The following is a 72,089-nucleotide window of genomic DNA, read 5'->3' as shown; positions in this document are numbered from 1 at the left end:
GCAGACAAGCGAAACGTGGGGCTCGCCGAATAGATTGAATAGCGATGCCCGGACTGATGGGACAGTAATTGATCAAATCATCATCATGGATGTATGGTTTAACGGGACAGCAGTAAAATGCAACAATTGGACCTGGTGATATTTTTCATGGTTGTCCGACAGGGTACGGTCAGTGCCTATTGAAGTTGCCTGAGAGAAAATTTGGTCATCATGTATGACTGGAGAACCGTTAAAATTGAGCACAGAGTTGCAATAAAGAACACCACACAGCGTAGAGAATCTCTGTTTAAAGTGATAAAGTGGTATGGAAACAATGATCCGCTGTCTCCGCGATATTAATCTTTTTATCGAATGTAATTTATATCATGGTATATGGTATTCTGATGGTATTTTCAAAAGTAATATAATTCCTGCATTTTTAAATCTTGACAATAAAATTTTGTATATCATAGTAATGGCCATGCTTCGTGACAACTTTAAAACTGTTCATAAAAGTTTACCCATGTCACTACACTGTGTTTTTTGCAATACATCTGTCTTCTATTGATCTGGTGGAATATCATTTTGATCCGCAATATAGAAAGGTCATATAAATAAAAAAAAATTTATAGTTTAAGCCTTAAAATACCCCTCCCACACACTTTAAACACATGTAAACTTATTAAAACAACACATATATGTGGATGATGGGGCTAAGGATATGAGGAACATAATAATAATCCGTCCATCCACCCATTATCTATAACGCTTTATCCATATGGGTCGCGGGGAAGCTGGAACCAGTCCCAGCATCATTGGGCGAGAGGCAGGGTCCACCCTGGGCAGGCCGCCAGTCCACCACAGCATAATAATAATAATAAACTAATAATATGTAATATATATACATATATATACACACACAACTCTCTCTCTGTATACGTAATGGAATATGTAAAAATGAATACATATATGGCTCATATTTTTTTCATCCTTCTTGATATAGCGTACCGTCGATTCACTCAAGCCATAATGGCGAGCGACCTCCACATAACGCTTTCCTTCCTGAAGCGTATCTAGGAGTTTTACCTTCTCCTGAATGGTCAAGGTCTTCCTCTGCCACTTAGACTCACTACTATCAGAAAGTTTAGAACATGCAGGACGCTTGGGAGCCATCGTAGGGCTTGAAACAAAAGAAAACAATCAGATCACAAGCAAGGTACGCGATACGCAGAGAACTGTGACGCGTCGGGGAAAAATCCGCGATATAGCGGGGGTGCGATAGCTGAACTGCGATATAGCGGGGGTGCGATAGCTGAACTGCGATATAGCGGGGGATCACTGTATATGCAGTATAGCTCCAATAAAGTACATGGTTCATGAATAAAGGCCAATTCATACTTCACTTTTCGGCGTGTGCTTTCAGTTACAGATAAATTTGGAATTTTACAAATTTCGTCATCAGGGGTTGGCTGCAGAAAACTGTGGTTGGTGCACATGTAGCCTAGATTGTTATGTCTAAAGAAACTCTGCGCATCCATGCACATTGAGCGCACATGTGCAAGATAATTGATTAGGTATTTCCAATAGGTGGCAGCGTGGACTTTCCCAGATGAGCAGTCAACAACGAAAGAGTACAGGGAGAATTGCTGTTGTAGTAGTAGCAGTTATGGTGAACAGCTGTATGAAGAGGGTCAGTGGTGTAGTCATATTTAATTTTTCATTCTGCCAGACATTATCCCGAGATATACGGTATTTTAAAAAGCAGCTCATTTTGAAATCTTGCCCATAATGTTCGCCCAGCGGATGGGGGGTTATAGGTCCTGGCTAGTTTTGTTGTAAGTATTTCAAAACACTGTAGTTTGTCTTATTACTGTAATACTGCCCAAGCCTTGACTAATGACTAATAACTAAAAACTGTTAATAAAACTTTGCTACATTGCTTGTATTTGTATTTGTTGCGATACATCTGTTCTATCCTGACCCTATCCAATACTATCCTGGTCTGGTGGAGTTTTACTGCTGTATGTATGCTGCGAACACAACCCTCTGCATCCACAGCCAAATGTATCATGAACACAAGCTGTCGTGCGGACGACCATCTCCAGTACGAAAGCACACAAGGAGAAGTGTAGTATGACCTAGGCTTAAGGAGTGAATGTTTAATTGCAGCTGTCTATTAAGTGTTAAGTAGTCTGATGACCTGAGGGTAGAAGCTCCTTCTGAGCCTCTGAGTTGTTACTAAGAGATAGTAGAAGCAATTTCTAGACTTTTGCTTGGTAAAGAGGTAACTGTTGGGGTGGGTTGTGTCCCTGCTGATTTTGGCCAGTCTCCTCGTGCATCATCTGAGGTACGTGTGCTGCAGAGAGGGCAGATCAGTCTTGCCGATGCAATCAGCTGCAGAGCTTTGTGGTCCAGGACAGAGAAGTTCCCAAATCAAGCTGTAATTTCCATGGTGAGGAAGCTCTCTAATGCTCCTTACTAGAAGGCTCTAAGAATGGCTGATGAGACCTTGAACCTCCTCGTGTGTAAGATGGTATGGCTGATACCTGGCTTTAGATATCTGAAGAGAGTCGCCCAATAATGAGAGTGTACCCATAAATAACTGTAAGCTACTGTATGTGCTCTTCTGCCTCTTGGAATACCCTAGTCTGTCTTAGTCAAATTATTTTGCTTGTTTTACGTCCTATAACTTTCTGTGATAACATGCTAAACATGATAAAATGAAGGCTAGCCCCGTCACATATCATATCATTTTAGGTATTATATGGTGCATAATAATCCTATAATATTAATTATTTTTTTTGTGAACGTATTGCGTATTGAGTAGGGCTGAATGATGCTAGAAAAAATAGGTGGGTACTGCAGCTGTGTTCTTGGCAACCATGAATGAAATGTGCTGAAAAATCTAAATAAACTTTTCAATTGTTAACTTTTTTTATTTTGTAGAATATAATGCTGCCTGACGACATTTCAAAATTAACTATAATTACACTACAGCAGAGTAATTGAGAAGGCAAATTTTAATCAATTCTTTAAAAAAAAAAAAAAAAAAACAAGTTTAGTTGAGTAATCGTCAGAGTTCTACGCGCAAACTCCACACAACCAAAGCAGTGGTGTACGGCAACAACCTTATCCACTGCACCACAGCCGATTATAATCATTTTTATCTTTGCTGTTGGACTCACTCACAGACAGTGTGATCCATCTGTGAGAAATTTTTAAAAAATGAGTGAAGTGAGCAAAAACTGGTCACCAAAATACATTCGTTTTCCACTGTATGGAAATATTTTGGATTTCATAAAGACAATATTGAGCAAAAGCAAGTGACTTGTCAGCACTGTTTTGTGTTGATTGCACAACTTGTAGCAACACCACCAACTTATTTGACACTATCGGTATATAATGAGTTCTATTTGGCTACGGCTTATTTTGGGTAATTTTTTTGGCTTTTTTGTTTACTAAATTTTTATTGCGAAAATTTCAACTATCGCTGGGTGAAAATGGGAATTCCACATGTGTAGAGTTAAGACTGAGACTGGTCCCACACGTGTGAGCCAATAATGCTAACCACTGCTGACCAATTTAATCATTTTTTTTCTAATTGAGTGATCAAATGTAAGCTTGTGATTGGTCTAATCATAACATAACACCAGTGGGTAGTATTGTTGCTTCACACTTCCCAGGTTGTGGGTGCAATTTATGTCTCTGTCTCAGTGCCTGCAGTTTGATGTTCTGTGAGGATTACAACGTCCATTGCAGGAGTTTGTACTATTACAATTAGTCAATTTGTAGTATTAGTTGACTCGAGCCCTGGTAAGTCACTTTTGTCTCCATAAAAAGTCACTAGATTTGTCACTAGGCCCTTTTTTGAAATAACATTTCTAGGGGGTTTGAAAACTTGCTCATCTAGCAAACTGGTAATACTGCACATTAGTCAACACAGAAAATTACTGCATGTCCTGTCAGAGAAAGGAATGTGAGAATATGTCATAATGCTTTGTAGAAATGGTTTCAGCTAGAATTGGTGTTTCTAGCTCAGAGTATATCACAATTGTCTGTCTTGCATATGGTATTCATGGTGTTAATTAAATATAGTATTGTTTATGGCCTTAAGATGGATTAATTTAAGATTTCGACCTGTTGAACAATTTGCTGTAAAGATTTGTATTTATTGTAATGTTAGACATAAATTTAACCAATATTATTATTATTATTCTTATTATTATTTTACCAAGAGAATCATTTGGGCAGTTGTACTACTATGTCATTCTTATGGGAAAAAAAATAATCCATAGCTCACATTTTGGTTTACTCAACATTTTATTAAGGTCATTTTGCTAATCCTTTTTATATTACCGCTTTATCATCTTGGCAAAACATCGCACACTGAATTATTAAAAAGAAATCTTCAGATCTTCCATTCATCCATCGATTCATTTTGTGGCGCTTATCTGGGGCCTGGTAATGGTGGAAGCAGTGGAAGCCTAGTCTTCAGATCTTATATATTAAAATTATATTAACGTTGAAAAGCTAACTTGAAATCATCAAATTAAAAAAAAAGACTATGTGACATTTACAGTTATGCAACTTACCACCTTTCTGTTTATATGGGGATAAATGAAATATATTGCGGCAGGGTAGAGCCTCAGGAGAAAAGGGTGCAGACTGATGCCCCATCAGGCAATGAGAGTAACAAAAGTTGATCTGTTATGGCGTGATGGTCTATTTAGGATGGTCATCCCCCAGTATTTCTATTCAGATGGTCTGTTTAGGATGGTCATCCCCCAGTATTTCTATTCAGATGGTCTATTTAGGATGGTCATCCCCCAGTATTTCTATTCAGATGGTCTGTTTAGGATGGTCATCCCCCAGTATTTCTATTCAGATGGTCTGTTTAGGATGGTCATCCCCCAGTATTTCTATTCAGATGGTCTATTTAGGATGGTCATCCCCCAGTATTTCTATTCAGATGGTCTGTTTAGGATGGTCATCCCCCAGTATTTCTATTCAGATGGTCTGTTTAGGATGGTCATCCCCCAGTATTTCTATTCAGATGGTCTGTTTAGGATGATCATCCCCCAGTATTTCTATTCAGATGGTCTGTTTAGGATGGTCATCCCCCAGTATTTCTATTCAGATGGTCTGTTTAGGATGGTCATCCCCCAGTATTTCTATTCAGATGGTCTGTTTAGGATGGTCATCCCCCAGTATTTCTATTCAGATGGTCTGTTTAGGATGGTCATCCCCCAGTATTTCTATTCAGATGGTCTGTTTAGGATGGTCATCCCCCAGTATTTCTATTCAGATGGTCTGTTTAGGTTGGTCATCCCCCAGTATTTCTATTCAGATGGTCTGTTTAGGATGGTCATCCCCCAGTATTTCTATTCAGATGGTCTGTTTAGGATGGTCATCCCCCAGTATTTCTATTCAGATGGTCTGTTTAGGATGGTCATCCCCCAGTATTTCTATTCAGATGGTCTGTTTAGGATGATCATCCCCCAGTATTTCTATTCAGATGGTCTGTTTAGGATGGTCATCCCCCAGTATTTCTATTCAGATGGTCTGTTTAGGATGGTCATCCCCCAGTATTTCTATTCAGATGGTCTGTTTAGGTTGGTCATCCCCCAGTATTTCTATTCAGATGGTCTGTTTAGGATGGTCATCCCCCAGTATTTCTATTCAGATGGTCTGTTTAGGATGGTCATCCCCCAGTATTTCTATTCAGATGGTCTGTTTAGGTTGGTCATCCCCCAGTATTTCTATTCAGATGGTCTGTTTAGGATGGTCATCCCCCAGTATTTCTATTCAGATGGTCTGTTTAGGATGGTCATCCCCCAGTATTTCTATTCAGATGGTCTGTTTAGTTTGGTCATCCCCCAGTATTTCTATTCAGATGGTCTGTTTAGGATGGTCATCCCCCAGTATTTCTATTCAGATGGTCTGTTTAGGTTGGTCATCCCCCAGTATTTCTATTCAGATGGTCTGTTTAGGATGGTCATCCCCCAGTATTTCTATTCAGATGGTCTGTTTAGGATGGTCATCCCCCAGTATTTCTCTCCAGCTAAGAGGTGGTGCTCCTCGTGTTGGTCATACTCCTTGCATCTCCATGTGTCTGCATGCAGAAAGCTCACATGCACCCCTTATCTTCCCCTTTCCTTGTTCTGCTTCTTTACCACAATGTGTGTCACATTGGTACTTCTTAAGGCCAATGGTGAGGATGCCAAGTTTATCACCGACCTGCATAGTGCTGACTGCCCCCTGCTGGTACATGGCAGATTATCAACAGGCCACAATATGTATAATCAGGCTAAAATCATATCCCCATACTCTCACTCTATTTGTTTTATATAACAAGTAACTAAACAAGATACACAACTTGTGGCCTATTTTAGTTTTTTAATTGCATTTATAGATTTTTATAAAAAAAAATTATATTGTGCAGACCTGAAAAATGTCCCTACAAGCTAAAGAGTAACAGGCTTTACACATTGTGGGGAAATTTCATCCCTACAATGTGGTAAATACAAACCCACAAACAGAGACACATACTGTACACACAAATTCTTTTATAACCTTGAAATTTTTTTTCTGCCAACCATTTACAGTGTCCTCTGACTTTTCTGCTAATTGTTTTACTGGGAGTTTGTGTTGTATCCATATCGCAATAAAAACTGAACATTTATAAAATTTATAAATATCACAAGTATTTGTCTCCTGACTGATTTTTGGCTTATATAAGTCATATATGCCTATTGGATGAAAATGTGTATTCCTGCTTTGTATAGCTCAAATAAGGAGGAAATTCAGGAGCTACATGGACCAAATTTGTGAGTTTGGGACATTCATTTGTCTTCAAAGCTGTGACTGTCCTGCAGAAAAGAAAACAAATCTCAGACAGCAAGAGATAGTATTATCAAAGAAGTACAACAAACATAGACACACATACTGATATTTGCAGTATGAAGTGTGCAGGTGCCAATGAATATCAAAATTTGCCAAACAAAAATATGTACAGACGCTCCTCTACATACGAACGTTCAAGTTACAAACTTTCAGACATATGAACGAAGAGGACTGTAAGTCAAAATTGTGTTCATTGGGCTCCCGTTTCCTGTCCGCAACATAAATTTTTTTTTCTGCTCGCCAGTTCCGCCTAGTATGACTTCTGGCCGCTACTCCCGCCGCGCAGCAGCGTAGTGTGCGTACTCCCAGCATCCTAGTTCGTTGTACTTACATGTAGAATAACGACATGATTGCTGATGGTGTTTCACCAAGGTGTTTTTTTTTTCTTTTTTTTTTTATATCTAAAGCTCATTCGTCATTCTCAATCGAAAGTTAACTGAGGGATTTTCTTTGTTTTTTGTCTTTAAGGTGGTGAAGACAATCGGACTTCGAGAAGTCTGGTTTTTTGGGCTGCAGTACCAGGACACAAAAGGCTTCTCTACCTGGCTGAAACTCAATAAAAAAGTGAGTGTTCACACTAATAAAAGCTGCATATGTATTGCCAACATGCACAATTCATTCATAGATCTCATGATGTTATTCTATAAACAGTGGTATATGGTCAATTAAACAATTGATTTAAAAAAAAAAAAAAAAACTAAGATTTTTTTCACCCATATGGTTCTTATTTGCTATGATTTGATTCAAAGTGGTACTTGGTCCAGAAACTTGGGGAACCACTGAATTAGCCAATAATCCCAAAAGATAAAGTAGCCCCCAAAACATTTTTGGATCATGATGGGATTTGCATAATGATACTGACCATGTTTTCAAGTGAATGCACCAGAAAATAATAGCATTCCTCTGCATATTTTTTTTTTTGTCTGTCACTTTAGGTCACTGCCCAAGATGTGCGCAAGGAGAGTCCGCTGCTGTTCAAGTTCCGGGCCAAGTTCTACCCCGAGGATGTGTCTGAGGAGCTGATCCAGGAGGCCACGCAGCGTCTGTTCTTTCTGCAGGTAAAGGAAGGGATCCTCAACGATGACATCTACTGCCCACCAGAGACTGCAGTGCTGCTGGCCTCCTATGCTGTCCAGGCTAAGTATGGGGACTACAATAAGGAGGTCCACACAACTGGATATCTATCCAGTGACAAGATCCTTCCCCAGAGGTATGTACTGTTTTGGTTCAGATTTTTACGAGAGAAGTCCACACATTGTGTCATAATGCATGCTGGCAGTTATAGAAGCTTGAAAATAAGTAGCAGAATAAGTAGTGGAATTAGTTGAATGTATCTCTGGTACTATCCAGCCTTCTGAGTTTCTTCAATGCAATTTTCTCACAAACATGAATTTGCTCTTGCACTTATGAACCATTGTATGTTTACCATTCTGTGTGTGTGGTTTTGTTTGCTTGTCCTTTTTCTGTCTATTAATATTATGGTTTACTGAATTGTTAGAGTCTTGGAGCAGCACAAGTTTAATAAGGAGCAGTGGGAGGAGAGGATCCAGGTGTGGCACGAGGAGCACAAGGGCATGCTCCGGTACGTACCGAAGCGCACCTGCCTCCGTCAGACCTCTCGCAGGCACCAGCCTCTGCTTCTCACACTCTCACTATTCACCCTCATTCATAGGTGCCATGTATTTCTGCATGGGAGACCTGAGCATATACACTGATTCACTAATTCTAAGCAGAGTTCAGTTTAAATTGTTAGTTATGTTCACTAGATGGCAGTGTTCTCAGCCCACTTCACTGAACTGCTTTTCCAGCAAAAATGTTTCATGTTTAGTTAAATTGGCTTCAGGAATAGGACATGTTTAAAAAAAAATACATTTCTGAAAAGGAAATTTATATAATCTATCTAATTGCTATTATACCACCATGTAAATAATTTTTTCTTCGAATAACCACTTAGTAAAGTCCTATAAATATGTATTCCTGTTACATAGAGAGGATTCCATGATGGAGTATCTGAAGATTGCTCAGGACCTTGAGATGTATGGCGTGAACTACTTCAATATCAAGAACAAGAAAGGATCTGAGCTGTTCCTGGGAGTAGACGCATTAGGACTCAACATTTATAAGCAAGATGACAAGTGAGTGTCATACCCCAGTCTGCACATTCTCCCTCACATTCCCTTAATGCACATGCACAAAAATATATATATTTTGGAATACAGAAAAATAAAATGGACGCATGACAAAATGGACTGAAAGTCCAAGTAAGAATGGAATGTATTTTTGTGTTCTTTCCTTTCTCAACAGAATGACACCAACTATTGGATTTCCCTGGAGTGAAATAAGAAATATTTCCTTCAATGACAAGAAATTTGTTATCAAACCAATTGACAAAAAAGCACCAGTAAGTTGTTTAATATTTAACCCCCTCCCTAAAAAAGAGGGAAAAATGGTGTCCTGTTTAATGAAGTATGTGCAACACAAAAGAAGGAACATTTATTAGCTTTTGTGGAGTGAATCATTAATAATTAATTAATTAAAGTCATTCCATTCCTAGACACGAAACTAATCAGCTTCATGGTACTAATTTAAGAAATATTGATTTGTAGCTTAAGTAATATTTCTGGCTAAGGATTCTGAAAACTTCGTTAGATATTTCCTTATGTAATAGAACAGTCGATTAATATTAACAGTCGTTTAATATTTGGGATTTTGTCATGTTTTTACTTTATAACATGGACGCAGAAATATTAGTTTACATATAGAGTGGATCTTATGAATATCAGTTCAGAATGAGCGCATGAAATGGTGTCTGCATTGTAGGACTTCGTCTTCTATGCCCCACGTTTGCGCATCAATAAGCGCATCCTGGCCCTTTGTATGGGGAACCATGAACTGTACATGCGACGGCGCAAACCGGACACTATTGAGGTGCAACAAATGAAGGCTCAGGCCCGGGAGGAAAAGAATCACAAGAAAATGGAAAGGTGAGGAACTGACCCCGCCGTGCTACCTGCTCTCAGAGGAAGTTAGCAGTTACTGCAGCAATATTTTGCTTTTTAATGGTGGCTTGGAATTCTGACCGGCATTTTCCTGTTAATTAACATGAAGGATTATTTACCAAAATGTATAAATTAGTGTTAGACATTTAGGAAAAAAATGGGTCTTTGCTTTAAAAAGGTTTCTGACCTCTGCCCTAGCCAGTATTAGTATAATGTTCCTAATAAAGTGCTAAGTGAATGTATATTATATTATATATTAGCCCCACTGTGGTTTACTACCACCCGAAAAATGTAAAGTGTGTAACAATGATTTTACATTGTTCGTTTGTCCTGTGAGGGGTATTACCATGATTTTCATTGCACCATCATCCCTTTGTATAGGGTAGTTTTTCATTGCTTTATTGTCTTTTGAGAATTAGGCTAAAATGTCATAATCCCTTTCATTCGTGAGAGCACAGTACTGTATAATAATGTTAAATGTACTTTATAATTACTATATTGTTTTACTGTGCGTAATTTATCAATTACCATATGTTAATTCACGAAAATCACGCTATATATTGCGCTTGAGGATGGTTCGCTATTATCCACGGTTTCTGCTTTCCGCAGTAGATCTTGAAATGTGTCTCCCGTGAATATGCGAGGTTACTGTATTATATATTACATATAGTAAGAAAGCCAGTGTAATAATAGAAAGATATTTTTTGTATTGTAGTTCTCTGCTTATCAATTGGTTCTCTTACCTTACAGGGCACTGTTGGAGAATGAGAAGAAAAAGCGAGAACTTGCAGAGAAGGAAAAGGAAAAAATTGAGAAAGAAAAAGAAGAGCTCATGGAGAAACTGAAGCAGATTGAGGAACAAACAAGGAAAGCTCAGCAAGGTTAGCAGCACTGGCTATTAATGACTTGTGATTTCTAGCTTCTGCTGACAGTCTCTGTTTCATATGTGTTCCTTTACATGAAAATTTAATATATGAAATTTCAGAGGTCAAAATGAAGCAACAACCTTTGTGCCCCTAGCTAGAACTGGAGAATCTACTTTTCTAAAAAAAGAACAACAGTACCCTAATCTTAGTTCCACTTCTATTCACCATATATACATGGTGGGTATTAAGTCTTAAAAAGTCTTCAAGTGTAACCAATTCACGGCCTTGAAAAGTGTTTCAGGATCTTCAGTTTCAGTTGAGCAAGTCTTCATTTTTGATTTCATGCACATATTTTAGTCTGATGTCAAAAAATATTTCATTTAAATTTAAAGGGGTTTGCTATGAAGTTGGTTTAGCTTGCTTACCTGGATTACTTGGTGTTTAACACTGAATTGTCAATAGTGCACATTTACAATTTAGCCTGCAAGCTATCCTATCACAGCAATAGTTTACTTCTGAATGAGGTACATCACCATTGTAACTCCTGCTACATGCCTAACACTGATCTGGAGCAGGTGATGTGTTATGGGCATGGATGGGAAACAGTGCTTGAACCAGTGAAAGAGAAGAAATCAGTACATTACCTGATATAATAAAAGAAAACACTCAGATTTGTTTTCTGAGCACAAAATAGATTTTTGTTTGCTCAAAATGTAAAACCTACTCACTCAAAACAGTGGCACATATATAACTCCATAGTCATTATCTTTCAGGCACAAGCCATGGGAAAGTTCAAATTCAATTATTCAAGAATGTTAAATCTGCCATTTTATATGCTCGTAATGTTGACATTACATTACATGGGACATTACATGGGACATTACATGTCTTAATCTGTCTGTTTTCCCTGTTTTGAGTTTTTAGTAGTAGGATTTCTCATAATGGAGTCACCCATGCGTTGATCGTCGCTTTGTAAAGTTTGATTTATTATTAACAAATTAATTGTTGGACCTTTTTTTTTTTTTAAGACAAACAAGAATGAAAAATGGGTGCAGTCACTGTAGTGTAAATTTATGGGTGTTGATTCTGGTAAAGCATATTTCCTCTTCGAGTTTGGTCTTAAATTCGGCTGGAAGTGATCTTAAAAGGTTTTTAAAATTCACATCTGGATTTCTGCAGACACCCATAAATTAGACACAGCATTACAATATTATCTCTCCAAATAACTATACAAGATAAAGTTTTTTTTTTTACTGCAGTTCTTTTTGTATGTGATTGCATGCACGCTTCTGTATATGTGCGTAGAGCTGGAGGAGCAGACAAAGCGTGCTATAGAGCTGGATCAGGAACGAAAGCGGGCCCATGAGGAGGCCGAACGCCTGGAGAAGGACCGCCGGATGGCGGAGGAAGCCAAGATGACCCTGCTGCAGCAGGCTGAAAGCCAGATGAAGAACCAGGAACATCTGGTCTGTGTGCTTTTGGTTTATTGAGTTCACCTTCGCCTCTAAAACAGTCATGGGTCATTGAAATTTCAGTCCACGTTAGTCGACTCATATTATAACGTGCAGGGCAAGGTTATGTGTCTTGCTTTGTCATTGTGATTTGGCAGCATTATTAGAAACAGATATGATTAAAGGTTACATTTACTAACATGCTTTAGCAGAGTATGTAGGACAATAGCTAAAATATATTGCAAAAGACACAAAGTGCCGTTAACACAAATATGAACTGTAATATGCAAACTGTCTTGAATACTAGAAAAAAGTCTTAATGGAAACAATTTTGATTTTTTTTCCAGGCTACTGAACTGGCTGAACTTACTTCCAAGATCTCACTTCTAGAAGATGCAAAGAAAAAGAAGGAAGATGAGGCCATTGAATGGCAACAAAAAGTATGTGCTTTCTTCCACCTTTTAGCACGTATCTGTTGTACTAACATACCGATTTAAGCTTCATCCCCTTAAATAAAATGAATGCAATAAAAATGTTATCTAGAGCCAGGGTAAGTATATGGCTCTTAAAAGACTCGGTATAAGGTCATGAATTGATGCCATTTGCATAAGTACAGGTAGGCCTATATTAAAATGCTTTTTTCACATATGCGGGTGCAAGGATACCATACATGCACACATAGTTTGAGTAGCAGTCGAACCCACAACCTTGTATGTGCAATACTTACTGTAATCAGTCAGGAGATGTGTGTCAGGTTCATGAAGTACATTCAGAAAAACCCAAATGATACTGCATTTATGAAGAATAGACCTTGATAAAGTGGGCATGTGACTCTTGACTGAAATCGCTAAGGGGAAAAAAATTAACTGACTCTGGGTTTTGGCAGGCCACTATGGTACAGGAAGACCTGGAGAAGACCAAGGAAGAGCTGAAGAACAAGGTGATGGTTGCCCACGTGCAAGAACCAGTCCATGCTGAGAATGAGCATGACGAGGATGATGAGAGCAACGCTGAAGCCAGCGCTGAATTCACATCTGCTGCAGCCTACAAGGACCGTAGTGAAGAAGAACGCATGACAGAGGCTGAGAAGAATGAACGCGTGCAAAAGCACCTAATGGTCAGTATCTATGATGCCTGGTTCATTTGTATGCTCATATACACTTGTGCATTTGCACGTCTCACACCTTTTGGCTGTAAACTTTACATTAATATTATGTAGAACATTATTTGGTTACACCTTACTTGAGGGGGCACAAAACACTCAGTTACTACTGTAGTGCAAATCATGAACAAATGAAGTAAATGCATGAAATACATGAACCGTCATGATTGGTTAATGATGAACAAACAAGCCTTCAGTACGTAACTAACAGTTAGTTTCTGGATAATTAATAGATCAAAAAATTTTGTATATATCAAGATGTAAGCAAGTGCTCAAGTAGCATATTAATAACATACTGCACAGAACTAATAAGCAAATAATAAAAATAGTATTGTGAAAATAAAACCATACCTACCGCACTTATAACTTACTTTTTGTGTTGTCTGCTGTCCTTCAGGCTCTTAGCTCAGAACTGGCCAACGCACGAGATGAGACAAAGCGAACACAGAATGACATGATCCATGCGGAAAACGTGCGGGCAGGTCGGGACAAGTACAAGACCTTGCGGCAGATCCGGTCAGGCAACACCAAACAGCGCATTGATGAGTTTGAATGCATGTGATGCGTTCTAGTAAACAGAATTGCTGGAACCACTACAGGGGAATTAAACAGGGCCTTTTCCATTTCACTTCAAACCTGCTTTACACAAGATATCTTGTCTTCTACAAATAGGGATAATGCTGGACTATCAAAACAATCAAATATAATGTTATCATGTTTGAATACCATTACGTGAGTAATGGGACTTGATGTAGGGTTCATAAATTCCTCATGTAAGGTTCGAAGTACATTCACAAAGCAAAGTATAAAATGCAGAATTATTTGTCCCAGTTATCGCTAAGTGAACAAGAATTCTAAACCTTTATATAGAGATAACTTGTTAAATATAGTCAAACTCAGGTGCAATTAAAATATGAAAATTACCTCATTCTTCAAGGAAAGCTTAAATCCAAATAATAATATGAAGACTCCCACTGGTAGTTTTGAACATTGTAATTTGTACAATAACAAAAATAACAGTCTAACAAAGAAGCAGGTTTGTTTGTTTTCTGGATGGCCCTCCACTGTTCGTAATTTCAGTAAATAACATTTCAGCATCTTTAGTTTTATCCTATTATAAATTTTAAGCTTAATGTTCACCATTTAAGCAGGTGGTCAATTTCTTTAAGCACACATTTTTTTTTTCTTTTTAAAGCCTAACAACAAAAAATAATGTGCAGTAAAGTTTGTCAGAAGTCTGTATTAGAATAACAAACAAAAATAAAAAGTCAAATTCTGGGATGCTGCAGTTGTTTTTGTTCCTTTTTTGTAGTTGGATCTACATATCTAAATATTTCTTGTATTGAGTGCATTTATGAATAGGAGTAGCTGAAACTAAATAGGTTTTTTTATCTAACAAGTGAATGTTTAGTTTCTGTTTTTAGAAAGCCTTATTTTAAGGTTAGTGTATCAGGGATCTCAAACTCAGATCCTAACAACAGGCTTACTGTTCAGCTGCAGAACATCATGATTGGGGTTATGAATGGCCAACTCAACAACTGTTAATTGAATTTATCCAATCATTGTATAATCATGCTGCATCTGAGATATTTATTCTGTCGTTGTATCATTGTATCATTTTATTTCCAGACACACAATAAAATATTAAATTCATTGAATACTGAAATAATTCACCATCAGCCCTAATTAAAACACATCAGGTGACTTCTGCAGGACACCATTTTCACTAAATTGAGTTTGAGACCCCAGAATTACGGCAGATTTTTGGTTATTGTGCTGATTCAATTAAGCCACAAAATGATTTATTACTACTGTAAAAGTTGCTGTGTAGCTTTTGTTAATTAAATTTTATTAAAGTTGGATGACTGTCATTTGGGTAAAAAGATGTTGATATTGCATTGTTCTTTGTAGCACAGACAGACTCTCAATAAATTACAAGCTGGCTGCTTGATTTGTTTTTTTCATTTAAATTGTTAAAATAAAGTTTAAAAAAAAGACAATATTTGCTGGTATTCCTTATTGGTAAAGTATATGCACATAGTATGTGCCATTCTGGTTAACTGATGACACTGTATAGTATTTGTTTTGTAGCTCTCTCTGGGTAAGTTGTACCTAACTGAGACATTTAAGAAATTTTATTCATTTCATGGACACCAGATACTCGTTCTTGTCTAAATACCTTCAAATACATATATGGTTCTCCAGAATTTTGCACTTTTTATTCCAATGATGAAAATTCTTAAGACATGTCACAGTATAGGGCTTTAACAGGTAGTGAAATAATGCAAATTCACCAGTCATAATTACTTTGTTTTATCCTGTCCAGTTACCCACTGGATTTCCTCTTTGAGACTCCAAAAATGGAAAAATGGCAGCAGATGTTTATAAATAGAATCAATATGAATTGAGATGTATTTTAATTGAGATATAGGAACCGTAAGTCATTGCAGAAATGCATCATAGTATATGGTGTCGTGGCATATTTGCCTTCAGTCCGCGAAAGTCGTATGCTTAATCTTTTGCTCATTTAGCACAGTTGTTTTTAGTGTTGATTCATGTCTCACACATCAGGTTGCATCAACAAACACAATCATAATGGCACAAATAGTATTAAATGGTTAAACAAAACTAAAGGGGTTGAACTTAAGATCAGACTGAATGACTGATGGCTTTAAAAACATTCTGTCCTTCTAACTATCTGCTGAGAATGAGTCATGTTCATAGAGTTTCAGGGTCTTATCTGTTACTAAACATTCTAAACTGCTTAGACTTCTGGAATCTGTTAAAATGAAAACGAGGCACAATACAATTTAATAAATGTTGTAATCGGTAATTATATATTATCAAATAGAATTGTGCAAATATTTGCATTATTGTCATTATGTGAAATGCATGGTAATATGTGTATGTTTTGATTGAGAAATGGGTGAATGTGTGCTGTAGCCACTCCAGTATTTGAAAACAAGGTCAATATGTCCTTGAACGGTTTTCTGGAATGGCTGATAGACCTTGGTCATGAGGTACTGATGTACAGCCATGACGGCACAGATCCATCATTGCAGAATGTTTTCAAAACAGCTAGTTCATTTTAGTTCTTAAGTTTAAGGAATTGTTTAGACAATGTTTAGGAAGAAAAGATTTTTGTAAGATGGGTTGTTAAAATTAGGTAGTGTTATATTTTATTACCAATAACTTTATTAAATTCAGATCATTGAGCTCAAAACTGGATGTCAAATTTGGTAGCAATTCTAGCTTTAACTCGATTTAAGTAGGTCTACTTTCACATTGGCCAAACGTAAGCCAGTTGTAGGACGACCTAACAAAAAGAATGAAGCATATGTTACCGATACAAATGATAAAAAATTTTATCTTTTTAATAAATGGTTAAATAAGTTAATGAAAATGGGAATGAAAAGCAGAAGTAGAAATAAACTAAAAGTAGAAAAAAACTGGAAATTCTGCAAAATCATTGAATCTAGTTTTGAAATCTTGAAATGAAACAAAAGCCTAGCAACAAGTGACAAGCAAAGCTCAGCCCTTTGCAGCCCTGTATTTAACCAAGTCACTCGTAACGCTCAAAAATGAATTAAAAAGGTTGCTGAAAAATTTGGGTCGAAATCATACCTTTTAACTATGGATTCCTGTATTTAAATGTGAGTTAATTTAATTTCATGTGTTTCGGCCCTGCCCATGGGCTGAGCTCTATTCAAGGACAATGGGGTCTGTCTGTAAATGCTCATGTACTGTAACAGCCAACCCTCATGCACACTTGAGTAGCATGGCCAGTTTTGTGCGTTTCTGCTCCCCTATTTTGGGCAGCTTTTTGGGTGCACCTCTCAGCTCAGGCTACAGAGTGCCACAATGCGTCTGGCATAAAGGATTTGGCCGGTGCTCAGTGCGTAGCAGCAGCTCTCAGGACACCAGGTAAAACGTTTTGGTGACTTAGGATAGGCATGCACTTATTTCCTTTGAAAATCTGTATGACCAAATCTGTGATTTATATATGTGTGTGTGTGTGTATACAGACACTCCTCTACTTACGAACTTTCAACTTACGAACTTTCAGACATACGAACGAAGAGGACTGTAAGTCCAAATTGTGTTCATTGGGCTCCCGTTTCCTGTCCGCAACATCAATTTTTTTTTTTCCAATTCCACCTAATACGACTTCTGGCTGTAAGTAGAGGAGCGTCTGTATATATTTTAGTTGAAGAAGTCAAAGAACACATGCTGTCAATATATGAGTTATTATTCCAGCAAGTATATATTGAATTTAAATTTAAAGGGTAATTAGTACATTTTGGACATACTGTGCATATGACAAATTGTGCCGATTGTCTAATAATCCACATTTAATGTATGTACTTTACATTTACAACTATGACTATATAGTTAAACAATAGCTTGCACATATTAGTGTGCAAGAATTGTCAAACTTGCATATAATTGAAGTTTAACTTTGTATCTTTCGTGTTGGGATGGTCATGGCCTTTAGCAGCGCAGGAGAAAAGGTTGTACTGCACATTGTTAATCAAGACGGCATGAAAACCACTACACAAGTCACAGAGGGTGAATCCCTGTTGGATGTTGTCGTCAATAAAAACCTGGACATCAGTGGCTTTGGTAAGGAAGTTGGGAATTAGCGCAAAACTGTGTTCCACACAATGTGCACAGGATTTACTGGTACTCTGCATTTCCAGACTCCGTTATATTTGATACTGCATTATCTTATATGATTTTCTGTAGTAGCAATATGGATTTATGGGATTTTAGACAAATAATAAACTACTTCAGCAGTGAGATTCATCTGAGTCATCAGTTGTATTTCATTTTATCAATGCTTTTCCTTTGCAGGGGCTTGTGAGGGAACATTAGCGTGCTCCACTTGCCACCTAATTTTTGATGAAAACATTTATAACAAACTGGGACCCATAATGGATGAGGAGATGGATATGCTTGATTTAGCTTACGGGCAAACTAAAACGTAAGTTCTACCTCAAAATGATTGAAACATCCTAGTATATTGAAATTAATCTGCTGTATGTGTTGAAAAATTGCTTCTATATGCAAAAAGCCTTTGAATATGGATACTATTTAATATATATGACATTGTGTAGTAGTCAGGTCATTTATATAATTGTGAGGTCATAATAATATGAACGTGTTTTCTTTTATGGTAGATCCAGGCTGGGCTGCCAGATAAACATACAGAAATGGATGGATGGCATGACTGTGCATGTGCCCCAGGAGATTAAAGACAGAAGAAGCGAGTAGTCACCAGTGATTATTCACTGAAGAACGTTTTCAAACAAAATGTTATCAGCATCAGTATGAACAATAATTAGGTTTTGTTATAGAGCAAAATGCTAATAATATACAATGAGTGGTCACTTTATCATGTACACTTATCTAGTACTGGGTAGGACATACTTTTGCCTCCAGAACCGTTTCAAGGGAAGACGAATTGTGTGTTCTGAGAAGCCTATCTACAGACCACTTTTATAATGAGCTGTTATTTCTCAACGCATGGCCTTCCTGTCAACTTTAATGACCATTTGTCTCCGACTGCTCTTATTAACACCATGTTAACAGGGTGTTTTTTGGCTACGAAAATGCCATTGAGAGCATTGTTTTGTTCATTAGGCCATTCTTTCTAAACGTAAGATACCGTATTGCATGAAAATCTGAGATGCTGGAGCCGCCACTTCTGACACCAGCAATCACACCACATTCAGAAACATTTAGATGGCAGATTTTAGCCACTCTAATGTTTATTCAAATGATAGCTAAACCTTTTCACCTCGTCTGTGTGGTGCAGGTATTCAGTCACATAATTTGCTATTTGTAGTTTCACACTGTTCACGTCAACAATCATGTGTGCCTAATAAACTGGCCACAGAGTATACGTTTAAAAGTTAGGAATATTATTAATATATAGTACACAGCATAAATGAGTACACCCTCTACGAAAGCTAAATAAGCTTATAAAATTAACGTTTTTACAAGTTATAAATGTATTTATTTTGCAATATGATAAAAGGCTATGTTGCGAAAATGAGTCTAAAATTCCGAAATTAGTCTGTTGAGGCTAATTACGGGTTATTTGTCAAGAGATCAGGCTCTCAAAAGTCAATAAAAGTACTAGAAAACTGGCAAATCATTGATTTCAAGCCAAAACAAAGTAGCACAAGTTGAAAGTTGAAAGTTTCGAACTTCATACATAGTCATGCTGAGTACAGTGTGCAGTGAAATGCACGGATTCCTACCTCCAACATTAGACACTGAGTAAAATCACAATATCTATTTTGTGCAAAATTGGCAGTAAGTGGAGGTAGTGCAAGAGTCCAGAAATAAATATGTATATGTGTATTTATATATCTAAATATGCAAGTTAAGTAGGCTGTTGCGTACGTTGGTGTGCGGGTTCTAAACACTGTCCTCATTTAGGATCTGCATTGCCAATAGAAGAAGCTCTTCCTCAGCCTTTCTGAGCTGGCTTTCAGGCCGACCTCAGCAGATTGTTGGGGTTGCTGGGATCCTTAATAATCTTTGTAGTCCTGGACCTGCATCGTCTGGCCTAAATGTTCTGGAGGTTGAGAAGGGCAGGTCTGATTACGGCTGACCACACGGCTCTCTGCAGAGCCTTATGATCCTGCTGTGTTCTGTTCCCGAACCAGGCAGTGATGTTCCCCGTCAGGATGCTTTTGATGATGGGTCTGTAGAAATTCTTTAGTCTTGGGAGGGACAGCCTGAAGTCCCTGAGATGCCTAAGGTACTACAGGCATTGAGGAGCCTTCCTAACTAAGGAGTCAGTGTGCAGGGACCAGGTCAGGTCCTTGGTTATGTAAATATCAAGGTATGTGAAGCTGCCAACACTTGCCACTAAAGCCCATTCAAAGCTGACGTGGTGTTGGTCCCTTTGCACCCTAAAGCAGCCTGAAACATTCAGGTCACCACTGCAAGCAGACACTATGTTTTTGCTGGAAAAAGTACAGAAAATTTGCAAAGCGAGTGCCCCAAAAACTGGCTGTGGAAAGCTAAACCGGAATAATTATTTCATCTCGTACAATAAGACAGATTTTGCACAGCGAGGGGCCAATCTGAAGGGAGCCAATCCTGGAGCCAAAGCACAAGAATACCCAAATACCAAAGGTACATTAGCAAAGGGGAAATCTTTCATGAATCTCTCATCCGGCTGAGTGAGACCAAATCATCTTCTTGGATCTGATGGTGCCCAAAAGATATTGTGTCTCTCAGGGGAAGAGTAAAGCAACAAGCGCACGGTTCCCACAGTGAAGCATGGCGCTGTTCGTGTTCTTACTGTATATGGGGATGTATGAAGGCTGAGAATCTGTTTCATTGATGGCATCATGAATTCACAGATGTACTGCAAGATCCTAAAAGACAAGATGCTACCTTTTATCCACATCACAAGTTGCTGGACACTTTGTCAACACAACAAGGTCCCCAGACATTCATTGCTCCATTCTTAAGCAAATACAAAGCACATGGGCCAAGTATGTCAACCAACAACCTGACTGAGCACCTTTGGGAAATTCTGATTAGATGCCACACAGCATTAGTACTCAATCATCAAGACACTGAAGGAGGTCATCCTGCAAGAGTGCTACAGGGTAGGCAGACAGCATGCTATGAATTGGTACAGAGCTATAATAAGTAATGTTGGACATGCAAAATACTAGAATATTAAATATTTGCAGTGTTTAACCAATAGTGGATTTAACAACATACTTAAATGCTGTCATTGCTGAGTACATATTTAATACAGTTATTACCTTCCCATGAATTGTAATAATCATTATTTGGGAATTCTGTTTTACAAGATGTTCAATCATTTTTGATGCATAATGTAATAAAAAAAAATCTCACGATAAAAAGCATATGCAGTATGTCAGTTTTCATAAACGTCGAAATCCCAAGGCCAACAGCTGTCCAATAACTCTAACTACTGAGTTGTGTTAGTGTTTGCACCTACACAAATCTCCTCACATATTTATTAAAAACTGCCTGCAACTCTCTATGACTTCACATTTCAACTTTATTACTTTTCATAACTTTGAAACATTGGTCATTTGTATCATGTTAGATAAAAACAAAGGAGATGTTGAAATCTTGGCATGGTGCATTTAATGTCCACTGGGTGGTGATATGTCACAGTACAAAATCTTAAAATTACCACTATAATGTCAGGATTTGCAAACAGAAAAATATATTGTTAAATTAAATGCTAAAAATCTAAAAAATAATATTTCTAGATTCATGTAATCTTTCTTGATTCACGCAGAGCTCGCTCTCTCCTCCCACCTCCTCCAGCTCCAGCTCCTCTGGCAGGATATCAAGGCCTTCCCAGGCCAACTGACAGACATAATCTTTCCAACATCTGCAATCTCATCCTTTCAATCACTACCCAGACCTCATGACCGTAGGAGTAGGAACGTAGATTGTCTGTTAAATCAATAGATTTGCCTTTCAACTCAGCTCACTCTTCACCACGACTGACCTGTACAATGACCGTGTTCTCCAGTACCCTGACACAAGTCTCTTCTGGGAGGCTAGGGAGTATGATCGCCCTGAAGTAGGAACTCTCCTGTCCCCTTTCTTAAAATTTCGGACCACCACCCCATTCTTCTATTTCAGAGGCACTGTCCGACTCCTCCCAATCACACCCTTCCAGAGGCTCGACACCTCTCACCCAGGGCAATTCCAGAGTGGAATACAGCCCTGCCACTCTCCAGGAGTTTCTATGCCGTGCATTGAGGTGAGCCCCATAATATCAAGATGGTGTCTCTCTAACTCCTGCACTAACTCAGGTTCCATTTCCACCAGCGAAGTTACATTCCATATTCCTAAAGCCAGTTTCGGTAACTGGGGATTGCCTGGCAGCCAATCCACATCACACAGGACCCTTATAGCCCACAGAAGTACAGTCCCTTGTAGCTTATTCAAGCTGTGCTGTTGCAGGTGCTTATCTTGTTAGCGCAATAACTCAATAAGTAGTTCAGGGATAAACACTGCAGACACATTATATAGGTGAAGACATAACAGATCAAATTTTGAAACAAATCACAACAAAACAAAAGCAGTGGCACGTATTGATAGCAATGAAAAGAACAATCTCAGATTTGCTCTCATTAGAGTGATAACTCATAAAGTATTTAATGGATAAATCCTACAAACATATTATATGAGTGAAGATCTGGAACCATAATCAAATTTTGAGAGAAATCACACCAAAATTGAACCAACGCTGCTAAGTGGGAGTCAAGAAGAAAACAGAGACTGCAGAAGACACTTGAACTTGTGAAGATGATAACTAAAAAGTATTTCATGGATCTTGTTATTACTTTGTAAAAATATTAAATTGATAAAGATCAGGAGTCATCACCATAGCAAATTCTGACAGAGATTTTGATCAAAATGCTCATATATATTTTATTTTATCCATGTACATGATATTTAAAAACATAGTCTACATTTTTTTTCTCAATCAAATCATTTTCACATAGTGGATGATCCTTCATAAAGATTTACATGCAATTTCATTTCAAGATAAATTGCACCAAAATCACGCAAGGTGACAACAAAGGAAAGAAAGAGCAGCTGCGGAAGTCAAATTTCGTCATCAGGGGTTGGCTGCAGATGACTGCGGTTGGGTTCATTTAGCCCAGGTTTTCATGCCTAACGGAAATGCATCTGTGTGCATCAACCTTGCATGTGCAAGATAATTGAATAGGTATTTCCAGTAGGTGGCAGAATGGAGTTTCAAAGATCAGCATTCAACAAAAAATGAATAGAGGAAGAGTAGTTGTTGTTGTTATTGTAGTTATGGTGAGCAACTGCATGAGGAGGATCAGAGATACCCGCATATCTAATTTTCATACTGTCCATATATTACATTGAGGTATACAATATTTTTTAAAAGCAGCACTATTTCAGCATTTTGCCATCTTGGGGGGGGGTGGGTGGGTTTGGGGTTCTGGATACTTTTGTTGCAAGGATTTCAAAATAATGTGAAATGCCTTATTACCATAATAAGTAACACCCAAGTCTTGACTAATAATTTAAAAACTGTTCATAATTGTTTACCCATTTCACTATACTGCTTGTATTTGTGCTTGTTGCAATACACCTGCTCTCTCCTGGTCTGGTGGAATATCACTGCAGTATTCATGCACCAACCACGACCATCTGCATCCACAGCCAAATGTAGTATGAATACAAGTTGCAGCATGGATGACTGTCTCTAGTCTGAAAGCGCATGTGGAAAAGTGAAGTATGACCCAGGCTTTAGTGGTGTCACATGAAAGGATAGCCATAGACACCGATTTGGTAGACCAGAATACATTGAGACAAATCACACAAAGCTGGGCTTTTTTGGGGGAGATGGGGAGAGTGTGTAAGGGGATTAGAGATTGAAGAGGTTGGTGGGTGTTGAAAAAGTAGCGATTAAACAGGTGGAGGGGGTGATGAAATACATTGCTGCACAGACAGCATCTGGTTAATTTTGATATTAACAGAAGTCAAAACTGTCACTGCTAAAAGTAGAAGGAATTGTATTGGCAACTTGGATTTACAAATTGACAGCCTCATTAGTGAGATCAGTTACTGTTCTGAAAAGGACGTGAGGAGTAAATGGCTGAACAAACAGAATAGAAATTTCTGTGTTTTTGCAGTATTTGGAATACTTTAGTTTTTAAAAGAGTTATTTTGTTCACGGCCTGATTGACAGCTATGGTTTAGCTGTTTGAAATATCATTAAGGTCAATAAATCAATAAAGTCATGCTATTGAGGTGCCATGTCACAATTTTTGTAGTTATTCAGGGTAGTAGTTGATATAAGGTAAATAAAAGTGACCAGAATGTATGCTTTACTCATTAATTATTAATATCAGTTTTGCATTGTACGTGTATTGCTGGAGTGTAAATAAATGTATTGTAACCTTGGATAAGAAAAATAATGTGTTGTCCATCAGCTACAGCTGCTTATATTCAAAAATTAATGAAGGAGGAACAAGGTTTCTTGGCAACAGGCATCCTTTAAAAAACTGAAATCTGAAAACAGTGTCTACAAAGCAGCTTATAGATTTGTATTCATTTATTCTGTGTTTGACTAAAGCACAAATGTAACAATGTTTACAAATGTTTTTCAAAAAGTTAGCATATAATTTGATGATTTTATTCGTTGGTTCTTGCTGTACTAGAGACAGTTTTGCAATGGGTTTAACAGAATCTTCATAACAAATGGAGAACATTTTCAGTGTGAGTATATTTATTTTTGAATAGTACAATTAATAACAGGACATTAGAGGAGCTTTGAACACAGAGATGGTGACAAGCTTCACAAAATTAAAAAGGAGTCACTTTTCAATGCATGGAATCACCTAAGTGCTTTGGTACTTATGGTTTTTTTTGCACACATGCTTTTAAAATCACATATCGGGATGTCCTTGCTGCAGCAAAAAATGTATGTTATGCACTAACTAAAAAATGACAAATTAATCTTACTAATATTAATAATTATATTATAATTATATACAAAAGATTGTGATTAGTGCTCTCTATCAGAAGAGCAAGTCTTTATTTTGTATAAAAAAAAATGACATTATCCACATGATTCAGGCACTCCAAACATAAGAAGTAGAGTAATTGTATTATCTTTAATAGTGTTAAGGCATTATTCTCTCTTCTTGTTAATGTCAAAATATTTTCCAGTGTCCGTTTAGTGGGTGCACTCATCTGTACGTTCCATACCATAAATCTTAATGTTCAATGTCTTTTCCTAAATGTTCAGTTACAATTTACATTCTTATATATCTAAATATACATTTGATTAATACTTACTGCTCATTGGCAAATTTAAAACATTTAATAGAAGAGGTTGTTTAGCATATAAATTATGTATACATGCATATTAATATTGCATACATTTCTTGGCATATATAAAATACAGAAAAAATGTAATTACACTATATATTTGTTTCATGCACAATATTCTTTAAAAAGAAATCTCTGAACAAAGCAGTATATAAAAGGAATTTGGTTTTCCAACAGTTTCAGGCTTTATTAATTAAAGAAAATTTAATACTACTGTATTTTTCAAAATGCTAGTATCTTTGATATCACATTTCATCATTATTAAATTCTTCGTCATGTATTTGCAGTACAAAAATAAATAATTATATGTGTACAGCATACTTTTTCAAAAAATAGAAGTTCTAGGAATGTCCAATTAGGGTCAAAGTCCTGCAGATTGTACATTTCATTTAATACACAAAATATGTAGGCCTATTTAGTTAAAACATTTTCCAATAATAAACCATATTTTCCAATCAAGAAGTTATGAGGTTTTAAAGTTTTTAAATAAAAATAATCAATCCCTCATTCAGACTAAACAGGCAATCCTTAATAGAATCTGTGATTCTGTGCTCTTAAAATGGTGATTTTTCGTCCCATTGCAGGTGGGCCACAGTATGTGCAGACTTTCAGCATTCTGCAATACCACTTTAATTGTTTTGCTTTTGATATGGCCAAAATTCAACTAACATTGTTGACATTTAGTGTACAGCACTGGAAAAAATTAAGAGACCACTCTATATTATTTCTCAAAAAATCTGCTCAATTAAATCCTGGTTTAATTCTAGTTCTGCTGGCAGAAGACTACACTGCGAGGCAGGCTGCTTCTGGGCTCAAAGTTTCTAAGACAGCAGTACAGAAGTACAAGGTGAAGCAGGAGACATTAGGAATGACCACAACCCAGCCAGGTAGAGGGTCGAAGCGACTTTCTAATCCCAGAGATAACCATCAACTTATCCGACAGTTTCTCATTAATCAGAGGATGACATCAGGTGACCTTTGAAAGGAATGGGAAACATTAAGTGATGTGAAGTGCACTGCTAGGATAAGTTTGTATTAGGTTCCTAGAAACAGGAAGACCTATAAAGCAAGGAAGGAGCCCTTCATCAGTGCAATGTAGGAAAGAGCCAGAGTTGGAGTTCACAAAAATGTATATTTTACACAGGTGCAGACCCATAAATTGATAAATGAGAGAAACTGAAAATTTTGCTGTGGTCTCTTAATTTTTTCCAGAGCCTCATAGTGATGAGTTTTAAAATGAGCAACTCCACAACTCTGCACATGGCTAGGACCAAAAGCAAATGCCAAGAAAATAATTAAAAAGTCATACCACTGTGCTACCCATATATAGTACCTATTTTTCCACAATATTATATTCACAAAGTGCAGTTTATTCAAGATAATTAATTGTCATAAAACTAATTTGATACTACCAATCAATGTTGTTGTTAGAAATGTATTACACTAAAAGTCTTCTCCATTGTTCAATTTTAAAACATCTTCATCAGCTGCATCCAAAAGACTTTTACTTTGACATTCCAATTTACTTTTATGCAGTTCCTTTTCTGGCCCTTTAACATCTGACTGGCAGTTCTTATTGTCAGTGAGACTGAAGTACTCCTTGACGGTGCTTTTTACTGCTGCTGGAAGCCTTATTCTAATTGTGTGCTTTATTGTTTGGCTAGCCTTAGTGAAGCTTTTAGACGGACCTGACATGGAAGTACAGCTCTCAGATGAGGTTCCTGGCAACGTGCTATTTGTGGTGTTCGGTTTCTCAGGCTGCTTGGTTGAAACAGAGTGTAGAATTAAAGGAGGTTGTTGGACATACAACACAGTCTGGGATTTCTGGTCCTCGACAGTCTGACTTACCGTTCCTTTTAAGTCTGGAGTGTCTGTAGTGGCATTAGACAATTTCGCTGAAAATCTGTTTTCTTCAACTGCTTGAGAAGTTTGATTTTTCACTGATAGGTTGTTGGAAGTTATGTAGAGAGTGATTTTCGTCCGCTTCATGTTATCCACATTAAGATTTTCAGGCTTCATGGACTGAATGTGTTTCATGCATGTTTCTTGGCCCTGCACCTTTAAACCTTCTTGAGAAGCTCCAGGTTCTTCATTCATATACATTTTTGTAGAAATCTCAGGCACCTGTAGCTGTGTTATCTGTAAATATCTGGAGTCCACATCACCTCCATTAGTTTCATAGTTGAGATCCTGGCCAGTCTCATCTCTGTTAGCTTTCAGACTGTTATTTACAGATTGAGATTCACTTTGACTTGCCTTCACATTTTTAATATGAATTGTGTTGTTAGTTTCCTTTCCAGAGGGTTTTTTCTCTTCATCCTGCTCATCGCACTTGGTAGACCAGTCAAATGACAAGGTATGGTCTCTGGCCACTGGCCTTTTCAATGTCCAGTCCATGGGGAACTTTTTAGGAGGTTCAGGTGTTAGTGGTTGCCACCTTGCACTTGTCCCAAACATAAAATCTAGGGAGGAGACATCACTGGGTGTGAAAACAGTGTCTGAGCAATATGAGAAGGCACTATCTAAAGAGCTCAAAGAAGATGCTGATGGTGAGGTGGCTGTGGAAGACAGGCTGGAGAAACTTGACATATTGGGTAAGGTGAGTCTAAGCTGTTGGTCCTTAAACTTTGATGGAATCTGGGGTGATCTCCAAAGCATATGCTTGGGCTGATTGCTCATTCTGGGACTTAAGTCATCAGTTGGTCCTGATGTCTCCTCTAGGTGCAGCTTACTCATGTACTGTGAACAGCTTGCCTGGCCGCGCCTAAGAGTTGCATCATAGCTTGACTGGCGAATGACAGTAGCGTGTGAGTGAAGAAGGTTCTGTGAGCTCTGGCAAACGCTGGGTTCAGATGAGCATCGACCACGAGATGACTGGATGCCCTGGCCTTCAATTGGAGAGTAGACATTGGAGCAAATAGGCGTATCATCCAGATCCATACAGCAGACATTGTCCTCTGTCCAGTACTGAGATTTGAAAATGTCAATTTCATCCAGAAGACTCCACATCTTCTCCTCTTTCACAATGTCATTTTTCAATGGCAGGAACCATGAATCCGTATCAAAACTGTGAAGTCCTTTCAGTCTTTCCTGCTCCGAATCAAATTCATCTGAAGAGTAACGTTGTGGGGAATAATCACCTTGAAAGCAGAAAGGAAATATATTATTACTGTAAGAAAAATGTTTGCGTAGACCAATTAATATCAATGAATATAATAATTCAGAATGTACCTAAAGCATCCTCCAAATTTTCTTGACTTCCATGTATATTTGTGAACACAGATTCAATGTCATGGCCAAATATGGTGTTGGTATTCTCAATCAATAGTTGTACAAGGCTGGCAACCTAGGGAATAACATTGAGAAAAAACTCAGTTGTAACTATGATTGCATCTGATTAGTAAATACATTTGAATAAATATCACATCACAAGTTCATCCTTAAGGTAAAATATAATTTGTGTTAAAAATTACTGAGGTTGATATATGTATATATGTAAGTTTTCCATTTTTCTTATGCCATTTGGTCCACTGGTCTGAAATGGCAAGTGTTAGAAAACGTAAATGAATTGGACAGAAAAGTGATTAATTAGTTACGATATATTTCTCTGAACTGTGAGAATGGCACTCTGAATTTGAAAATCTATTTTGCTTGTAACTCCATATACATTATGAATTAAAAAAAACATTTTGCACAGTGCTTGCGTACACATCTTATATCAATTTAATAATTCCCCAGCTGATACAAAAATATTTTTATTGTTTGCTAACAGAATTTTCTGCATTTCTGTATTTTTGGCAGAATTGTTTTAAACTTATCAGATATAAATTCATAAGATAGAAACATGGATCTTTATAAGATCAAACAAGCAAAACAAATCCAATCTGCATATTTTATATAGAGCAGTTGCAACAGAATGTAATTAATGATAACAAATGGTAGAAAACACTGTGATAAACACTGGCATTTGGCTGAAGTTTCATTTTGTATTGATGGCCTATTGAAAATGTTGATATTCAACACGGAGAATATAATGAATGTTGGCAGCCATGTTGTCATTACACAATGTTGCTGCTAACTGCCAAGTCTCCCCAAATTACTTTACTGGGACCAATTCCTGTTTCTTGTGTTTATTTACTCAGTTGATCCATGTTGTCAAAACACATAATATGAAAGCAACGGTGGGAGAAGTCATGCATCTATGAAAAACAAAAGAGAAACCATTTTCTGGAGGAGGCATTTAAAATGGATTCAGCATAATATCCTTGACATGGACATCCTGGTGTTCTGTGGCACCTTTTTTGTTGACTTATTTTCTTGCTCAGGATCTGCAGTCACAGGCAACCATAGCATGTTTGGGGCGATGCAGAGTGCTAGATTACAAGCATTCATTTGATTCTCCTCTGAGTTCTCCTGTATGTGATAAAGGAGGCAAAAGAGATGCTGTAGAAGAAGGGTGTTGGCTTCGGGTAGCTGGTTGAGCAACCTGTTGAGCAAGAGGATGAAACATCGATGATTTCTTTCACAGCAGCTCTCCAGAGTGTGACACTAACCAAGGACAAAAGGGCATTTTTTCCTCACCCTTTTATTGTCCTGATCTGTTCATCATGACCATCAATGTCCAGAACTTCCATCCACTTTTCATACAACTCTGTGGAAAGAATGCTACCGGGCACATTGCGGAGAAAATCCTATAAATTCCAGAAATGGTGATAATTAAGCTAGATTGTGCAAGTTATTTTACAGCAACAATTATAATCTTTTCATTGCTTAAATCACAACCAAACAACAGAGGTGGGTAATTCAGGTCCAGAGAGTAAAAGTCCAGACCAAGACTTTGTTTCAACCAACCAGTTGAGCATAAAGAGTCACAGTCACAGAGTACTCAACTGGTTGGTTGAAACAAAATCCCAGTCTGGACTTTTACTCTCTGGACCTGAATTACCCAACTCTGCCAAACAAACAATGCACCACATATTTCCCTTAAAAACTAAACTCACTGACTTATATGACAGAATGCAGAATTTTCTGCAAAGAAGCAAATCATTATAAATAACAAAGACAACAAGAAACCCTGGATTGCTATGTGCATATATGTGCTTGTAAATTTACAATTAATATATTAATATACAGAGGTGGACGTACATTCTCCTTTTGATCATGGTGACAATAACGGCAGACTTTTGTAAAAGCTTACAGTGACAACAGATGCGACCACAAAAACCGACTCTGCTTCCAGCTGTACCACATTCCCAGAATTCAAACGCTCCTTTAGCTCTTTGCAAGTCTTCACATTGGCAGAACGTCTGAAAATTCCTTTTGTTTGTGGGCCATCTTGGTAAAGGAGGATTAGCATGTCCTAAAAATGAAACATTTAAACAGAACAACATTAACCTGAGTCTAGAACGCTGGGAATACTGATCTTAATACTGAATATTTCATGTAACACTGTTCCACATATTTTCATTTAATATTTTCTGTTTGTCTAGGTAGGTGAGGCATACTCATTTCTTTGGAAAGGCACAGGAATTATTTTAAACTGTGCTTGATGAATATCTGAAGGATTTCATTACAAATTGTCGAGGTTTTAAAATATACATAGTACTATAACATAACTATGTTTACATAACTGTAGCATGTTAACAGCATCTGAGGATTCCTGAGTAATTATCCACATCAGCCACTCAAAGTTTACTCTGAACCTTAAAAAAGGTTTTTCTCTGCACCTTATTGTGAAGTTGTGCTCTGTGAATTTCATGTGAGATTTTTGAATCTCACCTAAGTTTATCGTGTTAATTTTTTGCCCAAAGACATTAATGGCCTGACATTTTCAGGAACACATCGGATTCCTAAGTAAGGGGAAACCTGTATATTTAAAGAATCTTTAATGATTCTAATAACAGATATCTGAGTGATATGAATATATTTTACACCGTTTATTACGTATACAGTTGGAGGTGTCTTCTCACCAGTATAGGTTTAGGAAGGTTTCCATTGTGACAGATGGATGATAACGAATGACCAAATAGCTTTCTGTGTGCAGTTGATAGGTGAGATTCACCACTGCTCCAGCTGCTATTTCCTTTTCTCAAAGCCCAGTCGATGAGAGACTTTTTTCTTCCAATGTGTTTCTGAAAGATTTCTTTAAAACACAAAGAATTTCCTGGACATTATTAAAACCATAAAGGAAATGTAAGGATTGACATGGAACAACATAACCACACACTTTAATAAAGGACATATAGTACACACACCATACACTTTATTAGGAACACCTATACACCTGGTAATTGATGCAATTATTTAGTCAGTCAATCACATCGCAACAGTGCAATGCATTAAATCATGCAGATACCGATTAAAAGCTTCAGTTAATGTTTACATCAAACAGCAAAATGAGGAAAAATGTCAAATGATTGTGACCATGGCATGACTGTTGGTGCCGGACAGGCGGGTTGGAATATTTCTGAAACTGAACAGAAACCTTTAAGGGGAAAAGAAATTACTCTTAAGAACCTGGTTGTCTATGTGGAGCGTGCATACCCTTTTATAACTGAGGATGTGCTTGTACTGTAGTTAGAATACAACTGCAGTCAACTAAAATGACTTTGAATGACAAATAAAGTTCAACTGCCCCTAAAGGATTTTCCTGATGTTGTCTGCAAAAGCTATGGCCTGCAAAGAACTTTCAGAGCAGGAACAAGATCTTTGTTCTTTGTTGATCGGTATAGATTTGAGAGGGATAACAAAGAATGTCCAAAGCATTAGCTATATCATGCAGCACATTGAGGACAGCTGTCAACAAGTGGAGAAAATACAGCAGAACAGTGATGCCACAAAGAACAGGATGTCCCTCAAAAATTAATGAGAAAGGCAAGAAGAAAACCGGTCAGAGAGGCTGCCAAAAGGCCTACAGCAACATTACAGAAGCGTCAGAAATTTCTGGCAAGTATTCCCTGCATTTGACAACAATATCAGGGTAGCAAGATGGAAGCCTTTATTCATGTAAACAAAGACATCCAAACCTGACTACATTTTTCAAAAAGATACATCCAGGCTCACAACACCATGGGGAGAAATGTGCTATGGTGTGCCAAGACCAGGTTGAATTTTTGGTCAAAATTCCATAAGGTATGTTTGGCACAAGAACAACACAGCACATCACCAAAAGAACACCATACCCACGGAGAAGAATGGTGGTGATAGCATCATGCTTTAGGGCTGCTTTTCCTTAGCCAGATCTGGGGCTCTCACCAAAGTTGAGGGAATCATGATTAGCCCCAAATACCTATTGATTTTGGCACAAAACCTTCAGGCATGACCAAATCAACAAAGGAACCAAAAGAAGATCAATGCTTTGGAAGGCCCAGATCTGAATCCAACTGGAAATCTGAAGAGGGCTGTAGACAGGAGATGCCCTCACAATTTGAGGAATCTAAAAAAAAATTTCAAGGAAGAGTGGGAAATTTACCGGATTCTTGTAAATTAATTTTTTTCACCTAAAAAGATTTCTATTTTCTCACACAACTGAAGTGGAAAAGGTCTCACGTGATTTATTTTGGTTTCATTTTTTTACTTCACTCAAAAACTGCCGTTTCAACTGAAGTATGTCGACTCTTTATATCCACCGCATAGTACTTTAGCGTGAAATTGACATAATTGCAGGAAAGGAAATTGTGACGATTATGTTCATGGGACTTACTGTACTGGCATGACAGGAAGTTGTTACCCATCTAATTTCTAACCCTAACTACATGGCTGGGGGGAGGAAATGCAAACTCCACACACATAAGCAGGCCATAAAGCGAACTAAACCCTGGAAGTATGAAAACTGCAATGCCAACTAATAGACTATCAAGTCACTCTTGCAAACATATTACACATATATAATAATTTCCCATGTTTGTGAAAAAAAAAATTAATCCAGTTTACAAATTAAATTAGACTGTGGTGACAAGTTACAAGTGATTAACGTTGGAAACATAACCGCAAATCAATTTTTTTTGACAATAATATTCATGTACCTGGAGCACTGCTTTGGGCATGATTATGCATGGATTTTCTCCATCTAAGGACGAACTGGACCTGTTGTTCCTTGGGCAGTTGCTCTATGATCACGTCATAGGTTAGGATGTTGTCAGTTGAGTGGGGTTGATCCACATGGTCTCGTAAGCAGTTTGTGATTATGCTGAAGGGGTACTCATGACCTGAAAAATAGGACATTGGGTAGGCATTGCAGCAAAGTTAAATTCCTCTTATACTCTGACATCTGGAGATATATTATGAGAAATCATTTTACTCATTCCAAGTTCCCAAATTTTCAGAAACAGTGCTAAATACTGAGCCACAATGGTTTATATTCAGAAAACTATAAACTGTATCAATTAGCAGGGGCGTTGCTAGAGATTTTGGGCCCCATGAAAGCATATCATATTAGGCCCCCCAGTCCAAACCAATCCAGTTATTTACCTAATTTTTTAGGGCCCCTGTCACTCAGGGGCCCTTGGAATCGTCCTAGCTTTCCTCCCCCTTACGGCGCCCCTGTCAATTAGTTACCAATTAGGCCAGGGGTCTCCAACTCCGGTCCTGGAGAGCTACTGTCCAGCAGGTTTTCTATCATACCTGGCTTCTCATGAGCCACACCTGTTCTCAGGTAAATAACAGGAGCAGGTGTGGCTCATCAGAAGCCAAATGGGACAGAAAACCTACTGGATAGTAGCTCTCCAGGACTGGAGTTGGAGACCCCTGAATTAGGCAGTTGTGCTGGTCAAGAGGTTCCACTAGTCTTCACATCAAGGTGGAACCATAGGCTGAGCCCAGAAATTTAGCACAGACACTCAGGATTTGGCCAATTGAGTCACCCCCGACTTGCACATTAAAGCTGTGCTGCTGTTTATGGTTTCTGTACATCTGTGCATTTTCAGCAGGAGCCTTGATGGCAACATGTGTTCAGTCAGTGGCACGGAGGACATTTAGGAAGCCAGACACCCAATAAAACTTTCCCTTTGTTCTTCTCCTTTGCTCTTGTGCATTGGGAAATTTAGTGGGGTAACATCGCCTCAGCAGACTGTGTCAAGGACCTTGATACAGAAGACTGGGAAATGTGCACCACATTACCAGCCACCTCTGAAACGTTCCAGTTTCCAGGACGGACAAAGCACTTGTTATTTTCATGAGGCCTGGCAAAGGAATTTGGGTGGTTGCTATGTCTAGACAGTTGTTCAGGCAGGAGTCGGCACAGAAAGATTAGCGCTTCATGGGCCACTGGAAGACTTGCGGTGCATTGTTTGACTATCAGTTGTAGTACATCAAGACAGGTGGAATATTCTTGGTTGGCTCTGTCTTTGCACCCTTCTCTGTTTGTCACACTCTCGCAGCAGTGCAATTACATACAGCACAGGCAATGTGGCGTAGGATTGTGAGGATACACTGTTTCCTTTCAACCTATTTGTAATTGGAATTTGTAAATCAACCAGTAATCAACCAGCCTATTATAATCAACCAGTCATTTAGCCTAACTGACTTGCCCGCTAGGCAAGTTGATAAGGCAGATATCACCTGTGTTGAATCTAGCGTAAATATAATATATTTGTATATTCTGTTGTGTATATAATTGTGTTATTTACATCCATTTTAGATTTTAATACTAGATATATAATAAATGTTAAGTTTTATTTTGTTACATGTTAGACTTTCTAAAAAATACAATACTCAGTTTGACCAGGACGTAGTTGGAAAAGCTCTTAAAAGTGCTTAAGTCAATGGCGGAATGTGCAGAGGGGGTCATTTACATTGCCCAAAGTGCATTTCTCTCTTTGTGGCAAGAAAACTCAAAACTTTAGTTTAGGGATGGGCAATCTTATCTGCAAAGGGCTGGAGTGTATGCAGGTTTTTAGGATAACCTTTAGGTCAGCTGTTCAAACCCAGGTGTGAGGACTATTCAGCCAATCAGTCTTCTGATTAGTAATCAGTGAATACCTGCATATAGCCCTTTGTGGATAAGATTGCCCACCTCTGCTTTAGTTAATGGTGGAATGCATGTAAGTCAAAAAAGCGCACATACTGTATGTGGGCCCAAACTGACATTAATACTGTATGTGAACTTCTTAAAGGAAGATTTCCTGCCCTGGTATAAATAGGAGAGTTGTGCCGTCTGAAATGCTGTTCATGCAGGTCAATACATCATCACCTGGTGCCAAGACCACCATGGACTCCTCGGATGCTTTGGGCATAAAACGAGACCGAATCATGGTTTGGTCACCATCACCCCCTGACCCCAGCTCTACTGAGAATGTATGGAGAATTATGAAGAGGAAAATATATAAGGAAGGGTAGCAGCACATCTCACAACAGAAGCTCAGGGAGGCAATGCTGTCATCTTCTGATAAAATGGGACAGATACTATACATGCGCTCAGAAGAGCAATGGATGAGAAAGTTGTTCAAGTAATTTCAAGGAAGGGCTTCGGCATTCATTTGTAATTAGGTCTCAATACAACAGATTTCATATTGCATGTTCCAAAAGTACAGCCTGAATTATAATTTGGAACATCGTATTTTTGTTTGTTTCTGAATATATAAAATTGTTTTTATTATCAGGTATTGTTACTTCTGTTTACATCAACATTTAAAAAGTAATATTATTTTATTATGTTAACAATAAAAAAGTAACTAAATAGAGGTAACTGTTTATAGAATACAAAGAATAAACCAAAAACGGCATGGGCAAAATAATTAGGAACTTTGTGTGCATATTCTGTTGTATTTTCTCACCGATAAGTGGATATGGAGCTTCCTCTCTTCCAGAAATGACCCAGAGACAGTAGTCAACAGATCTGCCCTGTGGGGAAAGGAAGTTGGCATTTTCAGGAAGGGAGGCAACAGAAACCAAATCACTAAAAACCAGCAAAACAAACAAACATATAAATAAATAAACAAACAGGAAATTAGAATACTCTTTATCTGGTTTCTCCCAGGCAACATATTTAGCATTATTATTATTATCCATGCATTTTCTGAAACCTCTTATTCTACTCGGGCTTGCGGGGGGTCCAGAGCCCATCCCAGAGGCTACTGGCATAAGGCAGGGAGCAACCCAGGATGGGGCACCAACCCATTGCTGGGCACACTCACACATACCAATGAGCAGGGGGAAACCAGAGTACCCAGAGGAAACCCCACGCTGACACAGAGAGAACATGCAAACCCCACACACATGGACCTGGGCACTGATCCCAGAGGTGTGAGGCAACAGTGCGTTTCACTGCACCACCTGGGCACTGATCCCAGAGGTGTGAGGCAACAGTGCGTTTCACTGCACCACCTGGGCACTGATCCCAGAGGTGTGAGGCAACAGTGCGTTTCACTGCACCACCTGGGCACTGATCCCAGAGGTGTGAGGCAACAGTGCGTTTCACTGCACCACCTGGGCACTGATCCCAGAGGTGTGAGGCAACAGTGCGTTTCACTGCACCACCTGGGCACTGATCCCAGAGGTGTGAGGCAACAGTGCATTTCACTGCACCACCATGCCACCCCATTATTATTACTATTAGTAATAATATTATTTATTATTATTATTAATAATGGACCCAACAGATATTATTATTATTATTAATAATAATAATAATAATATCTGTTGGTGTAAACAGAACCAACAATACCTGATAATAAAAACAGTTTTATATATTCAGAAACAAACAAAAATACAATGTTCCAAATTATTATGCAGTCTGTACTATTGGAACATACAATATACTATAAACTCAGAAATAATAATAATAATAATGATAATAATAATAATAATAATAATAATAATAATAATAATAAACATGCATTTTTTGAAATACAAAACTGAAACACAAGTTACTTCTAACTTACTGGCATTCCAAGTTGCTTAGTTGAGATGCTTATCACTTTCTCAGTAGTATCCGTATTGCTGATAGGTACAGTGGTTGTCTAAATGGAATTTTAAATCAACAGCATTAAATCGTACATAACTGCACTGCAATTCCTATAAGTTACACATGGAAGTTTAAAAACACATTGACAATAAAAAAATACGTAGGTTCCCTTACCGATGGACTGTTTCCTGAGAGCAACATGATTTTTATAGCAATTTTATTGGGATGTTCTTCTTGTTTTAATCTATTGATGTGCCTAGAGGAAGAAATAACGGTAAGTGAAAGTGATATGAGTTTAAAATGCATTATATCATTTAGTAACCATTACAGATTTAAGCTCATCAGAATATAAATTCTTACCATTGTAAAGCTGAAAGCCACTTCTCTTTTGTGTTGTTTGATCTGAATGAAATGGAGAATATCATGCTATTGTATAAAACATTTTAAAATATCAAAATATTTGTAATTGGGATAAATATGAAATTTCGTGACTGTCCTCTATCAGCCGCAAGAGAAATGCGTTTATTTCTTTCTCAGAAGGCTATCAAGGGATTCCGTACCTGAAGGAGACCACGCAGTTGGTGGTGGGCCAGCCAATTACAAAGGAGTTTTTAAAACTCAATTTCCTCCCGGTAACTTCATGCACACAAGAGCCAAACCACATTTCACAAAGCTGTAACTGCTGCTTCACCTTCAAACTAGCTGAAGACCTAAATCAAAAAACAAACACACATAGAATGAATTGACTTTGTGAGTAAGGAATATACTGTTAGTGCTATAACAGTTTTATTTGAATAGTTATGTACGGTGTAAAGTTCATCTGTAAGTATAAAATCATCCATTTTGATTAATCAGGTTCAGTTTTTTGTAATAATACATATAACCGCTACTGAAATATATTTACACTACAATTGAACAAGAATACAAAGGGAATAAATAATTGTCTGAAAACTGATCATGACTCACTTTGATTTGGCAATAATTAATGTGTCAGTGAAGAGGAACAGATGTCTTTCTTGGGTCTGTAGCCCCATAGTCATTCGAATGCAATCATCCATGATGAACATTCTGCTCTGGGTTGAGAAATTCTGAATAAGACTGTTTCTGCCAGAATATAAAATTTTGGCATTATTCCTGTGGCAAAGAAAGAAATGCACAAAGATATTAAATAATTCATGTTAATTCCATTTGAAGAGAGACCAAAAGTAATATGAAACAAGGTAAACCAGATCATTCCTTACGATATACTACATGCATCTTGGAGTCATTAAAAGTCAGTAAAAGACCAGTCCTCTTTATTCTAATTGCATACATACCTTTGCTAATTTATTATAATTTAAATATTTATTTATTTTTAAATGTAGCATCACAATATTCTGTTTTTTTTTGGATGTTTTATTTGTGTACTGTGTGTATTTGTGCACTTTTAAAACCTATTTACACTACATTTGCTTTGTGAGCACTGTGTGTCCTGTCATTGCACCTTGTCTGTTTCGCACTGAATGCATGTTCGTGCTCTTGCTGCTTGAGAATTTCCCCCTGGGATTAATAAAGTCCATCTTCATCCTAATTGTGCTTCTTTTCTCATCAAGGTGGGATGTACAGTTGTGGCCAAAAGTCAATACATTACTTACAAATAGGTCATCAATCAAAAACAAATTGTCTATAGAATATGGAACATTGAATGCCAGTAACTTCTGTCAGTTATCAGAGGATGGATACCAATACATGTCATACATTTATATCTTTTTCTTGCATGTATCTGAATGTACTGTTACAGATCCATGCATTTAGCAACAGACGACAATTTCTCTTGTGTTCCAAAAGCAGCATGCCTGGGTCAACTGAGTTTTCAGGCCTTTCAACAAATCAGGTGTCCTAGTGGTGGAAAATGTAATGTCACCACACAGATGTATAATGGCAGATTAGACTAGAATAAATCAGAAGTATGCTTATTTCTTCTGTCATTTTGAATGAATTACATGGTTTTTTTTGCATTGTCATAGTCTTAATGTGTTAACGCTGATCATTTTGAAAATGGACAATGTGGAACCATAGGTCTAAGCAGGAATTTTAATTGGAACGTTTAATATCTTTAATGAAGAACAAGCAGCTATTTTTTTTGTCACATGCAAAACTGTGGCAGTCAAATGTTATTATAGCAAAACAGTTCAGCCACTATGCATAAACATATAGAAAGAATAAGGGAAAAGTTAAGATATATCGTAAATATAGAATAAAAAAGGTTTCTAAGGATTTAAGCCGTCATCTGTCACTTTTTGAAAATTTTTACGGTGCTATGCCAGATTTTTTTTTTTTGTTGTTGCTATAATATCAAGTGTCCATGTAAAACCCAACAGGATATTGTTAAAGTCTGACACCAAAGCCAGAGATTACTTTTTGACCTTTGCTAACAGAGTGAAGTACAGCAACTTAATTCCTCACTTTTTTAGAGTTAAGATGGCACAACACTTAAATTCCAGGCCCATATTTCACAGTCATTGTTTAGATTTGCACCTCTGATTATTTTGTTGCTGTTACCATGATGAAACAGCTCCGCAGCCAAATAAAGTCAGGAATTTGATCACAGAGGCAACAGTGCAGGCCTTTGGATCATGCTGCACAACATCCAGTGGAGACAGTGAGCTTGAACAGTGCTCAGTTAGGGGGATAAAGTATCTAAGGCTTAACCCAAACCAAAGCTTGGGGGCAGCATAAACGTTAGTAGCCTGTCACCAATGTAAAAACATTTGTGATAGGATAAAGTATGGCACCCACTTGATCTCTCTGTATGACCATATTTGCTGCACTTAAGGTTGCTGTCTGACTTTGCTCTGTCCCTCTTTTCTTAAGTGAATCATGGCAAGATCCATATGAGCAACTCAAAGTAAGCTGTATAACAATATAGCATATTTGTGTATTAATAAAATTATTAGCTAGTAAGATGCAGTCATGCAGTGTCAGGTGTATGATAAGTTATGGATTTTAATAAGAATGAACATTATGTAATTGTGGTGCAATTCATGTCATACAAGATTTCAGTTATATTTGTTTAGCCGGGAAGCTGAGAAAGGCCATGAAATGTCATTATTTTTATATTGTTTTCTGAATTTTAGTTATTTAATTATTTGGACAATTTAGCAATTCAAGTTCACTGTAATGTGCTTGTGAACTTTGAAAACCCCACAATGGCACAGGAAGAACAAACATACCTTCACATGTGGGGGTGGGGTTGTGGGGGGGTTGGGGGTGTGGGAGCTCAAGCCCAGGTCCCAGAGGTGCTAATCACCGTGCCACCCAGCTAATTGGCTCCACTATCACCAATAAACGTCCGTTTTCTGCAGATCTCAAGATAATTATTCCATTACCCTGAGAAAATGGTATGAAAAATGATATTTCATGGCCTTTCTTGATATCCATAATTATTAACACTGTGTATTTCATTTATTGATGCTGAGAAGGAAATGGCCTCGATGTATAATACTGATAACGTAGCCTGAGTCTTAAATTTTTTGACATGGAAATGACCCATTTATTTTGGCTTCATTATAATACACATAATGGAAGTTAGATCAGATGAACAGTCATGGCACCCAAACAATTCAATAAAAATAAATGATTAAAAACTTTTCTGTGGGCATTGTAATGGTAATAACAGGGGTATTTATACTTCAAGTGTTTGATTACGTAAGAGTACTCACAGCGTATGATTACGTAAGAATACTCACAGTACGATTCCGTGTTGAGTCTGCGGCACCATATAACATAAATTAAGGGACACATGGATTAATATATGGAGTTTCCTTCAAGGATAGCTAACCTGTTTTGAGTTCGTGGTTTGCTCAGTGCCTTTGTGATCACCGAGGAGGCGGAGTGTCTTCGCAGCATAGCCGTTTTCGTTTTCTGAAAATAAACAGATTTAATGAATTTTCTCTGAAGCACAGCTATGATGATTTCAGTGTAAACCAGCAATCATTGTTATCAGTCATTAGGCTTACAGACAAATGCTAATTTCTTGTTACAGTAAAAAAAAAAAAAGACAAAATGCTGATTTTGATTAAATTCATGCATCATGTAACAATACATAAATAAATCTCCAAAATGCGCCAAAAAACTTGGTTCGTAATGCTTGTTTTATTTTTAAATGATTTTAGGATGAAAACCTGTGGTATCAAGGGCATCAATAACCCTTTATTATTAACTGTATTTGATTAAATGTTCAGCTTCTCTGGGTATGACTTTTCACATTATCCAGATAAGAAAAGATTATTCCCGCACAACAATTATTCAGAGATTAACTACTTTACAGCATAGATGTGTCTATGTATCTGCTCTCATGAACAAAAATGAAAGATTAATACAAGCAGCCTCTGGGACTGATATTTTATTTGCTTTTTAGGGAGAAACACTTAGCTAATAAATTATGGGAAGAACATGACGCAGCTACAAAATATGAAGTGTTTTCAAGACAAGATGAGTAAAGAATGAGAAAAAAGCACAAAGAATCCTGATTAAAAATGAGAAAATATGACTAAAAATAAAGATGTTAAGAACAAGATTATAACATTTACATGGTGGTTTATTAATGTTAGGGACAGAGTGCTTTTTCCATCGATCCATCAGACTGGAGCGTATCTATGGCAGTTCTGAAATACCAGCCTGCCACAGGGCACATATGGACTCCCACAGCCAGACACTATGGGCAGTTCTGAAATGCTGACTAGCCTGAGTACATGTTTCTGATTGCAAAACTCAGGAAATGCTTAGTTTGATTAGCATTTTTATACAGTTATACAGGTTATTAAAAACCGCAGTACATCAGGTTGGTTGATGGGTACGTATTTGATGACTTTGAGAATGTAATCTCATTATGTTATGCTTTTATATGAAGTTGTTTATGGAGATCAATGACGAGTAACATCCTGCACCCCAGGAGTCTTCAACCTGACATCGTTCTGGTCCAGTAAAATACATTACAGCTTTTTCAGCTACACCATTTTTTAAAACCCCCGATATTTGCATCTGAAAAGGAATGGAAACAACTAAACATGTTATATTGGCAAATGTGTCCTGCTTCCACTGCCAGTCCATCACCCCCCCACCCCGAGAAAGAAAAGTTTTAAGGTCCATGAAATTTTTGCACAACATCAGCCAGTCTGTGGTCTTCAAAAAGCTAGGGTACCCTGCAATGTGCCCACAAGCTTTTAGTTAAAAATATATCAAATAGCTACAGTTATTTTCAAAAATTCCAATTGAGTAATGTACATTTAGAGCAGTCATTGCGATGTTGAAATGTAGGAAGACCCCAGGTCCTAGAAGACCATGCAGCAAAAACTGTTGATGATTCTGAACATTTGTTTACATTGGTTCACTCTCCTGGGTTACGGAGAAACATCTTAACAGTCCTACTTCTGGCCAAATTGCAACTGTGTGGTACTTTATAAACCTGCAAGTACATGAATGATTTTTAATTTACTGTATAGTTAGCAGCAAAGCAATTAAATCACGTTTGGCAATAATTCTGTTGAAATAAGAATGCTTTCTGTAAAAGTAAGCATTGTTAATATGACACTGATTGTCAACCAGCACTTCATGGAATCAGAAAATTGCCACCAAAATTTTTCAGTTTAGACAATTTATTAGACAATTTATTAACCAACCAACCAACCATCCATCCATCCATTCATAATTGCTCACCCAGATCTTGGTTGTTATGATGACCACTAACCATTAAGCTATTTTATATGCTTTCCAGACATATATGAAGTTATTTATAATTGCAGGCTCTTATTTCGTATTTTTGTGGCTCTATTAACACTGGATAATATTCAGTTTTTCATGTATATTTGCATAAAGATGACTTTGATTTTAAAAATAAAAGCTCTTCATTGTTTTTTGTAATGAAGGTATTTAATACCTTTTTAAATATTTATCGAATATCGAATTCTAATTAAACCTGCAACACACTGAGCTACTGTGTTTACTTTCTGCTCCACAGTAAAACCTTCACACAGTATAACAGCTTTGTGCCTTTACAGTGTTACAATGTTAAATTCAGCAGGAGCTGAACTCAGCTCAACTGATGTATAGCGTGCTACTTTTATAATTACTAAATTAGTTTCAATACATGCTAAACACAACCTGGAGATAAGAAATCTTAAGGTAGTCCATAGTATAAAAGCTATTTATAATAAGGAAAGACACCTATAGACAATCAGCTTGTGATCAAACAGCTTCGTAGTTGCCCACTTTATTCACATTACCTACTATTATGTGCATTGTCTTAGTCATTTTATGTCATTACCAGTCCATAATGCTTTAAATTCATTAAAGTCATTAAGCGATTCATAGTAATGATCTGAAGGCAGCACAATCAAGCTATGCCAGATTATTCTGTGTTACTACATGCATGAGGTTATCCCACACATGAGAAAAATAGTTTATATTTTCGATGGTAAGGCCTGTCCTTGTCTTATTAGAAATATATAAATATAGAATTAATATAATATGTGAACAGTGTAATATCTATTAAGACTTTTAAAAATGCATTTGAAGATACAAATGAGTATTATTATAATTACTATTATTGTATTTTACTATAATAAGTGATGTCCTGATAACTTCTGGAGTGTTTCTGAGAAAGAATATGAACTCCTTTGATTTGGGCAACATTGTTTGAAAATAAGAACTCAGATAAGGTGAAAGGAGATTCTCAAGACCTTTACGATTACAGGGAATTCAATGCTATTTCTTAGTAAATTTAATGTGAAACAAATCTAAGCCTATTGTTTCTTGCTTGCTGTTGTTCGGCTGGTGATGTTATAAACTTGCCTTCTCTTTCTCCTGCAGCCCAGATTTCACCTCAGTGCCATCTCCTCTCAAGCTGGAGGTACTTCTCTGTTGAAGGGTCATCTTAAACCCAGGTGAAGAATCCAAAACCATGTGGCATTTCGCCTTAAGAAATGTAGTGAACGAAGATCAAGAGAAAAAAAGAATAGCTTCTCATTTTCATCTAAAACACAAAAAAAGGTCACCAGCAGTTATTCTCCCTGATAAAAATGATCAAATAGTAAAATAATGTAAAAGTGGTATATTCTTTAGTTCCAATAGTCCCAGTGTGCGCAGAAAACTTAACATCCAGCCAAGCCTTGCTTTGGTTGCTTCCTCAGCCCAGAGCTTTGCAGGGGACTGCACCAAGTTCCAAACTCATTGCCTAAATAAGGACATACCACTCGTTTGTCTGCCCACAGGAGTCTCCTGTGCCTTTCAACAAAGGGAGACTCAAATTACAGCACATTATGATGCTCCAATATCCTGCAGTCTCAGTCACTCCACCATATTACCACTGGACTGGAGGGCATCAATATATGTATTTTGCTGTTGTAAAGCCAACATCTGATTTTTCTTGAATTACATAGTAGTTTATCTGGAATATTATAACTTTAAAGTATTTAAAGGTACATCCAATATTAGTAATTCACAATGCATAATATCGTTGTGTGATATTGATGTTTGAACTAAATATTGTAATTCATAGCAAAACTAATAAATCTAGTCAGTTTATTGTGCAAAACAGGAGCAGATATCATCTAAGCAACTTTGAAACAATCAGACTAAATAACACGACAGCATGAAGACACTATCATCATATTAGACAGAAAGTAAACCTTCAGAAGGACTCAAACATTTGACTTTTCTTCTATCGGAAAATAAATTCCTTGTTGCTTGGGTACTTTGACCGTGACCAGGAGCAGACGGCTGTGCATGTGACGTCATCCAAGCGAGACGCAGAGTGAGAGCAGCTGTTTCCTAATTGGGTAATTATACCTCTATAGGTATAACAAGCAGCGTGTCTTAATGAAACAGCCTGGTCAGTGTGTGCAGGGGTTCAGCGGAAAGGTCTTCCATGGTTGTACGAACACTAAGTAAATATAGACGTGGACGAATTTGTTGGTACCCTTCCACAAAAAAAAAAAAAACACACTACCTCTGAAATAACTTAAGTTTAATGGCCTCCCTTATTGTTTATTCCATATTTAACAGAAATCAGACTTTGCTTTTCATTGATTCAGTTGAAAATTGTATACAATTCAACAAAGGAAAATGGCACAGACAAAAAAAGATGGTACCCTTAATTTAACAAGCGATCTCTGTACTTCACAATGAGACGTCTGCATTTGCCAACAGGTAGTTTGGCCCCCTCTTCCTGAGCAAACTGCTCAAGCTGCCTCAGGTTTGAATGGTGGTGACTCCACACTGCAATTTTCAGATCTTTCCATGGATGTTCAAAAGTACAGTACGATTAAGATCTGGGCTTATAGAGGGCCATTTAAGAATAGTCCAATGTTTTTTTTCCACAGCCATTCTTGAGTGCTTTTAGCTGTATGTTTTGGGTCATTATCCTGTTGGAGGACCCATGACCTGTGACTGAGGCTGAGCTTTCTGACACTGGGCTCCAGGATGCCTTGGAAGTCTTGAGGCTTCATTGTGTCCTGCACAGATTCGAGGATCTCTGTGCCAGATGCAGCAAAGCAGCCCCAAAACAAAATCAAGCCCCCCTTCATGTTTCACAGTAGGTTTAGTGTTCTTTTCTTTTAGAGTTTTCCTTCTGTAAACATAGAGCTGATGTGACTGGCCAAAAAGGTCCAGTTTTGTCTCATCAGTCCAAGAACATTCACCCAAAAACTTTGGGGCTTGTCAATATGCATTTTGGTGAATTCCACTCTGGCTTTTTTATGTTTTTCTGTCAATAGTGGGGCCCTCCTGGGTCTTCTTCCAATGGAGTCCATTATTGTTCAAAATGCGACGGAGGGTGCGATCAGAAAGGGACCTACCTTGACCTTGGAGCTCAGCTTGAATGGTCTTGGATGGTTTCCTTGGCTCTTTTTCTATCCTTTTGATCTAGCTGGGGTTGCATTTCCTCTTGCATCCACGTCCTGGGAGGTTGGCTACAGTCCCATGAACCTTGTACTTCTTAATAATATTGGCAACTGTGGTCGCAGGAACATGAAGCTGCTTGGAGATGGTCTTACAGCCTTTACCTTTAACGTGATTATCTATAATCTCCTTTCTGAGCTCCTCAGACAGCTCTCTCCTTTGCTTTCCCTGGTCCATGTTCAGTGTGATGCCACAATGATACCAAACAACACAGTAGCATGTTCTGTCCCTTTAAATAGGCTGAATGGCTGATGAAAAGCTTAAAGTCACCTATGATGCTAATTAAAGTTAAAGATAATGCAAGGATAAATAGTCTCTTTAGGGGTACCAGCAAATCTGTCCATACTATTTTAGCATATCTATGTAAAATAAACAACAAATAACAAATGGCCCCCACAATGTCATAAAAATCTCTAAAAGACCATTTTAGTCTGTCTTTGGTCTGTGAGAGAAAACTGAACTGTCAAGCAATTCATGCTGCTTTGTTCACTGTACTACAGACCAGAAATGTCATCCAGTGTGTGCTGCTCACTGGTCTCATGCTGGTGAAAATGTGGCTATGAATTCCTGGTTGAAGACAGAACATTCCTTTCCTGCGTGCTTCATTTCAGCTGTCAAAGAAGTGATCAGCCAAGAGCAGTTTCATTTAGAAGTGAGTGGTCTGTGATTGTTTAAAGGCGGTCTGGGAAGTCAGAGTGGTTCAGGGAACATGCTACTGAAGGACGGCAGTGTTCCCTCCACAAATCTTCTGCAGTATTTGCTTCCTCTATTAGGTCAAAAAGAAAGGCTCAGGTTAACAGCTGAGTAACATTTAGTGTGAGCCTGTGTATGTGAATCTGTTTACTGCTATGCAAGAAAAGGTAGAACTTGGAAAAGGTGCTGTAGGAATGACAGTGATGTTCCCCTCATCACCTCCCCCCCAATCCTTACTCCTCCTACACTCCCAACCTCTACAATATCTACAATTACTGGAAGGGTCGACTGGAAATGTGAAAGCCAATCAATGTGTTTTTCTACTGTCAAAATTAGAACATTTTATTAAAGGTTCTACAATTTGGCATGTAACTTTGAAACTACACCTATTCATTCTAGCTTACATGCCAATTTACAAAATATTTCCCCACCAATTAGTTAACTGTATTTTCAAGAGGTATCTGGTGTGAATCACACAAGGGCTGAAACGAGAGGTACGACAAATAAGAAACAGGTGAATGAGAGGGGCATGGATGCAGGGCATGACACTTTAAGTAAAACATGACATGTTTAAATAAAACATTAAAATACATTAATACGGAAGGCAATTAGGCTGGCGAAGCAACCTGTGTGATTACACAAAAATGATCAACACCCACCTGACATCTCTGGACTAATAGGAAAATAGTCACCAATAGTTTACCAAAGCTATGGTGTAAATTTAGATATGCAATTCAAATTGCTGAAATTGTGTCCTGATTACTTAATTCAGAATTTCAATGTTAGTTAATATTTGGTATATGTGAAAATTTGCAGCACAGGATCATGCATTTGGCAGTGACCACAGTCTGAGACTCCTCTCAGAGGAGCCGTGCTATGCAGACTCCTCTCAGACTGTGGTCACTGCTAAAATGCTCATTACCTCTCAGTGATATAAAGAACAGGTTTGGAATACAAAACTGTATTGTATAGCAAGTGTGGCAACTACGTTTGTATAGCATCATGTTCTTCTACATCACATGCCGTGCTATGCAGACCCTGCTGACGGAGGAGCTCCACGAGCGGCGGGAGGAGATGGCCGGAATGGCACGGCTGCGTGAGGCTGCCCGAGGTGTGGTGCAGGAGAGGATCTGCAGGACCACTCCGCCCGGGAAGCAGGAGGCCTCGCAGTAGAACCAGCCTGGCGGCCAACAACAGCCCCCCCAAGGTTGCGGAAGAAGGGCCGGGGCCCCCAACTGTGTCGTCCGCTGGCTGTCTCCAAAAAGGGGGGCCTGGCTGTGGGGGTCTCACGGTGCACTGTTTCCTGCTCAGGAGGACCCTCCGGAAGGGGTATCAGGTCCACATAAGGCGGGCAAGAAGAAGGGTGTGCGGCCGGGGGGATCGGTCACCCCAGCGCCTGCCAGCAGATATGCCCCTCCAGTGCCCATGAGCATTGGGAGCTGATGGCCCTCCACCAATGGAAGTGACACACCGGTGACTTGCTTCAGAACTGAGGTGGGGACTGGTGGTGGTGGTCGCTGGGACGGTCTACCTTCGTGGGGGGCGGGGGGGGGGGGCAGTATAGCATCAGCGGGATTTATATATCGCAGCATGCTCTTGGGCAACTGTAAATAGCCCCTTTCATATTATTATTGTTAATACTTATTGTGTTCCCAGTGTGCTGCCTGTGTCATATGGGCCCTTGGCGAGGCTCGGATACCTCCAGCAAGTGCGAAATACAATCAGCTGGGGGTTCAGTAATGAGCAGCAGTCCTCTGCACCAGCACCCATTCACTAGCCAGAATTGAGGAGTTAGATTCAAATTTCAAGATTTTTATTTGTCACATGCATGAATGTAATGGTACATCAGCAGTGAAATGGCATTGCCACTGCTCCTGTCTGTGCAGGCAGAAAATAAACATAGCCAACATTCATCAGCACAGATAATGCTGGGAAAAGCGAAGGAAATGCTCAGGAAGGGGAGCGATAACAGAGAAGGACACACCCAACTCACTACACAAGCATAGTTAACACTGGGCATTTTCTGCACATTTTTATTTCCTCAAAATTAAATTTCAGTTTGCTGTTTTGTACAGCAGTTCACACATGTTAACATAATATTCACTTTCCATAAAAATGTCTCAGCTGGAAAAAACCAAGCAGTATAATGTTGTTAAAGTGCCGTCTCATCCATCTCTCATCCAAATCATCTTGCAGTCTTTTGACATTAAAATAGCTACAAGGCAACTTTGGTGAAAAAGAGAAACTTCAAAAAAGAAGCCAAAACATCCATCCATCCATCCATCAGTTCTCTATACCCGCTTATCCTTTGCAATGTTGTTGGGGGTCCAGAACCCAAATGCTATGGACACAAGGCAGGGAATAACCCAGGACGGGGCGCCAACCCGCTGTGGGGCAAAGTCAAAGCATTTTGATTGAAATCCAGCAGTCTTTCATTTTGAAGTCGGCCATGAGTTGAGTATGAGAAAGGCTGACAGTTAGGTTGACTAGTCTGTGATCTTCTTCTCACAGAAATCTAAAAGTGATGATATGGCCATTATTAACTAAAATTCTGTAGTTAAATCTATGTGATACTACACTATACTGTGAGCAATTCATTATTCAGTGGCTACATGTGTAAATTGCACAATAGATAAATGAAGAGCGTAACACTAGGTTTGCCTTTTATATTCGTAGGCTACCATACATGACCAGAGGCCATAAAAGAACTGACCCAACGCAAAAACGTTCAGAAGTCAGACATTTCAGCACACAGCCGATCACTTATCTACACAAATTCATATAAGATTATGATAAGTATTGTATACAGGAAGCATATATTACATGGATGTTTTTATATATGATGATCTCACAAGCTGAAATACCTGGAGACATATATGAATGTCAAATGCAGATAAAAAGGATTGTAAAAAGGATTGTACAGTGTATCCTATCCCAAGAAGCATAGAATAATACGGGGTACACACTGGGCACAATGCCAGTGCATCACAGGGCATTGCATGCTGGGTAATGCTTAGTAAAACAGTGAACGACCCTCTGAACCCTGTCTGCTTGCTGTATGTGTTCAATTACAGCCATGTATTTGCAATTTGAAGGATCAGATTAGTGTGTATTAACAAACAGATGTACCAAATAAACTAGCCATTAAGTATACAACAAAAGATCCATTAATTATACCAATATAGCATTTTGTATTAACAGTTTTATAATGAATTGCGTGAGGGCTGCATTCATGATGTACTTGGATAAAGCCAAAACAATGCATGCAGAGGTCCAATACATTCGAAACACAATATGGACGTGGAACTGTCAGCTCCATTTAGATCTAATACATGTCATTAAATGAGTCCAGTTTTGAATAATATTGACTGGAAAAATATGGAATGTGTGATGACCCAGGCTGTCTTGCCCCTTTTTTTAGCTTCTTCCACAGGGGGGAGTCAGTGCACAGGGGGGAGTCAGTGCACAGGTGTAAGCGCTTCCTGGTGATTACTGGGCTAATTTGCTCACAGTTAAATGAGCTTGTTGGGCTCGTTACGGAAGGGTTCAGGGCGTCGTCATGCCCTGCAGCCCCCCCTCTCCTCGCTTTGGTTTCCTTTTTGGTCAGTGCATAATCCCATATATGTTGTTTTGATGTCATTAAAATTACTCTAAAATGTGGGAGAATAGTACAAATAAACCTCTCTTGATAGGTGTGTCTAAACTTTTGACTGGTGCTGTATGTTTTCTTTAATAATTTATTCTTAAATTTATTTACCCTGGTGCCGAGGGCTAGGCAGTGACTGCATCACCATGAGGCTGCTGAGGAAATTCAAAATCTCTGCACAGCAAAAAAAAAAAAGTTCTACAGCATTACTGTGGCATCTGTGCTTTCTGGGAACATCTGTGCCTGGTGTGGCAGCTGCAGCTCCCAGGACCGCAGAGCCCCACAGAGGGTGATACGATGCAGCCAGAGAATCACCAGGACAAGACCGGCCACCCTGCAGGACATCGACATCCAGCGATGTAGGTTCCGGGCATTAAGTAGCCTATCATCAGAGACACTCACCACCCCTGCTGTAAACTGTTCCAGCGGCTGCACAAAGGCAGGCGCCTCCAGAGCCTTATGGCCGGGACTGAGAGCCTGATGAGAAGCTTCTACCCCCAGGCCATTAGGATCATTAACAACACCAATTACTAACTAAAGTAAGGTATAACTTTGACGATTTTTCTCATATTTTCGCATAACTTTTATCTTTACTTTTGTATACTTTTATATGTTTCTGTATTTTTGATTATTTGTTATCCTTCTGCCTTCTTTGTTGCAGTCTGGAGTAGTGGTCATTTCATTCCACTGCTTGAAATCTTGAATCTTTAATAAGGCATCGTGTTGGCGCTGAGGCTGACGTAGTGGGTAAGCGTCATCTCACAACTCTGGGACCTGGGTTTGCATCTCGACTCCCTGAGTCATCCTGGCGTTTCCTCCATGTACTTTGCCCCTACACTCCAAAAACATAGTAAGGTTAATTGTAGTTACCAAAGTGCCCATAGGTGTGAGTGAATGGAATGTGCGCTGCAATGAGTTGGTGCCCCATCATGGGTTGTTCCCTGATTTGCACCCATAGCCTCTGGGATAGGTTCCAAACCCCCCGCAACCCTGAGCAGGACAAGCAGTTACAGGAGATGGATGGATGGAGTTATGGTGCTCAGGTTAACCATTAGGTGGGGTAGTTGTACAATTATGGAAAATACAGTCATATATTGTTATTTTATATCCATAAAATAATAATCATTTTCAAACTACATTTAACACATCTCCAATATTCAAATATGTAGCATATCTGGCTATTGTAAATCATTACTGTACTTGTTTTTTATTGTTTGATATTTATAAGAGCAAACACTTTTTTGATGGTTATAATTTGTATTCTGTAAATGAGGTATAAACCAGGTGTCTTTTTCGAAATGCTTAAGAGGGTTACATGTTCATGCGATACTGTTTAGAAAAATTTATGCCTAGTGGAAAGTTTAAGGATGTTATCATCTTAGACTTTGTTTAGTTTCTGTTTACTGTATGTTGTTGCATCCATATTGTACACAATCATCTAGATTTTTTTTAACAGATTCTTTTATCACCTTTTTTGTGTGATTATTATTAAAATATTAACACTAGGGGAATTTTACTATTTATTAGCTTCATAATTTTTAATGCGTGCAAGTTTTATTGCTTTGTGGTGCGAGACGGTTTCTCTTCTACACATATGTGAGAATGTTTTCTCTGCTTTGTGTCTTTCCTCTGGATTTTCTGGGTACCTCCTGTGGTCCAAAGAAATGTAGTTTGGCAAACTGGGTTCCTTAAATTGCCCACTGTGAGAGGGACCAGGATGCCCCCTGGATTGTTCCCCTGTCTCGTATCCTGTGCTGCCTCAGATTAGTTGTCGGCCGAGTGTGACCGTGTACCGAATGAGTGGTTGGAAGACAAATCAATAGAATTTATGGAACAAATTTGTAGCTTGAAGAGGACAAATGTTTGAAAAATAAGCAGAAGGAATTCCAAATAAATCCGCTTTACGTGAGCATGCAGGATTTGAATGGTGCATAAATTAACAACAGCTTTGGAAACATATTCTGTGGAGAACCTGGATCATATGTACTTATATGAAAGAGAAGTGAGGGGAGTGTTGTCAAGCACAAGTCCAGAGGAACCCCAGTGATGTCATGCAGACACTCTGCCTAACCATCAACACGCTTCCCTGGGAATCCCGGTATGCGAGAACTGCCCGATCAGGGAAGCCCAATCCTTTCTGCGCCTTAACTCACCAGTGGATCTTGTTTGTGGTGATGCCCCTTCCCAGCTATGACACAGAATCACTACTGGCTTCTTTACTTCTGTACGTCTGTCACACCAGCCAGACATGAGAGCTTCTTGGTTTTCCTAGAGTTTGAGCATTTCCCTGGTGAAATCTACCCTGTCTCCCCAGTTTTTCCGATTCTGTTTCTGCCCTCAGGGTACGAGACCTGCCTGACCTGCCAACTGCCTGCACACATTTCCTGACCTTTACCCGTCCACTCACCACTGCATTTGCCTCCTGATTGTGATGCTGTTCGGATTTCTCTGGCATTGACCTGGACTGTCGACTCTGAGTTTGTCTTGCTCCTAATAAACCGGCTTTAGGAACCTGCTTCCACACAAGTGACCTTCCTACCGTACATTACCCTCACAGTCTATGCTTTCTGGCAGTCAGACTTGATAGAATCTCTTTATACAATGCTCAGAGATTTATTAAGGAAAATCTGTTACTTTAACAAATGGAAATTTACAAATCATCATAACAAGCATGATACATTAGATCAGTGCAGCATATGTGCTTAAATTACTTCATCAAGCAGTCCTAACTGAATGAATGATATTAAACAGATGCCAGGAAGAAGCTGTAGGAAATATAGGAAGTGCAGAGAAACCCCCATGATCACAAAAACAGAGGCTCGAGCACTATGATGGTTAGTTCAGTACAAACACATAGTTTGTTATATAATAAAAAATCATAACTTTATTTGTTTACAAAAAATACAATATAACCAGTTGTTTTAAGCATTCATTTCAAGCGGTAATACATTAGCAACATTTTTACAGAATTAAGCAAGTGTCCCAAACCTTTCTGTGAGCCTGTATATCTGTCATAGGAAAGTAAGATACAATAAGCCACACCTGAAGAATTCTTATCTATTTGTAACATGGCAAATGATCATTATAGACTTATAAAGACCCTGGGTGGTGCAGTGATTAGCACTGTTGCCGCACCTGTAGTACCTGTGTTTGAGTCCCCACCAGCGTTCCATGTGTGTGGAGTTTGCGTGTTCTCCCTGTGTCAGCGTGGGGTTTCCTCTGGGTACTCTGGTTTCCCCTCACAGTCCAAAGACATGCTGAGGGTAATTGGAGTTCCCAAACTGCCTGTGCGTGAGTGTGAGTGTGCCCTGAAATGGGTTGGTGCCCCATCCTGGGTTGTTCCCTGCCTTGCACCCATAGCCTCCGGGATAGGCTCTAGACCCCCCGCAACCCTGAATAGGATAAGTGGTTTCAGAAAATGGATGGACTAAGGCCCATTAGTCAGGCTTTTAGGATCACAATAGTGCCCAGCCCCCCCTGCATGAAACTACTAAGTGCCCTCACAAAAAAGTCTCTTCATTCTTCCAGTTTCGTTTACCCAGTACAGGGTGGAACCTCTCAGGAAGTAAGGTCACACCCTCTAATGTGATCAATTTGCCATTGCCAATAAATTAATGTAACATTTAATATCAGATCATATACATTTCCTTAGTCATTCATTTTCAGTACATAATTAAAATAAGTCTGGTCTTTCTCCCAAGAGACCAAGGGAACGTGGCTTGGAACTCCCTCGATGGAATGACAGTTCAACACAGACCTCATGCTCACATACTATGCTCAGTTTTTAGTTGTTTTTGGAATGTGGTAGAATCCTGGACCTTGACAGAAGCCCTTACAAACGTGATATAGAAACACAACACTGGTCCATAGTACTATGCGCTTCAGACTCCTAATAATCTGAACAATTGGAGATGGGAAGGAAACACTGCTAGAGGTGTGAGACCACAGTGGTGCCCACTGCTTAACATTTATATCGTTTATATAGTCTTTGCACATTAGTTGTGTGCAAATAAATATAATCTGACATAAAGCCTATAAATACAATCATTTTCAAATGATTTCATCAACATTTGGATTTTGGTATTCAGTTGTCATTTTTATCAGCACTATAGGTCAGCCTGCATTGTGCTCATGAATTTGCTTTTTCACAAGCATGACACATACCACACCTAGTGTAAGGTGTTGTGCAAGGTAGACAGAACATAAAGACATCATTCCAAAGAATTTCAGACAATCCTGCACACAAAAATCTCCCATAATTAGAAATGCTTCTATTAAATCCTTGCCGTAATTTGGCTGTTAAGATGTTAACTGCTCCGAAACGTGAAGCTGTCGACAGGCAGAATGTTAACGGATTTTAAATTGTTTTCAAGAGATAGTTAGACTGCACCCTCTGTAGCAACTTAAATTTACTGGTGTTAATGCAGCGGTTAGTCACTTCCCTTTCGTAACAACCAACTTAACAGCCAAATGTTGAAATACATTGTGCAAAAAATACAGCAAGTTGCATGCACAACATAGTAGAACATCATAAAACATAAGCGCTTCACTGTGGAGGACTTTCATAATTATGTACCAGTGCTTGGAAAACTCTCAAAAGCTGTTTTTGTATTTATGCAAATTTTCTCGGGATTTTCTAGATTCCTCCAACAGGACAGAGATATTTGGTTTGCTTGGACTGGTGTCTTCTAATTGCTCCAAATGTGAGTTTTGTTGTGTTCGCCTTGTTTGGCTTTGTGATGGACTGCCATCATGCACAGATTCCTTCCTTGAGCTGCCTGTCACTTGCAAAAGGCATAAGGCAACCAAAGACACACGCAGAGCTACTAATCACACTGCAGTTTAGGGGGGAAGTGCATTTCTCAACAGAGGAAAGAGCCAAGTATGTCTCTAGCAACTTGCCCCTTTTAGGCAATGTAATAAAATGCCCTTAGCAATGTTAGTGTAATCAAATACAGAATTGCATTGTTGTCCCAGATTCCATTTATCTAAATAATATTTAGCCACTATTAGTTAAGCACTAAAATCAACTTGTGGATGTGTGTTTCACATTTTCAAAAATATCTATAAAATTGTAGCCTACTTATTTTGAAAATAAATTAAATTAATTAAATTAAATTTTCGGATATGTTTCACCCATTACATCAAAACCCGTCAGGTACCCGTGGGTACCCAAACCCATGCAAGCCTCCCAGCCTGAGTACCCAGCGCCTGGCCAGAGGGCCCGCCCAGCCCGTCTTTGCCTCTGAGCCTGCGCCACCTGAGCCTGCACTACCTGAGCCTGCACCACCTGAGCCTGAACTACCTGAGCCTACACTACCTGAGCCTGAACTACCTGAGCCCGTGCCACCTGAGCCTGCACTACCTGAGCCTGTGCCACCTGAGCCTGAGCTACTTGAGCCTGCGCTACCTGAGTCTGTGCCACCTGAGACTGAACTACCTGAGCCTGCACTACTTGAGCCTGAACAACCTGAGCCTGCACCACCTGAGCCTGCACCACTTGAGCCTGTACCACCTGAGCCTGCACCACCTGAGCCTGCACCACCTGAGCCTGAACTTCCTGAGCCTGTACCAACTGAGCCTGTACCACCTGAGCCTGCACCACCTGAGCCTGTACCACCTGAGCCTGCACCACCTGATGCTGCACCACCTGAGCCTGCACCACCTGAGCCTGAACTTCCTGAGCCTGTACCACCTGAGCCTGCACCACCTGATGCTGCACCACCTGAGCCCAGCGTTCATGGGTCCCTGGCAAAGGGCCTTAGCCTTGGCCCCGCTGGAGGGGTAGAGGATCGCCCATCCTTCATGCACATTCGTAATACCGATCAGATCAAAGCTCTGCACAGTCACTTCAGCAATTGAAGCACAGAACATTGGCCAATCGGGCTCAGAGTTTCCAGTCTCCATCAAAACGCAAGAGAAATTCTGCCGGAGGTGTGAGTTAATAATAATAATAATAATAAGTTGAAGGTCTTCTGAGCCAAGGCCTCTACCAAACGCTCCCTGCACACCCTAACTATACTACAGGTATATGTTTTCACCAAGATGCCCAAGATATATGGTTGTAGATCTGATGATTCAACAACAAAATCCATCATCAATCCATGAACTAGGATGTTCTGGTGCTACAGTATATGCACCTTTATGCTCAAACATGGTGTTTGTACAGACAAAGTCCAGAAACAGAGCACCACTTGGGTTCAGATTTGGCAGGCAGTTCCTCTCAATCACACCCACACAGGATTCACTGTCATTGCCCATGTGAATGCCACACTCCCCCAGCAGAACAATGGAGTCCCCGAGGGGGGGGGGGGAGGGGGCACCTTCCAGCAGCCTATCCTCAGTCTCTAATAAGGCTGCAAACTTTGAACTGATGTTTGGTGATAACAATCAGAGTCAGTCCCCTAACTCGAATTTGAAGGGTGAACTGTGTGGTCTTACCGCCGAAACGAGGGGGGGGGGGGGATATTGCGCTATGAGTATACCCACACCATGAGTATACCCACACCATGAGTATACCCACACCCACGCCTGCCCATCACCTCTCACTCCGGAGTAGAAGGGAATCCAGCCTCTCTCCAGGGACCTCATTTTTCATACTTTGCACAAATGTTATCATGAAACAATGTGCACAGACGAAAAGAAAAAAAATGCACTGATACAAAAAAATGTGGATTTATTATACCTGGTGTATGCACTACCTGGTGTATGCACTACCTGGTGTATGCACTACCTGGTCTATGCACTACCCACTCTCCCGCTAGTCTGCACTTACATTGCATTTAACGTTCAGGGCCCAAGCACACTTTTGTCGCTATCGCTCAGCACAATGAAGTTCACAATAAATGTCCTTATTTTTGGATTAGGGACATTTTGGGTGTGGTAACACACGGCCTTCTTATAGATTTACTGAGTGTGCAATGAAGCAATTTTCATTTACTCATGTTTCAGGCATAAGAAGATAGTTCAGTTTTGTATCAAATATCTTGGAGTTTTTGTGTGTTGCATCCAGTTGCTCCTGGATATTCTCATCAGTCCAAATTTTCAGCAAACACTGCACCTCTGCCGCAAACGACAGTGATCCCTTTGCCACCGTGTACCGTGTACAGAGAACATGTGCACAGGCGTTTGCCAATTGCATCATTGACATCGTGTCTGTGTTCCTTGTTCGGGGACTGTTACCAATCACACTGGAGGTGTTCCGTGCCCAAGTCCAACTGAACCGTGCCCGGGCCCACCTCTTCAAGCAGGTCTGGGCCTGTTTTTCTGTACCATCCCTGGACACGGTACGGAGCCTAGCGTGAGTGCACCCTAGAAATGTGTGCTGAGTGGTAACACATCGCCACCACAGTAAATTTCATCAGCACTAAAATCAACCCAAAAAAAAGTGCTCGTATCTGAAGATTGAGAGAAACGACTTGAGCACAGGGCCAGTGTGACTTCATTTATCGGGGGTAAATCCACAGTATTAGTTCTAAGCCATTTGAGACAGGGGGGTCGGGGGGGAGGGGGGCAGACTGGGGCCAGTTGTTCTGCTGGGGGGGGCAAATGCATTTGACCTTAATGTCCTCCAGCTATTACTTACATAGATTGCCAGCACTAAGAAGCAAAACACAATTTTGAAAACTGATGTTATTTATGCAATGCTTTGCAGTTCCATTTTACAGTTTTTATAAATAAGTAATTCACTCTGATTTCTTGTTGAGACTGTCTTGCTTCCACAAGCCTAGTTATGTTTTTTCCTGTCGGTAACTTTGCTTTTCACCAACTGAAGTGACTCGACGACCCGACGCAGTAATAGTTATAATAACAGCACGTTTATTTCAGATCCATGTAGCATGTGTATTTAGGGGGGCACAGGGGGGCATGGAAGTTGTCACAGGGGAACTGACCCCCCCTAGAACTGCCCTTGCAAACCAAGGATCGTTCTGCTAAGGCCCCTGCCTTCGAGTGCCACCCGATCCACAATGCACTGGACCCCCAAAGTCGCCCCCCCCTGCAGGTGGTGGGCCCACAGGAGGTAAATGATAATCCTTAGTGAAAAGCCTCAGTGGCTGAATGAAGACAATCGTGCGACATGATTAGCATGATGGCTTAGAATGGACTTTTGTGTGGGAGTTTTAGGAATTCCCATTTATAACAATACATTAGGACACAAGGAATGAATGGGTAACCATCACCTACGTCTCAAGAAGGACACCCCCAAATCTAAATAAATATAATGCATATATAAATAAATTTTAGTGTATATAGATATAAATGTAAATATAGGACAAAAGTACTACAGAGCAAATCTGAAGGTTCATGGAACAGATGAGCAGTTATAATCTGTAAGGACATGTCGTAATTGGTAGTAATTAGAATCTTTTTGGATTTAAAATACCACCTGTTTTTTATATAAGTACAGTATCGTGACTGAATGGGTGACTGTCCTGCTAACTCTTATTTTTTCTCTGCACAAATCAAACAATCCCTCTTTCTGTTTAAGACTTCAATTAATATAAGTTCACAGTATATGACTGTTAACTCATAGCTCATGGTGTCTACTCATGATTTATTTTGAATCCCAGTCAGATGGAAAGAACATTCATGTGGCATGTCCAGCATGTCCCACCAGGGGGTGCAATTTCCTCTGAACGCTTAAATTTTTGCCCATTGGTTATCTTAACTTTTAGTTCATTTCAATTGCTTGTTACTCCAATGAAATCTACACACCCGACGAAGTATTATACTTAATTCAAAAAAGAAATATAATTTTACATATTGTAAGAATGTAAGCCTACATTACATATGCCTGGATTCTCATTTGATAGCTCAAGTTTGCCTATAGAATATGTTTTTCAGAAGATGAGTTAAGATAAGGGTAAACTCAGAAGGTTCATTGTAAGTACTTCAATATATGTGCTAATAAAAAGGAGGAAGTTTTGAACCGTTGAAGGTTAACAGAATCTTCACACTCACACCCTCGTGAAATGACTTATCATCTTATCAACCTTCATGATGATACATCAGGACTTTGACACATAAGTGGCTCTCTGAACATTCTGACTCAACGTTCAGCATTGCATTCTATTTTTAGTTTTCATTTATTTTATGTCTCACTTGAAACTAGACTTTTTTTTTAAAAAAAAAGAACATGAAGGTTGGGGGAAAATACTAATTTTCTGAGTACTTTGTAATTTACTATGTATATTTCCTTGTTTGACCCACTTACAAGTTTATTCGAGAGAAGGAACAATATGAAATTCAACTTAAGCAGGAACAGTTTTCTTCAATTTGCATCAAAAGCACTTTTGTATTTACATACTTATTGCTCTTTTATTGGAGTTATAGTGTATAAATAAGGTACATATTGGTATAATATACTGAGAATATGTCATGATTTTCAGCATTAAGAATTTCATTATTGCATATCTGGCATTAGCACTTTATAAAATACATGGTAATGTTTTATATTAACTGCACCTTCACCATGCATTTATTAAGCATTCATAGAACATTCAGTGTACCTTCATAATGCATTTATAATGCACTCAAAGAACATGCATTAGGAGCATATAAGTATACTTCCACATGTCATAAAGCATTGCATTCATAATACAGTAGCACTTAAGGCCAAGTTTTTAGCAATGCATAAACACATTCATTATGCATTATAATGCATTCTTTATGCATTATAAACATGGCCATAAATATTTATAAAAAGGCATAACATGTTATAGCTATGTTTTTATGTATTATGACTACCTTATGAAGCTCTCATCTATTATGCACTATAGAATCCTCTATAATACATTACAAAGCATCCTTTCTCTTATACAGACCATTATAATGTATTATAAAGGTATCTAAAGTGCATTATAGATGAGAGCTTCACAAAACATTCACAATGCATAATACACTTGGCTATAATGTGTTATGCCTTTTGGACTGTGGGGGGAAGCTAGAGTTGAACAAGACATGACAGTTGTACTATACATTAATAACAAACATTATAATGGTATAATCATACACTGTTTCTTATTGATGCATATTGAAGCTGTTAGGGTATGTTAGGGTGTTATACTTATGCTGCTTGTGAATGTGCTTTGAATGCATGATCATGGTGCACTGAATTTTCTATGAATGCAAAAAGCATGCATTATGAAGGGGCAGTTAATGTAAAGCCAAATATTTTTCTAGATTAAAAGGTGATTTAATTATCTTTTTTTGTGCACAGAAGAAATTTTCACCCATCCATCTTCTAACAAAGTATCCAGTACATAGTTGAGGAGGGACTACAACCTATCCTGGGCAGGATGGAGGACAAAGAGGGAAACCAGGACAGTATACTAGGCTATTTAAGGGTACACACTCACACTCTATAGCATTTTACAGATAGGACTGCGAAATGGACTATCCAGTGAAAAGCCACACACACAGGAAGGGCATGAAAATTCCACTCATCCAGAGCAAGATTCAAACCTCCAGTGCTGGAAGCATGAGGCAGCAGGACTTACTGAGCTATTGTACCCTCATATGCATTTTGATCTCACTTTCCATTTTCCTTTACCATGCACAACACGTGACTCTTCATGAGACCTTTCAAGGTCACGTAGCTTAAGAGATGAATGTAATAATGTAGTCATCAAGCACCTCCAGACGTACCTCTCTGCAGACACCAGTATAACCAGTCAGACAATTTCAAGTGATTGTGTTGTTTTTCAGTTTATGTGCATTACCCGTATTTTGTCATAGTAAAATGCTTTCACAATAAAATGCTTGAAAGAAATGCAGGCTGAAACCCTGCAACATTTTGCAAAATACATTCAAATTGCTATCTGTAGTTTCACAAGCATTCCATTTTGTCACTTAGGTTCCAGATATTTCCTGCGAACTAACCTCACAGTTATCTTCCTCATTTAGAGCTTCCTCTTTGCAGTGCTGCCCTATTAATGATCGGACGCTCTGCCTTATATGCATTGTTGTCTGCTACGCCAAGAGAAGTACTGTCTGAACTGAGAACACAAGCAAGGGGCTTCTGGGAAACAACGCAACTGAAAATCTTCCAATGACCGAGAAGCTCAAGTCAGGTAAGTTAGCAGAATAATAATTTAAGAAAATCGTAATCATACCAAAACGACAGTAAAATTATACTGTGTTTGCATTGACAGCGCATACTGTAGTATTTTAGGTGAGAAATTACTCTTTATCTCTTATGTTGTGATTATTTTAGTGAAAATGAAAATGTAGATAATGGTTTCAATGTACTGCTTGGAACAGAGAAGAACTGCACACGAAATAAACCACTTTCATTATGGTTAATATCTCAAGAAAGAAGAACTTTTAAATATTTCAGTTTTCTTGTTTTACACTCTTGTTTTTCTGCCTAAGTGTCTCTGCAGCACAATCCTCACAGTCACACCATAGTTTTTTTTAAGGTAACATGAAATTCATCGACTTAATCGCCATGTTGAAAAAATGTCAAAAACCTTCTCAATAAATATCTGTGATGTATAATCACTTTTAATACCCAAATTTGGAATTCACGGCAGCTATTTTATATTTTCACTACAAATGAAACAGACTGTTCATCTAAGGTAATGCACAAGCTAGAAATATTTCATATATGGTAATCAGTAAAAATATTAAATTGGTAATATATTGATTTTTAATTAAAGCATTTTTCATGTATTGTTTAATGTACAATTATTAATTTAATGTATACCTTCTGTCTTTCTATTTAACTAAAGAATCAGGCCTACATAAAAGTATTTTTTTTAATAATCCATGTGCCATTCTTTAACTTTCAGGCGTTTGAAGCTCATCAGTACAGTCCATCCAAAAGGCTTCCCCACTTAGTGTATTTGACAAGCTGAGTCGGACACTCGGTATGTCAGGGTGTCAGTTTGTCAAATACCCCAAGTGAGAGGTCACTTATCGCCATGGTGACGTCCCGAAGTTCCCAGGCAACCAGATTCAAAGATATCGTTGGAGTCACAACCTGTAAGCTTGCAGTTATCTCAGAGCACAGTTTGGAGCCTGATGTTTAATCTCTTTTCTCCAAGCTGCTTATGAGAAATCTGTATGCACAGTTTAATATGTCAGAGTTGAATATTTTTGTGATTATATTTAATACATTTATACCAGAGGAATCCTATTTCTTGTCATATATGTCAATATGAAACATTTGAATAAAATCTAAAATAACTTTAATCATGATTGTATGATATGCAAACTAAAATATTTTTTGAAAAGTAAAGTTAGAAAAATATAATGAATTATGTATATATATTTTTTATGATTTTTTCTATAATAAAATGTAATCTTGGCATGAAATGACACCAAGATAATTAGGTACATCATAGGGTTAATTCATGAACTTCAAAATGGAGGGCTATCTGATGTTATTTTATGCCATAAGCCGTTTAAGGCTATCAATAATGGCATTTCTGGAGACTTCCCCTCGCGTGTAGGCTTTGAGTAAGAGAGGATGTGTGTTATCTTGTGATCAGATGGCTATATATGGAACATGTGTGCCATTGTAGAAGAGAACGTGGTCATAGAGACACTCACCACAGGCAACCAAAAGACATGGCAGCCTTGGGTTACTACTCAGCCCTGAACTGTTATATTTTACTTGGAAATGAACATTTTAAAAGTGGTATTGGGCCGGGGTGTCTGAGACCAACACCATCTACCAGCCCCCACTGACAACGTGAAATGAGTCATAGTGAACTAGCCTTTCTGGTCCTATGCAGTGTAGTACCTTTACTCATTGACTTTTGATATTGAAAAGGGGCATATATTATGCAGTGAGTAGAGTGAAAAGGCAATTATTTCTTGCCCTTATATTATAAACTTTAAGGTTTCACTTCCTCAACCCTGAATTATGTTTCTTTTGTTCTTTCCATTCTTATTTCTCTGCAGTGGGACAGGATACTTTCGATTTTGTTATGTCCATGAAATATCCACATTAATATTTCAGTTATTTCTTACTCTGTTAGTATATAATAAACTATTTATTAATCTTGATTCACAACGACTCCCTCTAGAAATCTCTGGCAAAAATATATATGAAATTTGTATATGCAAATGGTGCAATGGCGCAGTGATTAGCCCTGGATCCAGGGTTCGCGTCTCTGCTCGGTCCAAAAGCATGCTAAGGTGAACTGTGTCTCGTCAATCACATTATTGATACCGTCCTGTTCTTAAGCTGTTTATTTTTTAAAAGGAATTAGTGATGTTAGCCTATTTTTTATTCAGGGGAATATTTAGCTTCAAATTTTATTTTAGCTCTTAAAAAATGACTGCGGTCTGGACCTCAGTGACCTCATAGCTGGCTACACCCCCTGCCTGTTGTGCAGTTTTATTTTCAGGTATGACTTTGGCCTAAGTGGGGGTGTCATGTTGCATCAGTAGGTGGAGTGAGCACCCTTACAGTATGTGTCCACTTTGCTTGTTCTCCCCAACTTGTATGGGTTACCTCTAAGTATTCTGGTATCCTGTGGGCCAAATATATTTTCCCAAAAAACAACAGAATGTGCAGAATTACAAAGTAAAATTAAATGGAATATTACATACAAATGAAAGGAAAAAGCCAGACTGGGCTATTTTCTTCCGTTATGCATGTACACCAGGGAAAAAGCATTAACATAACCTATGCATTTTCACAAACTATATTGCAATATACTTACAAAGGCATCTGAAAGATGAGCTTTTTCCTCTTCCTCTTCCTTTTCTTCGACGGTGCAGTTCATGGAGGGTCAGAATATCTTGGTGGTACATACTGCCACCTGCTGTTCTTGAGTGCAATTACTCCAGTAACAAAACCCCGATAAATTCAAATCCTGAAATATAACACATAATACTGAGGCCTGTCGTAATTTTTTAATACTAAAAAAATCCTTTTGGAACAACTCCAACAGTCCGCACAAGGCCCTCTTCAAATCTGCAGGGAATAATTTGTAAAAACACACATTTTTGAAAACTGTAATACAAAAAATAATACAAAAAATGGTTCCGCCTGTCACACCATGGCAAAAGTGTAACATTTATCCAGCCCCTCCCTCCTCCATTCAACTGTCAAAATGGTAAGTCGTCAAAAGTCAGGCGCTCAGAAAAGGGAGAGAAAAGCGAAAGAGAAAATGATAGCAGGGGTGACTCAAATAATAATGGTCGGTTATATACATTAACAGATAAATTGGTTTATAATGTATGTGGTAATTGTGCATAAGCCTGTGTCTGGACTGTTTAAGGTTTCCCATATGAATCTAATGTAGAGATCATTAAATAAGGAGTTTGTTATAGACAACTTCAGACTTCCATTAGACAATACATATTAGAAATGCAACAATGGTGCCAATTAAGCTAAAACTAAAGACACTGCGACTGAAATCAAAAAATGGGAAATAGAGAGAAATCAAGCTTTCAGCTATGTGCTAGCTTGGCAAAGCACAGGTTTTTGGTGGTGCACAGAGTAGCTAAATGACTTAGCTCACCAGCATGCAAGGAATTTTTGGGGGTAATGATACGATTAGATGTTGTCAAAGAAATTGAGAAAATCCCATTATCTTACAACACTGTAATACAGTGTGTATACAACATGTCAGGTCGCATAGAATCTGTCCTCAGCAAAAAAAAATAAAAATCCTGCAAATAAGTGATACATTTGCTCTCCAAATTGTTTCATCTGACAATACTGACCACTGGCAACTAATTGCTATTGAGAGATTTGTGGGAGATTGAAGGATATTTTAATATGTTGCAAAACTTTATATATGTACTATGGGTAAAGAGAAATTCAGGGTCAGTATACATGTATAACTGACGAGAGAGAGCTTGTGGCGTAGTGCTAAGACAACAACCTCTCCTTAAATGCTAGTAGAGATATAAGGAGGAGATTATTGTGGAGCGACTCCTTTGAGGTCACATCAATGAGGATCTCAAAACGCTACTCAACTGGTATAGTAGTCTCAACAACATCTGTACTTCCTGAAAAAGCTAAAGATATTTGGCACCAGACAGAATCCTAAACAACTTATATAGGGTGACTATTGAAAGCATTTTTACCAGCAGCATCACAGTCTAGTTTGACAACTGCTCTGCAGAGGACCTCACATGTGATCAGAATTGCTCAAACCATCTGAGGAATAGCATTGTCATCTCTGTAGAACATTTATCATACCAGGGTCACCAGGAGGGTCCATAGTATCATAAATGACAGTTCCCATCCCCTGTACAACCGATTCACACTCCCACAATCAGGTAGACGCTACAGGAGTTTGAGATAAAGGAACACACTGACCCTCCCCCCAACATCCCTGAAACTATTGACACAATCTACTATCAGCCCAAGAGTTTCTGGGCTTGCTCCTCCCCACAATAGACAATGTTGCACATAGACTTCTGCAAACTTTACACAGCATTCAAAGTACTTGCATTATATGTTTATATTGCGCTATATGTTTACTTTACATTGCACTGTTATGCATTGATTGTCATAATTTATTTCGTATTTATTGTTTTTGAAGCACCTTAATTTATACTTGTGTTTAATTTGAGTTTACCGGTGGCTGGAAGGACATGCAAAGCAAGATTTGCATTGCATATTAAAACTGACTGTATACTGTGCAATTAACTCTTTGAATCATAACTTATTAGTAGATAATTTAATAGAGCAGAAACTTAACTGGGGATATGTCTGTACCACTGACATTGCTTAATTCATTAGGCAGGTCAAAGGCTTGTAATGAAAGCTAAGGAGGAAAATCCTAGTATTACAGTTAACCACTGCGTACTGGTGGAGAGGTGCTTGCAGGTCTGATCAGTATGATAAATTAGATATTCGACTTCCTCAGACCTTTGTCATACAGCTGCTCCCCACAACTTCTACAAATATTCTTCCTCTACTCTTTCGTCATTGACCGCTGATCTGTGAAAGTCCATGCTGCCACCTATTGGAAATGCCTATTCAATTCAATTCAATTCAATTTTCTCTATAGCTCTATAAGAGAATGCTCTGCAGCCTGTCGTAGTTCTTTCTACCCTAGGTACTAACAGATATCCTATATCCAGCAACAAGGGTTGTAAGAGACCAGTAATTCTCTAAAGTAATCAATTGTCTTTCATATCGAAACAAGTCAATATGCATAGATGCACAAGGTTTCCGCTAGACATAAAAATATGGATTACATATGTACTGACCACAGCCATCTACAGCCAACCCCTGATGAAATTTATGTCACGTCCCCTTGTACGCAACTAAAATAATACATGGAAACGCGAACTACGAACTGGCCATTAGAAATTGCAAATCTGGATACACTGGAGGCGAGGTCTGAAATATTTTGTCCTCATGTAAATGAGTAACACGATTGGGTCCAGGTTCCTTCGACTCTCTCGTCATAGTGTCTACATCAAAATTAAACAATAAACAATTTCCTCTGGGATAATAAAAGTATTCTGATTCTGAAGATATTTCACTACAAGAGCTCAAGACAAGGCTTTGGAGGTTGAAATGGACCACTTGCTGAAAATAAAACACAATTTGATTCAATTCAATTCTTTGTTGTCATGTGTACAAGTACGAGAACCATGTACAATGAAATTATTTCTTGCATGTGCTCCTGCAGACAGTGAACATAGACAACAAGACAGCTAGACAACAAGACAATGAGTAAATAAATAAGACCAGAATCCCAGAAATAAATAGAGACAGTGGCAGAATTATATGTGTGGGTAGCAGTGGAGGTGACACAAGGCTACTGATTGTTCATGAGTCTGATTGCAGTTGGGTAGAAACTGTTCCTGAACCTGGAGGTGCGCATCCGAATGGACTTTAGTCGCTTCCCAGATGTTCAAGTTGAATCCGGCCTCAACATAAACATCTTCAATTGGCTCAGCAATCACAGTTGCAGTGCACAGGCAAAAACATAGAGGAATTAGGGAGTGCTGTAAAGTGATACTCACTTGCATGTATGTATGTCACTTATCTTGCACATGCTCCCTGTTCCTCTCAAATGGAACTCCATATATGCTTCATTCTCATCCTGTTTCTTCTCAGTGTGCAACCAACAGTGGAGATAGCAATACTCAGTGTGTCATGAAATATGCTATTGTCCTCTATGTGTCTTTGTACTTCTCCGAGTCTGATGACATGTCTGATTGTGTATTGACAATTTCTTCTTCTGGACTGGAAAGACAATTTCTCCCACCATTTTATTTGTACATATACTATCACATAAACTAACCATTATCATCTTTCAGAATGAAAAGAGTATTAGTTTGACTTTCGTTTTCTATTAAGTCTGCATGGTGAAATCAGTTAATGTGTCTCCTAGATACAGAGAAGCCATAAATGTGCAATTGTACCACAAAACTTACCTATTTCCTCTGATAAACATCCTAAATATTGCAGCTATGGTAATTTTGCTAGTTTCTTGCATAGTCATATCATGGTTGATGACCCTGGAAAACAAAATTGGTCTTAACTCATTTGATACCCGTTTCTTCCTCCTCTCATGCCCCGGTCGTCCTGATCCTCCTGTGTGCCACGCCCCCCTCTCTACCTTGTGTGGAATCCCCGTGTTCCCAGCTGTTCCTATTCATGGTAATTACTGTGATGTATTTAATTCCGTGTCTGTGTGCCTGTCGTTAGTCTGATCATTGACGTTGTGCTGTTGTGAAGCCTGTTCCGTGTAGTACTCCATGTTCCCCGAGTTGCCTTTCCAGAATAAACCCTGCGTTTCCCCGTATCTTTGGACTCCTGTGCCTGCTTCCCCGCTCCTGCATCTTCACCTACCTCCTCCCTTCTTTTGTGTTAATTTTTTGTACTACATAATATTTAGGGAACCAAGTTACTCAATTAGGTTGATTGCGTTTGCATAGATCTTAAACATGTTTTCCTGTATTAGCTCATTGTGTTTGGATGGCTGACTGAGGTGTTTCTCCAAAATAAGCAGCTGTTCTCACAATGATAGCTGTGCTACTGTGTTCAGGTATGTATGAAGATTTTTCTAAAATGTGTGCGCCAGAATTACTTTGGGTAATGAACATGGATCTGTGGTGTTTGTGTCAGCAATTTATTGACTGGTGAAGTCATTCAATGAAGGTGTATAATCAATTGAGATATAGTGTAATAAATCAACAGGCATTTGTAACTGTAAGCTTTATAAAAAAAATAATGACTGATCACCTGTATGAAAATATAATGCATTCATACAACAAACAACAAATACAACAAGAAGGTATACAAATGTTTGAAAATACAAGTATAAACAGGACAGTAGAGTCATCACAATGGGGGGAACAGGATCTATGGCAATAACGATTGACAACTCCTGAAAATGCACCTACTGATGAGTGACAATAAACAAATAAATCCAGCCAGGCTGAGGTGGCACAGGAGACCTAAATAAAACTGGGAAGCAGAAGATTTTTCATAAATACTTTTTTTTTGTTTTGTTTTAAACCTACTTTTCTGCCTGTTTGGCTTTAGATATCATCATTCCCTTCAGACATATGACACATGGCAGATGTAAAAACTGCATATGCAGCCTCCTTCCAGCCTTACTGTCCTTGTGTTCACATATTATAATCATTAAGCTGCATGGAAAAAGAAAAAGAGTAAAACTACCGTAATAGCTGATTAAGTGATAAAAGCATTACAAATGTAAACATTATGGGCAATTGTTTTGAAGACAATGTTTACTGACCAAAGGATTTTAGACTATTATCGTAAGCCAGTTTTCTGAACTGAAAAAAACTGAAAAATGAACAGAGAAAAAGTGATTTTCAAAGTTATTTTCAGTACAAGTAGTGCACAGAACGCAGACAGTGTACACTGAAGATGCCTCACAACATGATCAACATGATCAATTGGACATATGGATTTATCATTTTATTACATAAAACAAGCAAATCTGCATTAATCATTGTCACTGCAGCAATTCACACAATATGATTTCCGCCTGAATGATGTTGGCACCCAACAAAACAGACCAGGACTTAAAGTCTAGTGTATCTTCACAAGCTGGTCCATTGCAGGCTTTCTCCACTATGTTCTAGAAATTTAGCTTATATATATATAAAAAGGTAAACATTTCAAATCAGGTGACTTGATGCTACATCTGCTTCTTTAATTCCTGCGTAATAATGGCCTTCATGTCACACCAGAGCCCCCCAGGCAGTGTTGGTTTTCACAGTGTTGACACATCGTACGTCAGCTGTCTCTGCGTTGCAGATTCACAGAGTATAAGGGGGGGGTGTCAAACCTTTGCAGGTTGTAGCAGGTGTTGATGAGGTCAGGCACCATATGCAGGGCAAAGGAGCAGAAATATTAAAACACATGACAGAAACCCTCTCAAATGATGCAGTACTTCCAGGAGATCCGAAGCCACAGGCTGGTAATTCTTCTCTCTAGGCAGTTAATTGTCTTCTACAAGGCCAAAGACTCTTTGTTTCCCAAGTTGACAACTGAAGAAAAAAAGCATGTTTAATTATTGTGCTGTAAAATCATCACAGCCCCCGATATATTCTATTAATACAGAAATTACTGTATTTACGGTAAGACATTCTGACCTTCTGTCAATAATGTTGCATGTACGGTATATCAGTTGTTAACAAAGTTAATAGTAGTCAATGAAAGTGATCAAATATATTTGCTGTAAATTTCTCAAAAAACCAAAAAGATAGCTTAAGTAAAGTTGATGGGAAACGTCTCTTTGTATTTCAGATTCTGTTCAATGCTGTTGTAGACATAACCAGAGTGGGGGTGGCCTGCTGGTGCAGTGGTCAGCACTGTGGTCTCACACCTGTGGGACCTGGGTCTCCGTCATGGTTCCGTGTGTACAGTTTGCATGTTCCCCCCGTGTCATTGTGGGGTTTCCTCTGGGTTCTCCAGTTTTCCCCCACAGTCCAAAAACATACTAAGGTGAATTGGCTTTACCTAATTACCTGTAGATGTGTGTGTGTTCTGTGATGGATTGGTACTCTCATCTATAATGTACTATAGATACCTTCATAATGCATTAGAATAGTTATTATAAGAATTAAGGATACTTTGTACTGTATTATGAAGGTATCTATAGTGCATTATGAATGACAGCTTGGTAATGCATAATGAACATGGCTATAATGTGTTGTGCCTTTCATAAGTATTTATAGCTATGTTTATAATGCTTTGTGAATGTATTATAATGTCATGAATATGTTCATAGATTCCTATAGACCTGACATTCATAGAAAGTGTTACCACAGTTTCTAGTTTTAGTTAAAAATAAGAGAATATGTAACTTCTGAAAGTTCTCCAAAATAACATGCTACATTATTAAATGACATGTCATCATTGAAAGATCAAAATATTAAATATTTTACCTTGCATTTTTACACAGTTCTTCATAGTTATGGTCAGTACGTCAGATGCCTATGAAGAAAGACATTTTCAGAATTAAAATACATATTTCACATGCAATTATACCACACAGGCAGAGAAATTATAAATGTTCACTAAATGAGTAATGTTGACTTACAGCTATTGTGAGCTGACTGGCTTATAGAATATTCTGTTACACCTTGCCTTTCAACAGGTAAAACAGCAGATGGTATTATGTGGTTGACAGATTTTAAGCCTAAACCAATGTGACGCATGAAATTCTAGACCTTCAGGAAGTAATAAGGACATTTATATTTATGATAAATTCAATTTTACTGACTTCAAATTTTACATCCATATTAATTATCATTTTCCAATGAACATGAACTAATGCAAAAGTATGATAAACTTTTTGTTATATCCAATCACTGCTACTACTATTTTTACACTGAAATATGATACTGGTTATATTATGTAACTCTTTAAGTACAATTATACAGTACTGTACAAAATCTTAGGCAGTCAAAGGAAATATTTAAAGCTATTTGTCTGGGTAGTAAGTGCACTTTTGCTCAGAATAAAAAAAAACACAATTTAGCATTAGAACACATGCAAATTAAGAAAGAACTAGAAAGAATTTCTTCTGTTCTCCAAAAAGTTACTGATATCGGGTTGGATGGCTAGATGAACACGGCTTCAGTTCCCAAACCTTCTCCTCAGGGGAACCTCAGCCAGTCCGTGTGTTTATTACATTTTGCCATCAGCTCACTTAAATAAATTATTTAATTAGTTTATCATTTTTTTAAATTGATTATCTATGCAAAGTGTGCTAGTGGTCGGGTCAAAAAATCCATTGGTGTATTGGATGGTTGCTGAAAATTCGAACATGAATATCATTTAAACATCATTTTCTTTGGCTGCCTAAGACTTCTGCACAGTATTGTATGTTAAATATTCTGGAAATAATAAATATACAGAGATTGCCTTCTTGCTATCTCCCCTGCTGCCAGTGATGTCACCCTTGCCTGTGACGTATCTCCTGCCTGCCCGACTGCCAGTGATGTCGCCCTTGCCTGTGACGTCTCTCCTGCCTGCCCGACTGCCAGTGACGTCGCCCTTGCCTGTGACGTCTCTCCTGCCTGCCCGACTGCCAGTGATGTCACCCTTGCCTGTGACGTATCTCCTGCCTGCCCGACTGCCAGTGATGTCACCTTTGCCTGTGACGTCTCTCCTGCCTGCCCGACTGCCAGTGACGTCGCCCTTGCCTGTGACGTCTCTCCTGCCTGCCCGACTGCCAGTGATG

The 72,089-nt window shown here is 38.5% G+C and overlaps 4 protein-coding genes and 1 long non-coding RNA gene across 8 annotated transcripts in view; 3 read left to right on the top strand and 2 right to left on the bottom strand.

The window, feature by feature from the left end:
* The window catches only part of msna (moesin a), a 27,988-nt gene extending 12,628 nt beyond the window's left edge, over nucleotides 1-15,360 (top strand). Inside the window, exons 3-13 of the mRNA XM_023834095.2 lie at nucleotides 7,351-7,446; nucleotides 7,818-8,092; nucleotides 8,381-8,464; nucleotides 8,871-9,017; nucleotides 9,187-9,283; nucleotides 9,703-9,866; nucleotides 10,632-10,762; nucleotides 12,053-12,213; nucleotides 12,546-12,638; nucleotides 13,085-13,315; nucleotides 13,758-15,360. Of these exons, the coding sequence (XP_023689863.1) occupies nucleotides 7,351-7,446; nucleotides 7,818-8,092; nucleotides 8,381-8,464; nucleotides 8,871-9,017; nucleotides 9,187-9,283; nucleotides 9,703-9,866; nucleotides 10,632-10,762; nucleotides 12,053-12,213; nucleotides 12,546-12,638; nucleotides 13,085-13,315; nucleotides 13,758-13,922 (1,644 nt within the window). The 3' untranslated portion in view covers nucleotides 13,923-15,360. The remainder of the gene's footprint in view (nucleotides 1-7,350; nucleotides 7,447-7,817; nucleotides 8,093-8,380; nucleotides 8,465-8,870; nucleotides 9,018-9,186; nucleotides 9,284-9,702; nucleotides 9,867-10,631; nucleotides 10,763-12,052; nucleotides 12,214-12,545; nucleotides 12,639-13,084; nucleotides 13,316-13,757) is intronic.
* Nucleotides 15,361-17,026: 1,666 nt separating this feature from the next.
* On the top strand, nucleotides 17,027-21,258 carry fdx1b (ferredoxin 1b). Of its 2 annotated transcripts, none has more exons than XM_023834030.2 (4): nucleotides 17,027-17,284; nucleotides 17,859-17,983; nucleotides 18,215-18,344; nucleotides 18,541-21,258. In XM_023834030.2, exons 1-4 carry the CDS (start codon nucleotides 17,076-17,078, stop codon nucleotides 18,632-18,634), a joined length of 558 nt encoding a protein of 185 aa, XP_023689798.2. In that variant the 5' UTR covers nucleotides 17,027-17,075; the 3' UTR covers nucleotides 18,635-21,258. The 2 variants fall into 2 exon arrangements, with proteins under 2 accessions (XP_023689798.2, XP_023689797.2); XM_023834029.2 differs by having other exon boundaries at nucleotides 17,039-17,284; nucleotides 17,856-17,983.
* A 3,370-nt stretch (nucleotides 21,259-24,628) lies between these two features.
* On the bottom strand, nucleotides 24,629-44,335 carry arhgap20b (Rho GTPase activating protein 20b). Of its 3 annotated transcripts, none has more exons than XM_023834026.2 (15): nucleotides 43,989-44,335; nucleotides 40,978-41,060; nucleotides 38,124-38,291; nucleotides 37,718-37,867; nucleotides 37,518-37,559; nucleotides 37,332-37,413; nucleotides 37,135-37,212; nucleotides 36,028-36,094; nucleotides 33,280-33,462; nucleotides 31,225-31,397; nucleotides 30,453-30,614; nucleotides 29,837-29,946; nucleotides 29,552-29,741; nucleotides 28,487-28,601; nucleotides 24,629-28,395 (listed from the first exon to the last, which is right to left on the bottom strand). In XM_023834026.2, exons 1-15 carry the CDS (start codon nucleotides 44,097-44,099, stop codon nucleotides 26,699-26,701), a joined length of 3,411 nt encoding a protein of 1,136 aa, XP_023689794.1. In that variant the 5' UTR covers nucleotides 44,100-44,335; the 3' UTR covers nucleotides 24,629-26,698. The 3 variants fall into 3 exon arrangements, with proteins under 3 accessions (XP_023689794.1, XP_023689795.1, XP_072558396.1); XM_023834027.2 differs by having other exon boundaries at nucleotides 38,124-38,261; XM_072702295.1 differs by lacking the exon at nucleotides 29,837-29,946 and having other exon boundaries at nucleotides 29,552-29,668.
* A 17,036-nt stretch (nucleotides 44,336-61,371) lies between these two features.
* Nucleotides 61,372-63,447, top strand: LOC111855227 (uncharacterized). Its single transcript, XR_002840832.2, has 2 exons — nucleotides 61,372-61,505; nucleotides 62,226-63,447. It is a non-coding gene; the product is annotated as an uncharacterized lncRNA (long non-coding RNA).
* A 5,128-nt stretch (nucleotides 63,448-68,575) lies between these two features.
* Nucleotides 68,576-72,089, bottom strand: part of eda2r (ectodysplasin A2 receptor) — a 15,779-nt gene continuing 12,265 nt past the window's right edge. Inside the window, exons 8-9 of the mRNA XM_023834033.2 lie at nucleotides 70,789-70,837; nucleotides 68,576-69,888 (exon numbers count right to left, since the gene is read on the bottom strand). Coding sequence (XP_023689801.2) covers nucleotides 70,830-70,837 — 8 coding nt within the window. The 3' untranslated portion in view covers nucleotides 68,576-69,888; nucleotides 70,789-70,829. The remainder of the gene's footprint in view (nucleotides 69,889-70,788; nucleotides 70,838-72,089) is intronic.

This window comes from Paramormyrops kingsleyae, chromosome 18 (genome assembly GCF_048594095.1).
Source record: "Paramormyrops kingsleyae isolate MSU_618 chromosome 18, PKINGS_0.4, whole genome shotgun sequence".
NCBI classification, from domain to species: Eukaryota; Metazoa; Chordata; class Actinopteri; order Osteoglossiformes; family Mormyridae; genus Paramormyrops; species Paramormyrops kingsleyae.
This window is presented reverse-complemented; position numbering and strand designations above follow the sequence as displayed.

What these genes read in the sequence shown, in the direction of transcription:
- fdx1b (XM_023834029.2), top strand. Translation starts at nt 17,076, where the DNA reads ATGGGGTCTGTCTGTAAATGCTCATGTACTGTAACAGCCAACCCTCAT. An exon ending in AGCAGCTCTCAGGACACCAG is followed by an intron (nt 17,285 to 17,855) that starts GTAAAACGTTTT and finishes CATGGCCTTTAG; the next exon opens with CAGCGCAGGAGAAAAGGTTG. An exon ending in CCTGGACATCAGTGGCTTTG is followed by an intron (nt 17,984 to 18,214) that starts GTAAGGAAGTTG and finishes TTTCCTTTGCAG; the next exon opens with GGGCTTGTGAGGGAACATTA.
- arhgap20b (XM_023834026.2), bottom strand. Translation starts at nt 44,099, where the DNA reads ATGGTTTTGGATTCTTCACCTGGGTTTAAGATGACCCTTCAACAGAGA. An exon ending in TGGTCGCATCTGTTGTCACT is followed by an intron (nt 29,947 to 30,452) that starts GTAAGCTTTTAC and finishes TGGAATTTATAG; the next exon opens with GATTTTCTCCGCAATGTGCC. An exon ending in CAGATCAGGACAATAAAAGG is followed by an intron (nt 29,742 to 29,836) that starts GTGAGGAAAAAA and finishes CTTGCTCAACAG; the next exon opens with GTTGCTCAACCAGCTACCCG.